Source organism: Bos mutus, chromosome 5, assembly GCF_027580195.1.
Source record: "Bos mutus isolate GX-2022 chromosome 5, NWIPB_WYAK_1.1, whole genome shotgun sequence".
Taxonomy (NCBI): domain Eukaryota; kingdom Metazoa; phylum Chordata; class Mammalia; order Artiodactyla; family Bovidae; genus Bos; species Bos mutus.
The window spans coordinates 84,960,893-85,032,981 of record NC_091621.1 but is presented as its reverse complement, the minus strand read 5'-3'; positions in this window follow the sequence as shown (position 1 = coordinate 85,032,981).

Sequence of the window (72,089 nt, the reverse complement as noted above, 5' to 3'; positions counted from 1 at the left end):
GTTCTCCTTTTCCCTAGCTTGTTTTACAGGAAAGAATAATATACCCTAAAAGGATTATACACTTAAATGAATGGGTGAAGTGTGACTATATGAGTCACATGGGGAATAAAACTGCTCTCTCGGAGACAGTAAGAATTACTGCTATATTGTTCACAAACTAGAAACTTACAGATTATTTTCTGAAATTTCATTTTTATAATATTGAGAACATTCAATATGAGGATGATATAATATTTTAAAGCCCTAAATCCAGAGGTAGTGTTGGTGTAGTTTAAATAAACTATTCAACAAAACATAATTTATCAACTCTCTATGGGACAAACAAAAATCTCCTTTCCTCTTCTAGAAATTGAGTTACCTTACTAGAAAATGATTGCTTAGAACATTCCTTAAGTATCCAAAGACATCTATAAGTGCAAAGAGTTACACGGACTTATTCAACCTAGAAAACATGTATACATACACAAACATACACTTCAGTTATATATATATATACCCATGTCATACCAGATTTATAGCCTTATATAAATATATATATTCTATATAAATCTATACCATTTGGAGCAAGGAAAAAGAAGGAAAAGACTTTACATATGGAAACAAAAAGAAAATGACAAGTCATTTTTGGTATTTGATAAGCTAACCATAGATTTCTGACATAAATGCATGATTATAAATGCAAGGTATCTTTCTAATGCATCATACCAAATAAGCCATAAATTGTGAAACATGAGATCAACCAATGACTAAGGTCTGGATAAAGATCATGACAGAATGAAAGCCTAAGAACAGACTCCTATGGATAAATAACAGTTAAACATCACACATTTAAGTTAATGTTTTATTTACTTATTTTCCAAAATGTTGCATTAATTCAATGAATATGTGAAGATCCTATTTGTGTGGGTGTGTGCGTGCACATGCTCACACATACTCAGTCACGTCCAACTCTTTGCTACTCCCTGGACTATAGCCTGCCAGACTCCTCTGTCTGTGGGATTTTCCAAGCAAGAGCACTGGAGCTGGTTGTCATTTCCTACTCCAGGGAATCTTCTCAACCTATGGATTGAACCCACGTCTCTTGCATCTCCTGTATTGGGGGAGGATTCTTTACCACTGTGCCACCTGGGAAGCCCTATTACATGCTGGAATCATTATTCTGTTTGTAGCAAATTCAGGGTCATCAATAGGTGCTAAAAAGTAATATCTTTCCTAAGGGATTTTATTTCACTCACTGCTGACTTTGTGCTCTTTTCTGTTGTTTTTGAAATTGATAAATGTTTACCACATTCAGTAACATTTTCCAGACTTCCAGACAGATGAATTCATAGCATACACATTCACTTCCTCTGGAAAACACAATTTGAGCTTTTGTTTCCAGAGAATACAGACTAAGTTTATTTTTAAGGAGAATTAACGAAATAAAATGATTGCTTCACCTAGGAGCCTAGCCTCAAATCCATGGATAATCTAGAGAGCTACATGTCTTTTCCCCCAGGGGTCTGTTCCAATTAAAATGAATCTACTCTCCTGTAAAGTTCTCTTTATCCAGCTACCACCAACTTAATGAGAACTCCACTACCTGCTCCAGCCTCATCAAATAGGCATTCAGGACAAATCCTTTGCTGCCTTAAATGCTGACTCATAATGACTTTTTGTACAAATATTTTTAAACAATAGTCTTATTTCTTTTACCTGTTCTACTATAGTTACTGGAATAAAGAAAAATTATTTCAGGAATGTAATTTTCTGGTTTCCTTGTATGGTTCTCTGTGGGTATCGATGTTTTGTTCATCTGCCTTGTCCTCATTTAAGGGCAAGAATCAAATTTATAGTCCTATATAGCCCTGTAACTAAAATATCTTTTAAAACCATAACTCATTTTGTTTACTAGTCCTCTGGAGATTATATAGATTTATTTAAATATGTTTATATCACACCCATCTGCTGATATTAACATGGACATTAGTGATTTTGTCATGTGCCAAATAGTTATTTAATTAAGGCTTCCAAAGACTGACAATCAGAATTGGAATTCTCTAAATTTGAGTCTACAGAGTTTGTTGGTGAATATGTGTATATATATATATATATATTTATGTATGTGTGTGTGTATATATATATATATGTATATAATATTCTGGATATATACTAACTAGTGTCAAAGGCTCAACAGAAGAACCTTGTTAATGTTAATGCTAATTCAGTTACTCAATGTTTCATTAAGTAACTTGATTACTGTATCTAGTCCTGAAGAGGCTATTTGATCTCTCTCTCAGCTGACTTGATTTCTACAACTTTTCCAAAGTCACACAGCCAAGGATAACCTAGAAGTGGATTTTGAGTTTGTATGTCTAGAAAGCTTGTGCTTTTCACAATGGGCAGAATTACATTTTGTTCTCCCGCCTCCACCTATGACTGGTTTTTCTGTATTTTAAACATAAGTGAACAGCAGCATAATCTATCAAATCACCCATGTGAGCACTCATGTGCTCCATCTTCCTCAGAGACCATTTATAATTAGTCCCAAGGATCAGGAGAGTTGACTTCTTTAATATTCCTGGTACTTTGACTCTTTTTTTCTACTTCTACCTCAATTTCTACTGCCTTAGATAAATTCCTTATCTAAATTACATTCTCCTCTTTCTCTCACCTACTCCCCTGTATTGAATACACTTATCAACAAATTATCTACATGGCAAAATTAACTTCCCATACATACACATATGCATGAACACACACACACACACACACACACACACCATCACCACCATAAAATTCAATTTCCTTGGTATGCTATATAGTGTTCTCTATGACGCAATCACTGCCTAACTCCCTCTGGGTTTTGCTGACATATCACACCTTTTATTTTATTCCTCAATTGTATTAAATCACACATTTCCCCCGAATATGTCAAGGGTTTTTATGTCTCTGCAACTGTGTTCAGCAGCTCTAATTATCTGAATATGCTTTGCTTCCCCCAACCCCTTCAGATCAAGCAGTGCTTCTTCTGTGAGGCCTTCTGTGAGTCTCCTTTTTTGGGAGACTGACATTGACTGTTGAACATTCAGTCAGTTCAGTTCAGTCACTCAGTCGTGTCCAACTCTTTGTGACCCCATGAATTGCAGCACGCCAGGCCTCCCTGTCTATCACCAACTCCTGGGGTCTACTCAAACTCATGTCCATCGAATCGGTGATGCCATCTAGCCATCTCATCCTCTGTCATCCCCTTCTCCTCCTGCCCCCAAGCCCTCCCAGAATCAGGGTCTTTTCCAATGAGTTAGCTCTTCGCATGAGGTGGCCAAAGTACTGGAGTTTCAGCTTTAGCATCATTCCTTCCAAAGAACACCCAGGACTGATCTCCTTTAGAATGGACTGGTTGGATCTCCTTGGAGTCCAAGGGAGTCTTGAGAAAGAGAGAGGAACACACTTGTGTATTCTCCAACACCACAGTTCAAAAGCATCAATTTTTTGGCACTCAGCTTTCTTCACAGTCCAACTCTCACATCCATACACGACCACTGGAAAAACCATAGCCTTGACTAGGCAGACATTTGTTGGCAAAGTAATGTCTCTGCTTTTCAATATGCTATCTAGGTTGGTCGTAACTTTCCTTCCAGGGAGTAAGCATCTTTTAATTTCATGGCTGCAATCACCATCTGCAGTGGCTTTGGAGCTGAAAAAAACAAAGTCTGACACTGTTTCCACTGTTTCCCCATCTATTTCCCATGAAGTGATGGGACCAGATGCCATGATTTTCATTTTCTGAATGTTGAGCTTTAAGCCAACTTTTTCACTCTCCTCTTTCATTTTCATCAAGAGGCTTTTTAGTTCCTCTTCACTTTCTGCCATAAGGGTGGTGTCATCTGCATATCTGAGGTCATTGATATTTCTCCCAGCAATCTTGATTCCAGCTTGTGCTTCTTCCAGCCCAGTGTTTCTCATGATGTACTCTGCATATAAGATAAATAAGCAGGGTGACAATATACAGCCTTGATGTACCCCTTTTCCTATTTGGAACCAGTCCGTTGTTCCATGTCCAGTTCTAACTGTTGCTTCCTGACCTGCATACAGGTTTCTCAAGAGGCAGGTCAGGTGGTCTGGTATTCCCATCAGATCAGATCAGATCAGATCAGTCGCTCAGTCATGTCTAACTCTTTGCGACCCCATGAATCGCAGCACGCCAGGCCTCCCTGTCCATCACCATCTCCTGGAGTTCACTCAGACTCACGTCCATCAAGTCATTGATGCCATCCAGCCATCTCATCCTCTGTCATCCCCTTCTCCTCCTGCCCCCAATCCCTCCCAGCATCAGAGTCTTTTCCGATGAGTCAACTCTTCATATGAGGTGGCCAAAGTACTGGAGTTTCAGCTTTAGCATCATTTCTTCCAAAGAACACCCAGGATTGATCTCCTTCAGAATGGACTGGTTGGATCTCCTTGCAGTCCAAGGGACTCTCAAGAGTCTTCTCCAACACCACAGTTCAAAAGCATCAATTCTTCAGTGCTCAGCCTTCTTCACAGTCCAACTCTCACATCCATACATGACCACAGGAAAAACCATAGCCTTGAGTAGACAGACCTTTGTTGGCAAAGTAATGTCTCTGCTTTTGAATGTGCTATCTAGGTTGGTCATAACTTTCCTTCCAAGGAGTAAGCGTCTTTTAATTTCAGGGCTGCAGTCACCATCTGTAGTGATTTTGGAGCCCAGAAAAATAAAGTCTGACACTGTTTCCACTGTTTCCCCATCTATTTCCCATGAAGTGATGGGACCAGATGCCATGATCTTCGTTTTCTGAATGTTGAGCTTTAAGCCAACTTTTTCACTCTCCACTTTCACTTTCATCAAGAGCCGTTTTAGTTCCTCTTCACTTTCTGCCATAGGGTGGTGTCATCTTCATATCTGAGGTTATTGACATTTCTTCCGGCAATCTTGATTCCAACTTGTGTTTCTTCCAGTCCAGCATTTCTCATGATGTACTTGCATATAAGTTAAATAAACAGGGTGACAATATACAACCTTGACAAACTCTTTTTCCTGTTTGGAACCAGTCTGTTGTTCCATGTCCGGTTCTAACTGTTGCTTCCTTACCTGCATACAAATTTCTCAAGAGGCAGATCAGGTGGTCTGGTATTCCCATCTCTTTCAGAAATTTCCACAGTGTATTGTGATCCACACAGTTTGGGTATTCCCATAATCTCACCCAAATTTATTGGCTTAAATTAGCATAATCTCATTGCTTTATTTTATATGGCTTCAGGATAATGTATTTTACAACTCCAGCCAAAGTTAATTTCCCTGTTATTTTACATGACTAGCATTTTTTACAAGGCTTTAATTTCTTGAATGGCAATAAATCTCTGACATTCATTTTTGTAGCGGTAATATATGTAACTCTTACATGGTAGGTATAACCACATTATTTCTATAATAGGCACTGTCATTTAGTAACTAGAATCATATTTGTCTTTGACATACAGTAGACTGTCATGTAGAAGACTCAGTCATAGCTCAACTGTCATAGAGCAGGCACTTAAATGTTCACATAGTAAATTGGTATTTGAATAGCAGTACTTACATGATAATTTATACAAAGTTGTGAATTAATCAACATCTTTCAGCATAATGCAATTTCACTGTGCTCATATCATAGTTAGTGCTTCCTTTTAGTGACTTTATCCAGTGTTTTCAGATACTTAAGATTGTTTATGGTAATTTTATCATTTTTCAGATGGCTCTGTCCTTAAAAAGATCTCCATCCGGGTCATTATACTATTTTCTGCTTTCATGAAATTATATTACTAAATCAGATTGCATCTTATTTGCTTCAATGTGTTCTTGATAGCTTTATTGAAGTATAGTTGATATATTAAAAATGATACATGTTTAATGTATACAGTTTGATGATTTTATAAATAAGTGTACAGTCATGATATCATCACCACAATCAAGTTAATAAACACGTCTATCACCTCCCAAAGTTCCTTGTGTCTTTGTTTTCATGAGGTAAGAACACAAGGTGAGATCTGAACATGAGGGTACTCTAAATAAAGTTTTGACTGAACAGTACTGTGTTGTTAACTACTAGTACTATGTCAAACAGCAGCTCTCTCAACCATATTCATCTTGTGTGATTTGTAACTTCATACTCATGGAGCAATAACTCCTATTTCCTCTCTGCCCATCTACTACCACTATTCTTTTTTTTTTTCTCTGTAACTTTGACTATGCTTTTATTTAACAATTAAAAAAGAAACCACAATTCACCCATTTCACCCACCCTCCATCTTCTGCCATTGATGACAACCAATCTGTTCTCTGTAACTATGAGCTTGTTGGTTTTTCTCTTTTAGATTATATATGTGAAAAAGTCACATGGTATTTGTCTCTGTCTGACATATTTCACCTAGCATAATTCTCTCAACATCTATCCATGGTGTCACAGATGGTAAGATGTCATTATTTTTATGGCAGAATAATATTCCATTATACCTGCCTAGAGCCAGATAACCTGGAATGTGAAGTCAAGGGGGCCTTAGGAAGCATTACTACAAACAAAGCTAGTAGAGGTAATGGAATTCCAGTTGAACTTTTTCAAATCCTAAAAGATGATGCTGTGAAAGTGCTGCACTCAATATGCCAGCAAATCTGGAAAACAGCAGTGGCCACAAGACTGGAAAAGGTCAGTTTTCATTCCAATCTCAAAGAAGGTCAATGCCAAAGAATGTTCAAACTATTGCACAATTGCACTCATCTCACACGCAAGCAAAGTGATGCTCAAAATTCTCCAAGCCAGGCTTGAACAGCACGCGAACGATGAACTTCCAGATGTTCAAGCTGTATTTAGAAAAGGCAGAGGAACCAGAGATCAAATTGCCAACACCCATTGGATCATATAAAAAGCAAGAGAGTTCAAGGAAAACATCTACTTCTGCTTTATTGAATACACCAAAGCCTTTGACTATGTGGATCACAACAAACTATGGAAAATTCTTTAAGAGTTGGGAATACCAGACCACCTGACATGCCTCCTGAAAAATCTGTATGCAGGTCAAGAAGCAACAGTTATAACTGGACATGGAACAACAAACTGGTTCCAAATAGGGAAAAGAGTACATCAAGGCTGTATATTGTCACCCTGCTTATTTAACTTCTATGCACAGTACATCATGAGAAATACTGGGCTGGATAAAGCCTAAGCTAGAATCAAGAAGGCCAGAAGAAATATCAATAACCTCAGATATGTAGATGACACCACCCTTGTGTCAGAAAGTGAAGAAGACCTAAAGAGCCTCTTGATGAAAGTGAAAGAGGAGAGTGAAAAATCTGGCTTAAAACTCAACATTCAGAAAATGAAGATGTTGGCATCCAATCCCATCACTTCAAGTCAAATAGATGGGGACACAATGCAAACAGTGGCTGACTTTATTTTTGGGGGCTCCAAAATCACTGTAGATGGTAACTGCAGTCATGAAATTAAAAGACACTTGCTCCTTGGAAGAAAAGCTATGACCAACCTAGATAGCATATCAAAAGCAGAGACATTACTTTGCTAACAAAGGTCTGTCTAGTCAAAGCTATGGTATTTCCAGTAGTCATGTATACATGTGAGATTTGGACTATAAAGAAAGCTGAGCTCCAAAGAATTGATGGATTTTTGGTTGGTTTGTTATTTATTTAATTGAAGCTAATTACTTTACAATATTGTGGTGGTTTCTGCCATACATTGACATGTATTAGCCATGGGTGTACATGAATCCCCCATCCAGAACCCCCTCCCACCTCCCTTCCCATCCCATCCCTCTGAGTTGTCCCAGGGCTTTGAGTGCCCTGTTTCATGCATCAAACTTGGACTGGTCATCTATTTCACATATGGTAATATACATGTTTCAATGCTGTTCTCTCAAATCATGCCGTCATCGCCTCCTCCCACAGAGTAGAAAAGACTGTTCTTTATATCTGTGTCTCTTTTGCTGTTTCTCATATAGGGTCATTGTTACCATCTTTCTAAATTCCATATATATGCATTAATATAATGTATTGATTTTTTTTCTTTCTGACTTACTTCACTCTGTATAATAGGCTTCAGTTTCATCCACCTCATTAGTACTGATTCAAATGCATTGTTTTTAATAGCTGAGTAATATTCCAATACCACAACTTTTTTATCCATTCGTCTGCCAATGGACATCTAGGTTGGTTCCATGTCCTGGCTATTGTAAACAGTGCTGCGATGAACATTGGGTACACGTATCTCTTTCACTTCTGGTTTCCTCAGTGTGTATGCCCAGCAGTGGGATTGCTAGGTCATATGGCAGTTCTGTTTCCAGTTTTTTAAGGAATCTCCACACTGTTCTCCATAGTGGCTGTACTAGTTTGCATTCCCACCAACAGTGTAAGAGGGTTCCCTTTTCTCCACACCCTCTCCAGCATTTATTGTTTGTAGACTTTTTGATAGCAGCCATTCTGACCAGCATGAGATGGTACCTAATTGTGGTTTTGATTTGCATTTCTCTGATAATGAGTGATGTTGAACATCTTTTCATGTGTTTGTTAGCCATCTGTATGTCTTCTTTGGAGAAATGTCTGTTTAGTTCTTTGGCTTATTTTTTGGTTGGGTTGTTTATTTTTCTGGTATTAAGCTACATGAGCTGCTTGTATATTTTTGAGATTAATTCTTTGTCAGTTGCTTTGTTTGATATTATTTTCTCCCATCCTGAAGGCTGTCTTCTCACCTTGCTTATAGTTTCCTTCATTGTACAAAAACTTATAAGTTTAATTAGGTCCCATTTGCACCTTTGGAGACCTTATCTTTGACAAAAGAGGCAAAAATATACAATGGAGAAAAGACAATCTCTTTAACAAGTGGTACTGGAAAAACTGGTCAACTGCCTGTGAAAGAATGAAACTAGAACACTTTCTAACACCGTACACAAAATAAACTCAATATGGATTAAAGATTAAATGTAAGACCAGAAACCATAAAACTCCTAGAGGAAAACACAGGCAAAACACTCTCTGACATAAATCACAGCAAGATCCTCTAAGACCCACCTCCCAGAGTAATGGAAATAAAAGGAAGAGTTGATGCTTTTGAACTGTGGTGTTGGAGAGAAGACTCTTGAGAGTCCCTTGGACTGCCAGGAGATCCAACCAATCCATCCTAAAGGAAATCAGTCCTGAATATTCATTGAAAGGACTGATGCTGAAGCTGAAACTCCAGTACTTTGGGCACCTGATGCAAAGAGCTGACTCATTGGAAAAGACCCTGATTTGGGGCAAGATTGAAGGTTGGAGGAGAAGGGGATGACAGAGGATGAGATGGTTTGATGGCATCACTGACTCAAAGGACATGAGTGTGAGCAAGCTCTAAGAGTTGGTGAAGGATAGGCTAGCCTGGCATGCTGCAGTCCATGGGGTTGCACAGTTGGGCACAACTGAGAAACTGAACTGATATACATATGCAATATATCTTCTTTATCCATTCATACATTGATAAACAATTTAGTTTGTTTCCATATCCTGGCTATTGTAAATAATGCTGCAATGAATATGAGAATCATATATATATGATAACTATATATATATATATATATAGTTAGTTGTTTTGTTTCCTTCAGATAAATACCCAGAAGCTGAATTTCTGGATCATATGGTGATTCCGTTTTTAAATTATTGAGGAAATTCTCTACTGTTTGCAATTGTGGCTCCACTAACTTTCATGCCCAGCAACAGCAATAAATATTTCCTCTTTTCCACATCCTCAACAACACTTACTATTTCTTGTCTTTTTGATAATAGCAAACATTCTAAAGAGTTGGGAATACCAGACCACCTGACCTGCCTCTTAAGAAACCTGTATTCAGGTAAGGAAGCAACAGTTAGAACTGGACATGGAACAACAGACTGGTTCCAAATAGGAAAAGGAGTATGTCAAGCTGTATATTTTCACTCTACTCATTTAACTTATATGAAGAGTACATCGTGAGAAATGCTGGGCTGGAAGAAGCACAAGGTGGAATCAAGATTCAGCTCAGTTCAGTTCAGCTCAGTCACTCAGTCATGTCCGACTCTTTGCGACCCCATGAATTGCAGCAGGCCAGGCCTCCCTGGCCATCACCATCTCCTGGAGTTCACTCAAACTCATGGCCATCTAGTTGGTGATGCCATCCAGCCATCTCATCCTTTGTTGTCCCCTTCTCCTCCTGCCTCCAATCCTTCCCAGCATTAGGGTGTTTTCCAATGAGTCAACTCTTCTCATGAGGTGGCCAAAGTACTGGAGTTTCAGCTTTAGCATCATTCCTTCCAAAGAACACCCAGGACTGATCTCCTTTAGAATGGACTGGTTGGATCTCCTTGCAGTCCAAGGGACTCTCAAGAGTCTTCTCCAACAACACAGTTCAAAAGCATCAGTTTTTCGGCACTCAGCTTTCTTCACAGTCCAACTATCACATCCATACATGACCACTGGAAAAACCATAGCCTTGACTAGATGGACCTTTGTTGGCAAAGTAATGTCTCTGCTTTTCAATATGTTGTCTAGGTTGGTCAAAACTTTCCTCCCAAGGAGTAAGCGTCTTTTAATTTCATGGCTGCAATCACCATCTGCAGTGATTTGGGGGCCCCCCAAAATAAAATCTGACACTGTTTCCCCTGTTTCCCCATCTATATCCCATGAAGTGATGGGACCAGATGCCATGATCTTCGTTTTCTGAATGTTGAGCTTTAAGCCAACTTTTTCACTCTCCTCTTTCACTTTCATCAAGAGGCTTTTTAGTTCCTCTTCACTTTCTGCCATAAGGGTGGTGTCATCTTCATATCTGAGGTTATTGATATTTCTCCCAGCAATCTTGATTCCAGCTTGTGCTTCTTCCAGCCCAGTGTTTCTCATGATGTACTCTGCATATATGTTAAATAAGCAGAGTGACAATATATAGCCTTGATGTACTCCTTTTCCTATTTGAAACCAGTCTGTTGTTCCATGTCCAGTTCTAACTGTTGCTTCCTGACCTGCATATAGGTTTTTCAAGAGGCAGGTCAGGTGGTCTGGTATTCCCATCTCTTTCAGAATTTTCCAGTTTATTGTGATCCACACACTCAAAGGCTTTGGCACAGTCAAATAAGCAGAATGCCAGGAGAAATATCAATAACCTCAGATATGCAGATGACACCACCCTTATGGCAGACAGTGAAGAAGAACTAAAGAGCCTCTTGATGAAAGTGAGAGGAGAGTGAAAAAGTTGGCTTAAAGGTCAACATTCAGAAAACTAAGATCATGGCATCTGGTCCCATCACTTCATGGCAAATAGATGGGGGAACAGTGGAAACAGTAGTTGACTTTATTTTATTTTATTTTTTTTGTACTCAAAAATCACTGCAGTTGTTGTTGCAGCCATGAAATTAAAAGTCACTTACTCCTTGGAAGGAAAGTTATGACCAACCTAGACAACATATTAAAAAACAGAGACATTACTTTGTCAACTAACGTCCGTCTAGTCAAGGCTATGGTTTTTCCAGTAGTCATGTATGGATGTGAGAGTTGGACTGTGAAGAAAGCTTAGCGCCGAAGAATTGATGCTTTTGAACTGTGGTGTTGCAGAAGACTCTTGAAAGTCCCTTGGACTGCAAGGAGATCCAACCAGTCCATCCTAAAGGAAATCAGTCCTGAATGTTCATTGGAAGGACTGATGTTGAAGCTGAAACTCCAATATTTTGGCCACCTGATGCAAAGAGCTGACTCATTTGAAAAGACCCTGATGCTGGGAAAGATTGAGGGCAGAAGGAGAAGGGGATGACAGAGGATGAGATGGCTGGATGGCATCACTGCCTCAAAGGATATGAGTTTGGGTGAACTCCGGGAGTTGGTGACGGACAGGGAGGCCTGGCATGCTGCAGTTCATGGGGTCGCAAAGAGTTGGAGACCACTGAGTGACTGAACTGAACATAAAACATAAATTGTGGTATGGGAAATTAAAAATGTTAAGGGCATTAATCTTAAGGCATTATCAGCTTAGACTGTAATAGGTAAAAAATTTTATGTCTAAGGCTCATGGGAACCAAAAAAGAACTATAGTAAATATACAAAAGCAAAGGAAAAGAAATACACCTCTATCACTGTAAAAAGACATCAAACCACAAAGGAAGAGAGCAAGAGAAGAACAAAAGAACAGAAAAGAACTATAAAAATAGTCAGGAAAAAATTAACAAAATGACAATAAGTACAGATTTTCAACAATTACTTTTAATGTAGAGAATGGGGCTTATCTGGTAGCTCAGTGGTAAAGAATCTGCCTGTCAAGTGGGAGACATTGCTTCAACCCCTGGGTCAGAAAGATCCCCTAGAGAAAGAAATGGCAACCTACTACAGCATTTTGCCTGGGAAATCCAATGTTCAGAGAAGTGTGGTGAGCTATAGTCCATGGGGTCACAAAGAGTCAGACATGACTTAGTGGGTAAACAACAACTATACATATTTTTATTTTATATATATATAGAGAGAGAGAGAAAGAGAGAGAGAGAGAGAGACTTTCTGGATAGGCAACTGTACAACTCTATCGACAAATTCCTAGCATTGCATTGCATTGCATATAATATATGTATATATCATATTATATATAATATATATATATATATAAAATAAAACTGACATGGAATAGGTTAAAATTAGAACTTCTTGCTGGTTTTGAGTCCATGGATTATAGTTAAGATAACATAAAGGGAAAATTTAGTTTATAAATAGTAATACCATTATGAAACATGTCAAACCCATCATTTTCACATGCATTAAAATATCTACTGCATGCCAGACCTAGGAGCTTAGGGGAAACTTCCAAGGTAAATAGCCTTGCTTAGTAACCAATACAGTCCTTTTCTTCTGAGGACAGCGTACATTTCGAAATGACAGAATGTAGTTAATTATAAAGTCTCCTGGTAGGATTTGTACCTCATCACCTGCTAAAAGGCAAGAGCACAGTCCCTTTATCACAACTCAGCCTGTGAAACAATGCAATGCTAGGAATTTGTCGATAGACTTGAACAGTTGCCTATCCAGAAACTCTCTAACTATGATCTTGTCAACATATTCTATGAGAAAGCTAATAGTTTTGTCTCATAATCAATTTTGCCTTCAGGGCTCTAGAACTCTATTTTTTTTTCTGTGATATTTTGATTTATTCATGAGTTTATGTTATGAGGTTAAGGTATCTATTTTAATTTATTATTATTATTTTTTTAATTTAATTTAATTTTATTTTTTCTCTCTCTTTTTTTTTTATTTATGATATGCGCTATACTTTTAATTTTATTTTATTTTTAAATTTTACATAATTGTATTAGTTTTGCCAAATATCAAAATGAATCCGACACAGGTATACACGTGTTCCCCATCCTGAACCCTCCTCCCTCCTCCCTCCCCATACCATCCCTCTGGGTCGTCCCAGTGTACCAGCCCCAGGCATCCAGTATTGTGCATCGAACCTGGACTGGCGACTCGTTTCATATATGGTATTATACATGTTTCAATGCCATTCTCCCAAATCATCCCACCCTCTCCCTCCCCACAGAGTACAAAAGACTGTTCTATACATCAGTGTCTCTTTTGCTGTCTCGTACACAGGGTTATTGTTACCATCTTTCTAAATTCCATATATATGTGTTAGTATACTGTATTGGTGTTTTTCTTTCTGGCTTACTTCACTCTGTATAATAGGCTCCAGTTTCATCCATCTCATTAGAACTGATTCAAGTGTATTCTTTTTAATGGCTGAGTAATACTCCATTGTGTATATGTACCACTGCTTTCTTATCCATTCATCTGCTGATGGACATCTAGGTTGCTTCCATGTCCTGGCTATTATAAACAGTGCTGCGATGAACATTGGGGTACACGTGTCTCTTTCCCTTCTGGTTTCCTCAGTGTGTATGCCCAGCAGTGGGATTGCTGGATCATAAGGCAGTTCTATTTCCAGTTTTTTAAGGAATCTCCACACTGTTCTCCATAGTGGCTGTACTAGTTTGCATTCCCACCAACAGTGTAAGAGGGTTCTCTTTTCTCCACACCCTTTCCAGCATTTATTGCTTGTGGACTTTTGCATCACAGCCATTCTGACTGGCGTGAAATGGTACCTCATAGTGGTTTTGATTTGCATTTCTCTGATAATGAGTGATGTTGAGCATCTTTTCATGTGTTGTTAGCTGTCTGTATGTCTTCTTTGGAGAAATGTCTGTTTAGTTCTTTGGCCCATTTTTTGATTGGGTCATTTATTTTTCTGGAGTTGAGCTGTAGGAGTTGCTTGTATATTTTTGAGATTAGTTGTTTGTCAGTTGCTTCATTTGCTATTATTTTCTCCCATTCTGAAGGCTGTCTTTTCACCTTGCTAATAGTTTCCTTTGTTGTGCAGAAGCTTTTAAGTTTAATTAGGTCCCATTTGTTTATTTTTGCTTTTATTTCCAATATTCTGGGAGGTGGGTCATAGAGGATCCTGCTGTGATGTATGTCCGAGAGTGTTTTGCCTATATTCTCCTCTAGGAGTTTCATAGTTTCTGGTCTTACATTTAGATCTTTAATCCATTTTGAGTGTATTTTTGTATATGGTGTTAAAATGTGTTCTAATAATGAGAAAATAGAGAAAATTTTTTTAAATTTTATTTTATTTTTAAACTTTACAATATTGTATTGGTTTTGCCAAATATTGAAATGAATCCACCACAGGTATACATGTGTTCCCCATCCTGAACCCTCCTCCCTCCTCCCTCCCCATACCATCCCTCTGGGTCGTCCCAGTGCACCAGCCCCAAGCATCCAGTATCGTGCATCAAAGCTGAACTGGCGACTTATTTCATATATGATATTATACATGTTTCAATGCCATTCTCCCAAATCATCCCACCCTCTCCCTCTCCCACAGAGTCCAAAAGACTGATGTATAGAACAGTCTTTAGAAAGAGAAATTAAGGAAACGATTCCATTCACCATTGCAACGAAAAGAATAAAATACTTAGGAATATATCTACCTAAAGAAACTAAAGATCTATATATAGAAAACTATAAAACACTGGTGAAAGAAATCAAAGAGGACACTAATAGATGAAGAAATATACCATGTTCATGGATTGGAAGAATCAATACAGTGAAAATGAGTATACTATCCAAAGCAATTTATATATTCAATGCAATCCCTATCAAGCTACCAACGGTATTCTTCACAGAGCTAGAACAAATAATTTCACAATTTGTATGGAAATACAAAAAGCCTCAAATAGCCAAAGCAATCTTGAGAAAGAAAAATGGAACTGGAGGAATTAACATGCCTGACTTCAGGCTCTACTACAAAGCCACAGTCATCAAGACAGTATGGTACTGGCACAAAGACAGAAATATAGATCAATGAAACAAAATAGAAAGCCCAGAGATAAATCCACGCACCTATGGACACCTTATCTTTGAGAAAGGAGGCAAGAATATACAATGGATTAAAGACAATCTCTTTAACAAGTGGTGCTGGGAAAACTGGTCAACCACTTGTAAAAGAATGAAAATAGAACTCTATTTTTACTCTCATTTTTGTTTCATCTACATAAGAATTGAGCTGCTGCCACCAAATCAACCTGATGCAATTCATACCACTTTTCTCATCAGTCAGTCATTCCTCATTTTCATCCAACAGCTTTCTAAGAAACTATATTCTTTGGAAGGCAAGTACAGTGACTCTTCTTTGTTTTAAAACCTCCTTCTTCTGAAAGTCATCTGCGTTTTTCATTTCTTCCTACATTACTGCTTCCCTGTATGTATGGGGGCGGGGGAGGTGGGCGCTGTACATTTCTGAGCATAGTCAAGACCATTGCTATGCTAGTGTCTCCTGTGAGTATGTCTTACTGAGAGAACTGTGATATCAGAAATACCATCAAAACTGAGTATAGAAGATATCCATCAACTGAGTTTAACCATAGGCTGGTCTGCTGTTTTGTTCTCTTCTTAGGAGAAAAGTATAAGCATAGTCTTTCTACAGGAATTGCATGCTAGTTCTTCCAAGAAATGGTTTAAACAAATGGTTTCTTTGCCCGCTGTGTGTTCTGTGCTTAGTCACATCCAACTCTTTGTGACCCCATGGTCTGTAGCTCACCAGGCTCCTCTGTCCATGGGGATTTTCCAGGCAAGAATACTGGAGTGGGTTGCCATTTCCTTCTCCAGGGGAGCTTTCCAACCGAGGAATCGAACCCAGGTCTCCCATATAACAGGTGGATTCTTTACCATCTGAGCCACCAGGGAAGCCCCACACACACCCTCACCCCCCACAGCCTGCTAGCAGAGGGGATTTATTCAAACTGCCCGGTATCAGACTCCACCACTACATACAGTCTTAGCTTCCCCTGGAGGTATTCAATATTACAAACCTCTCATCTTTTACAATCAATATACACTTAATTTATTTGTAATAAGGAGAATCTACTCCCCAACCCCCAGGTGGCACAGTGGTAAAGAATCCACCTACCAATGCAGGAGATGCAAGTTTGATCCCTGAGTCAGGAAGATCCCCTGGAGAAGGAAATGGACACCCACACCAATCTTGCCTGGAAAATTCCATGGACAGGAGTCTGGTGGGCTACCATCTAGGGATCACAAAGAGTCAGATGCAACTGAGCATGCACCCACCACCACCACCACAAGAAAATACTTGCTTTGAAATATGAAAGAACTGGGTTTAAATCCCCAGTTTGGGCTGAAAATTATTATCATGGAAAACTTAATACTAACTTCAAGTTCCTTCAAGGATTAAATGACAGAATGTATCAAACATAGCAACATAGGAGATGTTTTATAGTTGTCTATGAAATGTCTTTTCCTTAAAATAATATGAAGAAAGTCTTGAATTATTTTGTGTAAAAGTCAGAAAACGTAAAGGTAAATGAGTTTGTCTCAGTAAGACCAAACGATTCCCTGAATCTTAAGCAATACGAAGCAATTACAAAAGACGCAGCAAGAGCCCCTTGCATGGCCCTGCAGTCAGTGATGCTAAACATGGTATGTAGCCAGAATCAGATGTAAGAGCTGAAGAAACTGGCTCTGGAGTTAGGTCACCACTTATGGCTTTTTGCTGGGCAAAGATCTTCACCTCTCACGTTTCCTCATCTCTGAAATAATTTCTGCTTCGTAGGCTTATTAAGAAGGCTTAGAGTTGATACATAAAGCATACGGCAGAAGATGAACAGGGAAGCAGAAAAATAAAGATGTCTTACTGACCAACTCCGTAAACCTGACAGTTTATTTACCCAGATCTGAGCACCAATCTTTTATTTTATGTGATTATTAAGAATGACTACCCGCTTTCCACATGCTGAAATTTCATTGGTGCATATATCACATAAACTTTCCTTCCAAGTGGTTCCACATTTTTAGAAATTTATTTTATTGAGGTACAGTTGATTTACAATGTTATGTTAATTTTTACTGTACAGCAAAGTGATTAACTTATATGTGTATATTCTTTTTCATATACATATTCTTTTCCATTATGGCTTATTACAGAATATCGAATATAGTTCCCTGTGCTTTATAGTAGGACCTTGTTGTTTATCTGTTCTATATATAATAGTTTGATTCTGCTAATCCCAAACTTCAAATTCATTCCTCCTCCACTTGCTGCTGCTGCTGCTGCTGCTAAGTCGCTTTAGTCACGTCCGACTCTGTGCGACCCCATGGACTGTGGCCTACCAGGCTCCTCCATCCATGGGTTTTCCAGGCAAGAGTACTGGAGTGGGTTGCCATTGCCTTCTCCTCCACTTGCACCACCCCTCAACTTGTCAACCACAGTCTCTATGTCTGTGAGTTTGTTTCTGTTTCCTAGATAAGCCCATGTGTGTCATATTTTAGATTCCACATGTAACTGATATCATATAATATTAGTCTTTTTCTTTGTCGTGTCACTTAGCATGGGAATGTCTAGTTTCATCCATGTTGCTGAAAATGGCAGTTTTTCATTCTTTTTAATGGTTGAGTAATTTTTCATTGAGTATGTGTATGTATATATATATATATATATATATATATATATATATATACACACACACACCACATTTTACTCATTCATCTGTTAGTAGACATTTAGGTTTCATCCATTTCTTGGCTATTGTAAATAGTGCTGCTATGCACATAAGAGTGCATGTATCTTTTTGAATTATAGTTTTGTCTGGATATATGCCCAGGGGTGGGACTGCTAGATCATATAGAAACTCTATTTTAAGCTTTTTAAGGAACCTCCATACTGTTGTCCATAGTGGCTGTACCTATTTACATTCACCCAAGTGATTTCTTTTGTTTACCCTCTTTCCCACTGTTGTTCATATAAAGTCCACATTCTCCCCTAGAACTTTCTATCATCTACACATTTTCTCTTGCTTAGTTTCTAATCATGATGACTTACATGTAAAAACATACAGGGATATTTCCATTGTTTTTCATTCTTACCTTTTGACATATTTTAAAGGTTTCATTTCAAATATTTTTGATGAAATAAAAATTCTAAGTTTTTAGTTATTTGTTCACACATTCAAATAACTTCAAATCACAGAGACTTGAGAGTCTTAAACTATTCATTCCAAAAGAAAGAAAAACAGATCAGTGTTGGGAAAAATAATTGGAAGCAAATATTGGTGCAAATGTTCATCTTAAAGAAGTTCTGATTATGTTTCTTATAAAATGATAGTTATAGGAAGCAACAGATTTTGACTGATAGCTTCTACTCTATTTAAATCTAATACAGCCAACAAAGTGTCACATGAGTGTACTTTTTTCCTACTGTGGTTAAGTCAAGACGTGACTTATTTGGAACAAACCTATCCTTATACCTCAGGAGCTGGCTTCAGCTTTATTTAAGAGAATTAACAGTTGGGCAAAATTTATTAATAAAGAAACCAACGAAGACCAAACAAGAAAAACATGAGGCTGAATGCTCTCAAGATCCTACTGCAGAGATCTTCTTTTAAATCTTGTTTTAAAAGACTTGTTTTAAATGAATGTGGTTCAAATCTCTGAGTGTGGGGTTCTACATCAGTTGGTAGTAATTCTACCTTTCTCTTTTTATATCCTAATTATATTTTAAAATCATTCTATTACACTTTAACAAGTAAGCCCTAGGTACCCCCTGAGCTATGGCTAAGAAGGTTATGAGAAGGCTGGTCAGGAGGGCATACCATTTCCTGATAAAAGTTGTTTCTAAGATATATAAATAGAAGCTTTTTCAAGACTGCAGCTTGATGCTATATTGGGAATCATGGAACATTTACAATATTCTCCCATACAAGACAATCTTGCACTAAAGCATTGCTAAAAGAGATAGAAACTTTGGAGTTGACTACATATGCTATTCAGAAGTAATGGCAAGTCCAATCTCCTATCTTAATCCTTACTTGCTATTATGGTAAGTAGCTTCCTGGTTTTAGGCTTTGCCCAGCAAACACTGAACTATTTTGCCCATTAGAAGTAGATAGTAAACATTCCTCTCAAAACTCCATTTGCTTGATCTGTAGCCACTGTAATAGAATTGAAATGAAAGATTTTAAAAAATAGGATGAAACCTTATATTTAAGCTCTTTTCAAACAAGATAGGTTTAATTCAAAAAAGGAAAGAAATTTAACTCAAGTATCTAAATACCATACAATGATCTAGAAACTTTTATGAAGAGCTAATAAGAATGCCCCAAAATTTAAATTTAGATATTCATTTTATTATATGATAGTATTCCACACATTTTTACTCATTGGTTTTCCTAAAGAAGCTGCATATCTCAGTATCTCAAGTTTTTTGTATAAATTCTAGATGATGTTTGACATTTTAAATAATTCCTGGAGGAAATCTCGTAATTCATATGGAAAAAAGATATGCATGATTAAGATGTTTGTGAAGCTCCCTAATTAAAGTAATCTTGTGAACTTGGATGTTGATGTCGCTATGGACATATTTCCTTAACACTCTGGATTTTATCATATGTTTAGAGCAATAAATATAATTCTTAACTTGAAGATGAAGGGAAAAATAGCTACATGATGCCACATTTAAACATGAGGATCAAATTATAAATATAAGACTATAGGCTAAATTCTTCTCAGAGACATCAGCGAGCTTAAAGATACCCCCAGGATTTACTGGGCCAAGATCTGGAAGAAGACAACAAATCAGAGACAGTGATATAAGCTCAGGCACTCAAAGCACACATGCCCTAAGAATATTGACCAGTCCTGTGGGAATAGTTGAAAAACTGAGCAGTGCTTTTGGTGGCCTTGTGGGACTGCAGAAATAAAGGTCAGAATTAGGAATATTGATAATGCACCCACTCCAAACAGTGATACCCATTAAGTAAGTTTGAATAAGTAAACCCTACCCTGAACATGCAACCTATCATCTTTTGGGACAGGGAAGCTTAATTCTTGACTTTAAGTACTTCTAAACTTGTAGAACCCTGATGCAGCCTGAAAAAGCAAATAAAAATCCGCTATGAAGGATGATATCATATGAAAGTTGTCAAAATTTTTTCAAATGATTTTTAATATAATATTATTCAAAGTCAAATAAAATCAGGTACACGAGGAAAGGCAACATTATGAGTGAAAACCAGCAGACACAATAGATAAAGAGCCTTCCTGTGTTTGGAGCATCCCTTGTGGCTCAGCTGGTAAAGAATTCACCGGCAATGCATGAGACCTAGGTTCAATCCCTGGGTTGGGAAGTTCCCTGGAGAAGGGAAAGGCTACCCACTCCAGTATTCTGGCCTGGAAAATTCTATGGACTGTATAGCCCATGGGGAAGCAAAGAGTCGGACAGGACTGAGTGACTTTCATTTTCACTTTCCTGGGTTTGAGAATTCCCATGCTCCGCCTCAGGCAGGAGAGCTAATGCATAGCCCCACCCATTATTGACTGTAGTTATAAACTTTATCCGACCAGAAAATGTGGCCATAAAGCCTAGAAGCTGTGTAGCCTAGCAATGTTTGAGCACAGAGTCCAGGCAGGCAGAACTGATTCTCTGTAGAGCAAAGCCAGTGGCTCTGTTTGGCCAGAGAACTTGGGTTACAGGTTGGCTTGAGACAGGACCACAAACAAAGCCTTCCTGGTCTTGAAAGTGGTTTTCCTGCTTTTCTCAGGAAACTAATTTGTAGCCCCACCCATTGCTGAATATAGCCTTCAGCCTGTCAGACCAGGGAACCCAACCAAAGCATACAAGAAGCTGCATAACCCATCCAACCACCCTGCTTACAGTGACACTTGAACAGACAGCATATTCTGTGACTTTCTCCATCTACAGAGCATAACCAGGGCCTCTGCCAAGTCACTGCAAAGGTTTGCCTGATTTGGATCCCCAAACAATGAGCCACGCAGGTCATGGGGCCTGTTCTGTCAAGGACAATGAAAAGGAAGCTAATTCATAGCCTTGCCTACTTCTGTATGGAACTCAGGCCCAGTTGTCTAGAAAGCCTGACCAGAGAGCCTAGTAACTTCGGAGTCCGTCCTACAGCCTGACTTAGGCAGGGAAGCAAGCCAGTAGTCTATCCAAGTGTTCTCAGCCAGGAGCAACCCCCACCACCCAAGGGCTCAGACAGTGACCTTGCCTCAAAATAGACCCTGATAACAAACCCCACCTGCCAAAGGACAATGCCAGCAAATAAACCTAGAAATTAAATCGGAACCGATTGGAGAAGAACTGTCTCTGCCAAATCAAACTTGTAAAGTCTGGAAGAGGAAACCACTTATTCAAATGTGCAGATATCTATGTAAGGAATCAAGGTTCACAACAAATCAGGTAAGCATGGTATCAAAGAGAACTCATAAAGATCCACTGTGCTATATGAGATGTGCTTAGTCACTCAGTTGTGTCCAACTCTTTGTGACCCTTTGGACTCCTCTGTCCATGGGGATTATCTAGGCAAGAACACTGGAGTGGGTTGCCATGCCATCCTCCAGGGGATAAAGAGAGGGAAATCTATGAACTGTCAAAGAATTCAGAATAATCCTCCTAAAGAATTTTAGTGAACTACAGGAACACAAACAGAAAACTAAACAAAATTAGGAGCACAATGAATGAACAAAACAAGAAGTTCAACAAAGAAACAAAGATCATTTAAAAAAAAAAGGTCAAACAGAACCCCTAGAGCTAAAAAGAGCAATGACTGAACTGAAGAATTCAACCAGTTCAGTTCAGTCACTCAGTCTTGTCTGACTCTTTGCAACCCTATGAATCACAGCACGCCAGGCCTCCCTGTCTATCACCAACTCCTGGAGTCTACCCAAACCCATGTCCATTGAGTCAATGATGCCATCTAACCATCTCATCCTCTGTCGTACCCTTCCCCTCCTGCCCCCAATCCCTCCCAGCATCAGGGTCTTTCCAATGAGTCAGCTCTTCACATGAGGTGGCCAAAGTATTGGAGTTTCAGCTTCAGCATCAGTCCTTCCAAATAACACCCAGGACTGATCTCCTTTCCGATGGACTGGTTGGATCTCCTTGCAGTCCAAGGAATTCAATAGAGAACTTCAAAAAACTTAACCATAGAAGAAAGATGAATGACCCAGATGATAGGATATTTGAAATTATCCAATCGAAGGAGGAAAAAATTAAAAAAAAGAACAAAATACATACATATATATATATATATATATATATATACACATACATACACACACACACATTATAGGAAAAATGGACATCCAAATCAATAAGGTGCAAACAGGATGAACTTAAACAGGGCTACACAAAGTCACACTATAATTAAATTGTCTAAAATCAAAGCATTTTGAAGACTGCAAGTGTAAAGAGAGATGTTATATACAAAATAACCTCCATAAGATTACTGACAGAAACTTTTCAGGCTGGGATATAATGGGATGACATATTCAAAATATTGAAAGAAAAAATTGTTTAAAAATAATTCTACATCTAGCAAAATTATTCTTCAGAAATGAAGGTAGATAAAACTTCTAGCAAACAAATAAACAAAAGCTGAGAGAGTTCATCACCAGTAGATCTGACATACAAGAAATGCTACAGGGAATTCTTTGAGTGGAAGCAAAAGGATGGAAATTACCAACATAAAAACATAAGAAGGTAGCATGAAACTCACTGATTATGGTAAACACATAGTCAAAATTAGATTCTGTAATATGGTAATAGTAGTGTACAATCCACTTACAAATCTATTTTAAAAAGTTGGAAAAAAATGTAGTAAAAATAACCATAACTACAATAATCTGTTATTGGATATACAATATAAAAATATGTAAACTATAACATTATAACCTAAAATTTGAAGGCGAGGAGAAGTAAAAGTGTAAAGTTTAGGAATATTATCAAATATAAGTTGCTCCTGGTTTAAAATAAAGTGTTATAATTTTCATATATTTTATATAAGCCTCATAGTAACTATAAGGGGAAAACCTGCAATAATTACATAAAAGAACATGATAAGGGAGTCAAAGCATATTAATACCAAAAGGCATCCAAACATCCCCCTAAAGACAGCAGGCTAAGAAACAAGAATAATAAATCTACAAAATAGCCAGAAAACAATAAAACACCAATAGTGAGTCCTTACCTATCAATAATTACTTTAAACATAAAAGGGTTAGGTTATGTATTAATTAAAAGCACGGAATGACTGAATGAATCAAAAACAAGATTTTACAATATGCTAACTACAAAACATTCACCTTAAATATACATATAGACTGAGAATGAAGGAGTATATAAAAGATGTTTCAAGCAAATGGTAACCAAGATCAATTAGGGGTAGCTATAGACTTATAGCTGAATGGCTAGACTTTAAACTAAAAAATGGTAAAAAGGGATAAAAAAGGATATCCTATAGTAAAGAGGGTATCAATTCATCAAAAAGATATAAAATGCTAAATATTCAGCTATCCAATATCAGAGCACTAATATATAAGCAAAAACTAATAGAGCTAAAAGGAGAAATAAACATGAATTCAGTAATAGTTGGACACTTTAATACATCCGTTTCAACAATGGATAGATATCCAGGCAGAGAATCAATAACAAAACAGCAGATCTGAGCAACACTATCGACCAAACAAACCCAACAAACATAAACAGAACATTCTATCTGACAACAGCAGGGTATGCATTTCTCTCAAGAGTACACAGAACATTTTCTAGGATAAAATGTATGTTAGTCCACAAAACAATTTTTAGTAAATTCAGTAAAATGAAATCATACAACTATCTTCTCTAACCACAATGGTATGAAGTTAGAAATCAGTACAGAAGTAAAACCAGAAAACTGGTGAATACATGGAAATTAAGCAACACTCTCAACCAATAGATCAAAGAAGAAATTAAAGAGGAAATTTTAAAGTATCTTGAGTCAAGCAAGTGGAAACACAGCATACCACATCTTATGAGATGCAGGAAAAGCAGTTCTAAGAGGAAAGTTTATTGCAATAAATAGAAATAAGAAAGATTTAAATAAACAAATCTATGCCTGAAGAAACTAGAAAAAGAAAAACAAATTGAGCCCAAAGTTAGAAGAGGTAAAGAAATAATAAAGATTAGAGCAGAAATAAATGAATCTGAGAAGAGGAAAATAATAGAAAACAAACATAAGAGTTGGTTCTTTGAAAAGATAAATAAAACAGACAAACTTTTAGCTACACTAACCAAGGAAAAAAGAGAGAAGACCCAAGTCAATAAAATCATAAATGAAACAGGAGACATTATAACTGATATCACAGAAATACAAAGGATCATAACACAATACTATAAATAACTCTACACTAACAAACTGGACACACTAGAAGAAATAGAAAAATATCTAGAAATATCAATATAAAACCCACCACGCCGGAATGAGAAAGAAATAGAAAATCTGAACAAACTAATTACTAATAAGGAGATTGAATCATTAACCAAAAATTTCTCAACAATGTTAAACACAGGACCAGAATCTTTTGCTGGTGAATTTTACCAAACATTTAAAGAAGAAAGAATACCAATTATCAAACTCTGAAAAGTTGAAAAGAATGGACTACTTTCACACTCATATTATGAGTATAGCATTACCCTGATACCAAAGCCAGTAATGAACACTATAAGAAAAGAAAACTGTAAGCTGATATCCTTAATGAACATGGATACAAAAAATTTCTCAATAAAATACCAGCAAACTAAATTCTGAGCACATTAGAAGGATCATTCACCATGATCAAGTGAGATTTAGCCCTGGGATACAAGGATAGCTTAGCATTTATAAATAAATAAATATGCTATACCTGATGAGTAGTGTTACTGTTAGTCACTCTGTCATGTCCAACTCTGTGCAAGCCCATGTACCCCAGAGGCCCATCAGGCTCTCCAGGCAAGGGATTCTCCAGGCAAGAATGCTGCAGTGGGTTGCCATTTCCTTCTCCAGATTTGTAGAATAAAAGAATAACAATTACATGATCACCTCAATAAACACAGAAAAAGTATTTGAGAAAATTCAACATGTATTCATGCTAAAGTCTTAAAAAATTAGGTATGGAAGGAATGTACATCAACATAATAAACGTCATGTATGACAAGCCCAATGCTAACCACATACTCAATAATAAAAGTTTCACTCAATAGTAAAAGCTTCATCCTCCAAGATCAGGATGAAGACGAGGGTACCTGCTCTCACCACTCCTATTCAGCATATTACTGGAAGCCCCAGCCAAGTAACTAGGCAACATAAAAAATAAAAGACATCAAAATTGAAAAGGAAAAAGTAGTCTCTATTTGTACAATAATTTTATACAAAAAAAAATCCCAAAGACTACACACACACACACACACACACACAGATGTAATCAGCAACTTCAATGAAGTTGCAGTACACAAAATTAGCATACAAAAATCAGTACATTTACTGATTCACTAACAGTAAATTATCTAAAAAGGAAATAAAGAAAATGATCCCATTTACGGTAGCACAAGAGCAATGAAACACTGAGGAATAAATTTAACAAAGAAAGTAATGATATCTACACTGAAAACTATTAGACATCAATCAAATTGAAGTAGACACAAATAAGTAGAAAAGCATCCTATGCTCATGTGTTGGAAGAATTAATACTGTTAAAATGTTCATTGTATCCAAAATGATCAATAGATTAAATGCAATCCCTATCAAGATTCCAATAGCATTTTTTTAAGAAAGAGAAAAGCAATCCTCAAATTCATTTGGAGCCACATAAAACTCCAAATGAGAAAAAATAAAGTTGGAGGCACCACACTTCCTGATAAACTCTTAATGTGTTATAAACTAGAATAATTAATCTCATTATACTGGCATAGACACATAAACCAATGGAATAAAGAGTTTAAAAGTAAAGTCATAAATACACAGTCAACTAATATTTCACCAAAAAGCCAAACACAGTCAATGGAGATAAGATAGTCTTTTCAATAAGTGGTGGTGGGAAACAATATTTACATGCACACAATGAAACTGTGCCCCTATCTCACACCTCTTACAAAAGTTAACTCACAATTGGTTAGAAAATTACACATGTGCCATCTGACAACATAAAACTCCTAGAAAAAAGCATAGGGAAAAATCCCCTCAGCATTAGTTTTAGCAATAATTTTGAATATGACACCAAAAGCACAAGCAACAAAAGCAAAAAATAAATAAGTGGAACAACATCAAACTACAAAGTTTCTGTATGGCAAAAGAAATAATGAACAAATTGAAAAAAACTTACATACGATTCAACAGTTTTCAGTTCAGTTCTGTTCAGTTCAGTTCCTCGGTTGTGTCCGACTCTTTATGACCCCATGGACTGCAGCATGCCAGGCTTTGCTGTCCATTACCAACTCCCAGAGCTTACTCAAACTCATATCCATAGAGTCGGTGATGCCATCCAACCATCTCATCCTTTGCCATCCCCTTCTCCTCCTGCCTTCAATCTTTCCCAGCATCAGGGTCTCTTCCAAAGAGTCAGTTCTTCCCATCAGGGGCAAAGTATTGGAGTTTCAGCTTCAGCATAAGTCCTTACAATGAATATTCAGGACTGATCTCCTTTACGGAGAAGGCAATGGCACCCCACTCCAGTACTCTTGCCTGGAAAATCCCATGGACGGAGGAGCCTGGTAGGCTGCAGTCCATGGGGTCGCTAAGAGTCGGACACAACTGAGCAACTTCACTTTCACTTTTCACTTTCATGCATTGGAGAAGGAAATGGCAACCCACTCCAGTGTTCTTGCCTGGAGAATCCTAGGGACGGGGGAGCCTGGTAGGCTGCCGTCTATGGGGTCGCATACGACTGAAGTGACTTAGCAGCAGATCTCCTTTAGAATGGACTGGTTGGATCTCCTTGCAGTTCAAGGGACTCTCAAGTCTTCTACAGTACCACAATTCAAAAGCATCAATTCTTTGGCACTCAGCTTTCATTATAGTCCATCCGTCACATCCATACACTACTACTAGAAAAACCATAGCTTTGACTAGATGGACCTTTGTTGGCAAAGTAATGTCTCTGCTTTTTAATATGCTGTCTAGGTTGGTCATAGATTTTCTTCCAAGGAGCAAGTGTCTTTTAATTTCATGGATGCAGTCACCACCTGCAGTGATTGTGGAGCCCAAGAAAATAAAGTCTCTCACTGTTTCCATTATTTCCCCATCTATTTGCTGTGAAGGATGGGACTGGATGCTATGATCTTAGTTTTCTGAATGTTGAGTTTTAAGTCAACTTTTTCATTCTCCCCTTTCACTTACATCAAGAGGCTCTTTAGTTCTTCTTTGTTTTCTGCCATAAGGGTGGTGTCATCTGCATATATGAAGTTATTGATATTTCTCCCGGCAATCTTGATTCCAGCTTGTGCTTCTTCCAGCCCAGCATTTCTCATGATGTACTCTGCATAGAGGTTACATAAGCAGGGTGACAATATACAGCCAACAGTTTTTACTTCTGGGTAAATATATTAAGGAAATGAAATCACTATCTCAAAGAGATATCTGCACTCCCATATTCATTGAAACCTTATTTTCAATAGCCAAGACATAGAAACAATCTAAGCATCCTTCAGCAGATGAATGGATAACGGAAAAATACCGGGGAATAATATTCAGAATATGAGGCAAATCCTGCAATTTCTGACACCATAGGTGAAGCTTAAGAAAATAACACTAAATAAAATGTCAGATAGAGAAAGGCAAATACTTTATAATCTCACGTACTTGTGGAATAAAAAAAAAAAAGCCAAATGCTTAGAAACAAAGAGAAGAAACAAGGAGCAAGAGGTGGAGGGGGAAGGAGAGGAGTGATGATGATCAGGGGGTGCAAATTTCAAGTTATAAGATGAAAAGTTCTGGTCATGTAATGCACAGCATGGTAACTAAAGCTTACACTACTGTATTGTATATTCGAAAGTTGCTAAGGGAGGAGATCTTATCACCACACACACAAATGATAACTGAGGGATGTGTTAAGTAACCTTATTTTTTTAATCATTATGCATTATTTACATATATGAAATCACCACATTGTAGACCTTAAACTTACACAATGTTGTATGTCAATTATATCTCCATAAAGCTGAAAGAAAAACACTTAATATAAAAAAGCATTAAAGAGATGCTTTACATTCTTTTTACTAAGCCTTTTCAAACCTACGTATATTTTAAACAACAGCATATCTCACTTAGAACCAGCTACATTTCAATTATTCACCAGACATTTGTGGCCAATGTCTTGCATGGTCTAAACATTCCACAAGATGAGACTTTTGTGCAAGAGATAAGTAGATTTTGCATATGGAAATATGTAAATAATTGCAGCATTCTGTAACTAAATACGGAGAAGGCAATGGCACCCCAATCCAGTACTCTTGCCTGGAAAATTCCATGGATGGAGGAGTCTGGTAGGCTGTGGTCCATGGGGTCGCTAAGAGTCGGACACGACTGAGCAACTTCACTTCCACTTTTCACTTTCCTGCATTGGAGAAGGAAATGGCAACCCACTCCAGTGTTCTTGCCTAGAGAATCCTAGGGACAGGGGAGCCTGGTGGACTGACGTCTATGGGGTCGCACAGAGTCAGACATGACTGAAGTGACTTAGCAGCAGTAACTAAATATGAAATCGCATAATAATTATGAAACAGATTAAATATGATCGCAAATATTTTGCAGCTCTTTCCATTAGATAGTGGAATCTATTTCACCACTCCTCGAAGTTAGGTTCAGGTTTTGACTGGCTCTGACCAATAAAGTGGTTTTGTATGAGTTTCAGGACCTAATTCTCAAGAAGACATGTAGCTCTTCTTTTAGTCTTAGAAAATACCCCTGCTATTTATGAAGGCTGGGAGCCAACTACTGAAAGATGAGATTTTCTAGATCATTGATCACAGGGAACATCCAGACTCCAGGAATTTTAGTAAGGTCACCTTAGACACCCACCCCCGCCGCCATGACTGTTGCAGTATGAGTAAGCCCAGAGACCAGCAAAAGTGCCCAACTTCTCCAAGCTATTAATTATCATCTCTGCTATTGATAATCTCCAAAAAGCCCTCTTTACTACCTCAGTTCAGTTCAGTTCAGTCACTCAGTCATATCCGACTCTTTGCAACCCCATGAACTGCAGCACGCCAGGCCTCCCTGTCCATCACCGATTCCCGGAGTTTACCTAAACTCATATCCATTGAGTCGGTGATGCCATCCAACCATCTCATCACCTGTCATCCCCATCTCCTCCTGTCTTCAATCTTTCCCAGTATCAGAGTCTTTTCAAATGAGTCAGCTTTTTTCATCAGGTGACCAAAATACTGGAGTTTCAGCTTCAACAACAGTTCTTCCAATGAACACTCAGTACTCATCTCCTTTAGAATGGACTGGTTGGATCTCCTTGCAGTCCAAGGGACTCTAAAGAGTCTTGTCCATCACCACAGTTCAAAAGCATCAATTCTTCTGTGCTTAGCTTTCTTTATAGTACAATTCTCACATCCATACATGACTACTGGGAAAACCATAGCCTTGACTAGACAGACCTTTGTTGACAAAGTAATGTCTCTGCTTTTTAATATGCTGTCTATGTTGGTCATAACTTTCCTTCCAGGGAGTAAGTGTCTTTTAATTTCATGGTTGCATTCATCATCTGCAGTGATTTACTACCTATCAGCATTTATATGGCAAGGATACATCTGTGAGGTTACTACTTCCCAACATTCCATATGAAGAGGCATTCAATCTCTCTCTTCTCAGCCTTACATTTGTAAACTGAATAAGACATGCTGCACACTGTTTACAATAGTCAGGACATGGAACCAACCTAGATGTCCATTGGATGAGTGGATAAGAAAGCTGTGGTACCTACACACAATGGAATATTACTCAGCCATTAAAAATAATGCATTTGAATCAGTTCTAATGAGATGGATGAAACTGGAGCCTATTATACAGACTGAAGTAAGCCAGAAAGAAAAACACCAATACAGTATACTAACACATATATATGGAATTTAGAAAGATGGTAAAAAATGACCCTATATGCAAGGCAGCAAAAGAGACACATGTAAAGAACAGTCTTTTGGATTCTGTGGGAGAAGGCAAGGGTGGAATGATTTGAGAGAATAGCATTGAAACATGTATATTATCATATGTGAAACAGATCACCAGTCCAGGTGCGATGCCTGAGACAGGGTGCTCAGGGCTGATGCACTGGGATGCCCCTGAGAGATGGAATGTGGAGCGATGTGGGAGGGGGGTTCAGGATGGGGAACACATGTATACCCATGGCTGATTCATGTCATTGTATGGCAAAACCCACTACAATATTGTAAATTAACCTCCAATTAAAATAAATAAATAAATAAAAATTTAAAAAAGACATACTGCAATATTCTCCCTTTTAAATGTTTTCTAAGATTTCTCTGGCTCTCTAGCTCTCTCTTCCCCTCCATAGTTTAGCATTCTTAGCTTATATGGTGATGGAATAGGCAGCTTCTTCTGCCTTATCATTTATTTTCTCAATTTTCTTCCTGTCTTACAGTTATTCAGTGAGAGCCTTGTTTTGAACAATGCCTAGCTGGCCACAGCAGGGTTGGATCACAGGTCTAAAGTAGACAGATGAAAGTGGAGGCAGAATAGGAATATATCAGTTATTCGTACATAATCCTATCCTATGCACTGTCCAAATAAATTGCAAGTATATGGGCAATAAATAAGCTTATCAATCTTACATGCAATGCAGAGAGTTCAATGCATGGTAAACACTAAACTGAGTATGTAAGTTTAATTTGTTGACTGAGCCAACAAATCCTTTCCGAGAGAATTTTTCCTTTGGCATGTTTGACTCTTCTTTCCTCAAAGGAAGGTTATACTTCCAACTCTTTTGAAGTTGATGGGCATAAATCTTTCCCAAAATATCTACACAGCCAACTAGTGGCTGCTGGGTAATTTTCTACCAAGGAACAAAAGGAAAAGAGGATATGGGAGAGGGAGAGAATTATTATGTACTATACATTCATTGGCCTTGCAATATGGAATGAAGCAGGGCAAAGACTAATAGAGTTTTGCCAAGAAAATGCAGTGGTCATAACAAACACCCTCTTCCAACAATACAAGAGAAGACTCTACAAATAGACATCACCAGATGGTCAACACGGAAATCAGATTGATTATATGCTTTGCAGCCAAAGATGGAGAAGCTCAATACAGTCACCAAAAACAAGACCGGCAGCTGACTGTGGCTCAGATCTTGAATTCCTTATTGCCAAATTCAGACTTAAATTGAAGAAAGTAGGGAAAACCACTAGACCATTCAGGTATGACCTAAATCAAATCCCTTATGATTACACAGGGGAAGTGAGAAATAGATTTAAGGGCCTAGATATTATAGACAGAGTGCCTGATGAACTATGGAATGAGGTTAGTGACATTGTACAGGAGACAGGGATCAAGACCATCCCCATGGAAAAGAAATGCAAAAAAGCAAAATGGCTGTCTGGGGAGGCCTTACAAATAGCTGTGAAAAGAAGAGAAGCGAAAAGCAAAGGAGAAAAGGAAAGATATAAGCATCTGAATGCAGAGTTCCAAAGAATAGCAAGAAGAGATAAGAAAGCCTTCTTGAGCAGTCAATGCAAAGAAATAGAGGAAAACAACAAAATGGGAAAGACTAGAGATCTCTTCAAGAAAATTAGAGATACCAAGGGAACATTTCATGCAAAGATGGGCTCGATAAAGGACAGAAATGGTATGGACCTAACAGAAGCAGAAGATATTAAGAAGAGATGGCAAGAATACACAGAAGAACTGTACAAAAAAGATCTTCACGACCCAGATAATCACAATGGTGTCATCACTGATCTAGAGCCAGACATCCTGGAATGTGAAGTCAAGTGGGCCTTAGAAAGCATCACTACGAACAAAGCTAGTGGAGGTGATGGAATTCCAGTTGAGCTATTTCAAATCCTGAAAGATGATGCTGTGAAAGTGCTGCACTCAATATGCCAGCAAATTTGGAAAACTCAGCGGTGGCCACAAGACTGGAAAAGGTCAGTTTTCATTCCAATCCCAAAGAAAGGCAATGCCAAAGAATGCTCAAACTATCGCACAATTGCACTAATCTCACACGCTAGAAAAGAAATGCTCAAAATTCTCAAAGCCAGGCTTCAGCAATATGTGAACCGTGAACTTCCTGATGTTGAAGCTGGTTTTAGAAAAGGCAGAGGAACCAGAGATCAAATTGCCAACATCCGCTGGATCATCAAAAAAGCAAGAGAGTTCCAGAAAAATATCTATATCTGCTTTATTGACTATGTCAAAGCCTTTGACTTGTGGATCACAATAAACTGTGGAAAATTCTGAAAGAGATGGGAATACCAGACCACCTGATCTGCCTCTTGAGAAATTTGTATGCAGGTCAGGAAGCAACAGTTAGAACTAGACATGGAACAACAGACTGGTTCCAAATAGGAAAAGGAGTACGGCAAGGCTGTATATTGTCACCCTGCTTGTTTAACTTATATGCAGAGTACATCATGAGAAACGCTGGACTGGAAGAAACACAAGCTGGAATCAAGATTGCCGGAAGAAATATCAATAACCTCAGATATGCAGATGACACCACCCTTATGGCAGAAAGTGAAGAGGAACTAAAAAGCCTCTTGATGAAAGTGAAAGGGAGAGTGAAAAAGTTGGCTTAAAGCTCAACATTCAGAAAACGAAGATCATGGCATCCAGTCCCATCACTTCATGGGAAATAGACAGGGAAACAGTGGAAACAGTATCAGACTTTATTTTTGGGGGCTCCAAAATCACCTCAGATGGTGGTTACAGCCATGAAATTGAAAGACACTTACTCCTTGGAAGGAAAGTTATGACCAACCTAGATAGCATATTCAAAAGCAGAGACATTACTTTGCCAACAAAGGTTCGTCTAGTCAAGGCTATGGTTTTTCCTGTGGTCATGTATGGATGTGAGAGTTGGACTGTGAAGAAGGCTGAGCACCGAAGAATTGATGCTTTTGAACTGTGGTGTTGGAGAAGACTCTTGAGAGTCCCTTGGACTGCAAGGAGATCCAACCAGTCCATTCTGAAGGAGATCAGCCCTGGGATTTCTTTGGAAATAATGATGCTAAAGCTAAAACTCCAGTACTTTGGCCACCTCATACGAAGAGTTGACTCATTGGAAAAGACTCTGATGCTGGGAGGGATTGGGGGCAGGAGGAGAAGGGGACGACAGAGGATGAGATGGCTGGATGGCATCACTGACTAGATAGACGTGAGTCTGAGTGAACTCTGGGAGTTAGTGATGGACTGGGAGGCCTGGCGTGCTGCGATTCATGGGGTCGCAAAGATTCGGACACGACTGAGTGACTGAACTGAACTGATACATTCATGAAAACACACCCTAGGTTCCATCCTGGCTCAGTTTAGTTCATTTCAGTCGCTCAGTCATGTCCGACTCTTTGCAACCTCATGAATGGCATCATGCCAGGCCTCCCTGTCCATCACAAACTCCCGGAGTTTACCCAAACTCACATCCATTGAATTGTGATGCCATCTAATCATCTCATCCTCCATTGTCCCCTTCTCCTCCTGCCTTCAATATTCCCCAACATCAGGGTCTTTTCAAATGAGTCAGCTCTTCTCATCAGGTGGCCAAAATATTGGAGTTTCAGCTTCAACATCAGTCCTTCCAATGAACACCCAGGACTGATTTCCTTTAGGATGGACTGGTTGGATATCCTTGCAGTCCAAGGGACTCTGAAGAGTCTTCTCCAACATCACAGTTCAAAAGCATCAGTTCTTCTACAGAGAATTAGGCCAAGCAGTTCTTAAACTATAATTTTTTGATACCTTAATTAGTTCAGTGGTACAATAACTAGAGTTTGTAATCTGCTTCAGATTTTATAGCTTGTTGATATTCTGAAATATACTTAGAGATTTTTAAAATTTTTACAGTAAGGCTTTGATTATATCAGTTCAGTTCAGTTCAGTTGCTCAGTCGTGTCTGACTCTTTGAGTCCCCATTAATTGCAGCACACCGGGCCTCCCTGTCCATCACCAACTCCCAGAGTTCACTCAGGCTCACGTCCATCGAGTCAGTGATGCCATCCAGCCATCTCATCCTCTGTCGTCCCCTTCTCCTCTTGCCCCCAATCCCACCCAGCATCAGAGACTTTTCCAATGAGTCAACTCTTCGCACGAGGTGGCCAAAGTACTGGAGTTTCAGCTTTAGCATCATTCCTTCCAAAGAAATCCCAAGGCTTATCTCCTTCAGAATGGACTTGTTGGATCTCCTCACAGTCCAAGGAACTCTCAAGAGTCTTCTCCAACACCACAGTTCAAAAGCATCAATTCTTCGGTGCTCAGCCTTCTTCACAGTCCAACTCTCACATCCATACATGATCACTGGAAAAACCATAGCCTTGACTAGACGGACCTTTGTTGGCAAAGTAATGTCCCTGCTTTTCAATATGCTATCTAGTTTGGACATAACTTTCCTTCCAAGGAGTAAGTGTCTTTTAATTTCATGGCTGCAGTCACCATCTGCAGTGATTTTGGAGCCCAGAAAAATAAAGTCTGACACTGTTTCCCCTGTTTCCCCATCTATTTCCCATGAAGTGATGGGACCGGATGCCATGATCTTTGTTTTCTGAATGTTGAGCTTTAAGCCAACTTTTTCACTCTCCTCTTTCACTTTCATCAAGAGGCTTTTTAGTTCCTCTTCACTTTCTGCCATAAGGGTGGTGTCATCTGCATATCTGAGCTTATTGATATTTCTCCCAGCAATCTTGATTCCAGATGTGTTTCTTCCAGTCTAGAGTTTCTCATGATGTACTCTGCATATAAGTTAAACAAGCAGGGTGACAATATACAGCCTTGACATACTCAGCTGTTGATATACTATAGGAGGGAACCAATGTAAGATCATGGAAAGCTGTTTAGTTTGAAATATATATCAGATATCATTCATCATGTGAATAAATAAAAATATGGATTTTCTACTCATTTCCAAGTTATCAACATGACTGTTGTTATTGTTCAGTCTCTAAGTTGTGTCCAACTCGTTGCAACCCATGGACTGAAGTCCAGCAGGCTCCTCTGTCCATGGGATTTACCAGGCAAGAATACTAGAGTGGGTAGCCATTTCCTTCTCCAGGGGATCTTCCTGACCCTGGGATAGAATCCATGTCTCCTGCCTTGGCAGGCAGATTCTTTACCCCTGAGCCACCAGGGAAGCCCATCAGTATGATTAGCGAATAGCAAGAGCTCATAATTTTCTAAAAAACAGCACTGGTTCAAAATCCAAATCATTACCTATTTATCTTTTTACAGATCCATAACTGAAGTTTCAAGGCTAAATAATAAAAAATATTTTGGAAATAGTATAAATATATATATATATATATTTTTTTCTATTCATGTGTATGTCAAAGTTTACAAAGCAAAGAAAACCTGTTATCCAATTCTAGAGACACACACACAAATGGAATGACATTGGTAAAATGTGAGACACATCAAAGTTTCCAATAAAATTTTTGAATAAACTTGTATTGATTTTGGAGAGCTAATTTCAAAGTTTAGATAATTAATTTCACTTCATAAATTACTCTTTGCAAAATAGTAATAATTCAGGTAAATGAGCATTTAATAACTATGTATTCATTGTAAATGATACTGTTTCTAAGGAAAAGTTCCTGCTTTTTATCAACACTTCTTTTATCCAAAAAGAAGGAAATGAAAAGGGGAGGGAAAGATCCATAGTGTGAATTTTGTTTATTTTGTTGTTTTTGCCTTCCCCACTCAGTTTTTTTTTTCTGGATCCAGATATTTAACTTATCAACCAGATAGTTTCATCAGTATACTAGTTTTTTATTTTAAACAATACTGGATTTCATGGAACCAGCAACTCAAATAAGTTCAGTGAAGCACAGGGACTTCTCAGACAAACACTAAAAAATAAAGCATAAATCACAAACATAGTTGTTCTGCCATTAAACATTAAGATTAGATCATTTTAAGTCTAGATTTTTATTCCAAATATTCTGATTAAAATTTATTATATTAGTAATTTTGTTGAAAATATTTATTGAGCCAAGTTCTCCTTGGTGCCAAAGTTACTCCCTAACAGTAAACATAACAGTTCCAAAAAGTGAAGTTCCAGTAGCCTGAGAGAGTTAACGCTCTCCTTGAAGGATTAACTTAAATCCAAAGAAAATACAAACCCATAAATGTAGAGATTTTCATTAAATGGAAATTAAGAAGAGCACTTTGGAAGACTGGTACAGAAAAAGCCACATTAGGAAATATCCTTTCAGTTGGAAAGAATAATAACCACTTAAAAAGTCATTTAAACACAAATTCTATATGAAGTCTGTTTGATCATAGTTTTGGGGATGTTTAAGAAAATTGGAGATTTTTTAAAAACACAATATGCAAAAATTTTAATGCATACATATATTTCCCCTCAGACTCTTAAAAGCTGAATTTTCCCCCTAGAGCTCATGTATCTATGTGTATAAAAAAACGCCTTAAAGCCTAATCTCCTTGGCTCAGAATTCCATGTATGGTTTGTGTGGTGTTAATGAATTACTCAACCTGTAGTCAAGATGCCAATCCACCTCATGCCCTTGGGGACCTTATTCTGTCTGTTGCGAACTCTTTCTTCAATATCTTCAACATCTTTATTTACCCAGCCTGGCTGGCACCCTTAATTTTTCCTTCCCTGCAAGTCAACAAGAGCTCTATAAGAAGCATGGCTATGTTCCCAAAACACATGCAGTTTCTCCAGGATCTAGTTCCTACAGTCCATTTTAATGCCTTTCATGACAGCTTTATTTACTCTGTTTTTATCCTATTGCCTTGAATCAGGAGTCTCCCTTTAGATTCACTCAAGTTGAAAATCTGCCTGCCTTGGATTTTTCCTCCCCCTCTCAGAGGACTTTTTTCTTTGTTCTGCAGCCCAGAGACCAGGCCTGCCCAGCTCTAACCTGGCTAGTTGCTTCCTGACTATTGAACCCACTTCATGACCTGGTTGGCCCCTGTTTATCCACTTATGAAGTTAGCCAAAACTGAGTCTTTTCTTACAGTTTTTAAACATATTCAAGTCTACCCTATCTAAAAAAAAAAAAAGTCCATGATTTATCTCAAATTCTTCTGTTTTCAAAGACTTCCCTGGCGGTCCAGTGGATAAGACTCTGCTTTTACTGCAGGGGGCATGGATTGGGGGAGCTAAAACCCATATGCAATGTGGCACAGCCAAATAATTACTAAATTTTAAAAAGGAAAAAGTAAAAAATCTGGAGGAATTGTTTTGAAAATCTTTTTGAATTCTAATTCCTCTCTCTCCTTTCCCTTTTGATCAAGCTCTGTGAAGATGCAAGCTACTTTTAGTCTCTACTTCTTTACCCGACAAGCCCCAGACTACGGTTCCCCACAGCACATTGAAGCTGTACCATCCTCCTGATCATTAGCTCCCACCCATACTCTTTTGGATTTATTTTAGTTAAACTCCTTATGGCCTGAGACTCTATAGACTGTTCTTTCTTTCTTGAAATTCTCTCTTACGATATATGTGGTCCTTCTTTCTTTTGGCTTCCAAGCAGGTCAGAAAGGGGGGAGTTAGAATGGCCCTAAATAGAAAAGAAAATGGTCTAAAACATAAATGAAAGCACAAAATGTGAATCTTCATATGACTTGCAACATCTCATTTCATCATCATACCCCATACGAATACAAAGCATCACATAATTGCATATTCATGCTTCATTTTGGTGTCTAATGGCTACTTATTCTGGTGGCTCAGATGACAGAGAATCTACCTGCAAATCAGAAGAACAGTTCAATCCTTGGGTCAGGAAGATCCCCTGGAGAAGGGAACAGCTACCCACTCCAGTATTCTTGCCTGAAGAATTCCATGGATAGAGGATCCTGGGTAGGCTACAGTCCATGGGGTCACAAAGAGTTGGACACGACTGAGTGACTAACACTCTCACTCTATATCTACTTACTCAGCTTTACTGGAGAGCTGCTGGCTGAGGGGGCCAACTTAGTTGTAATTCTTGAGGACAAAGAAGGTAGAATAGAGCCTAAGCCAGATTTCCAGTCCTTCTCAGACAAGTTGCATCAAAGCTTCCCCATCTGGGAGGTTACCTGTTGAAAGCTGGGATTTTCTCAGGGCTGAGGCATATATGGTTTCCTAAACTTTCTTGATGGAAAATGGAAGAAAAAATGCTGGAAGAGGTTTTTAAAAAAGCAGGACAGACACAATTTTTTGCTTCCATTGAAGTTTTCAGAGCAATTGCTGAAACCCAGGGCTAAAAGGTGGGTGGGTGTGAGGAGGTGGTTCCCTTAGAACCACAGAGTGGAAGATAAGCATGGGCTTGCTTTACCCTCCCACTAAAGATTCTTTCAGTTCAACAAATATTCATTGAATGGCCCTTATGTGCCAGGCATCCTGTTGGGCAATGAGGACCCAAGGACAGGGAAGGCACAGGTTTTAACCCCAAGGGACAACAGTCTAATGAGCAGCCAGTTTTATCAGGTGGACCTCAGAGAATAAAACATAAATAAAACATAAAACATAATAAAACATCAGGAATCCTCAGTTTATCTAGTGAACTCTCTCCCTCCTCTTCAATCTCTGTAGGTGGAATCTCAATTTTCACTCATCAGACCCCTTACAGTACTATTTATACCTGTACTTCTGAGTCCCATAATGACACTTGGGATGAAGTTTTTATTACTACCTTCAGTTTGTCACAGGAATTTTACTTCCAGTGAATTTTTTTATAGGGGATATGAATTCACCTCCTGCATGAGTTGTTAAGATATGCAACTTCTGTTGGATAAAACATTGGCAGGGTCTTTTGACTCATCCCATGTTATCCACATTTCTGTTCCTTTCGTAAGTATTCCTACCGCTTTGGGATTTTAGTCATTAAGAGGACAACCAAATTGAATCAAAACAATTATGCAATAACGTGCATGCCAAGCTTTCCTGGCACTACCTCCCAGAAATTCTACAGTGTTAGAGTGTATTGCCCAAATATTTTATTTACATTCAACTTGTCCCAAGGTATTGCTAAGAATAGGAATGAATATATAGCCTGCTTGTCTGGAATAGTAAGCCACATGGCCATATTTGGACTGGTTAATGTTGCATCTCCCTCATGAATAGAGAATATGGAATTGAAAAATGACTAGCATGGAAGACAGAATGACTCAGAAATCTAAGAATAACTAAATCATGTGAAAAGACCCAAAGGCTGCTTCAAAATGAACTGCATCTGCCCGACTCACAAAACCAGCAAATTACATTATTTAGGTCTTTGCAAAATAGCATCTCACCAGCCTTTCATCTACATATTCAAATTGGGTTTGGGTTGGTATGGGTTTGCCTTCTTACTGTGAGATAATGCATAGGTTCAAAGGTGCACTTCTTGCTTAAAAATTCATCTTAAACGACCTTGCTTTGTATATGATTATAAATGAATAGCTTCAGCTTCAGCATCAGTCCTTCCAAAGATGGCATCACCAATGCAATGAATTTCATGTCCATTGCATGGTGACAGGACGGGAGATGGTGAAGGACAGGGAAGCCTGGAGTGCTGCAATCCATGGGGTCATGAAGAGTCAGACACAAGTTGGTGACTGAACAACTACTTAAACAAATAACTTGCACTGTCTGAAATTTTAAGAATAGAATAGATTTGAAAATACACTTCAGACAAATCATATGCTCTGTAGAGGTCTAGGAGTCACTTGGAGAAGGCAGTGGCACCCCACTCCAGTACTCTTGCCTGGAAAATCCCATGGATGGCAGAGCCTGGTAGGCTGCAGTCCATGGGGTTGCTAAGAGTCGGACACGACTGACCGACTTCCCTTTCACTTTTCACTTTTATGCATTGGAGAAGGAAATGGCAACCCACTCCAGTACTCTTGCCTGGAGAATCCCAGGGACGGGGAGCCTGGTGGGCTTCCATCTATGGGGTTGCAGAGTCGGACACGACTGAAGCGACTTAGCAGCAGCAGCAGCAGCAGGAGTCACTAACCATGAAAGCATCAAAAAAGGAAGATAACATGAAAGCCTCAAATGCCATGGGAGGTCCACTGTTGCTCCAGTGGACCTGGAGCTCATCATCTAGGATTTGGGAAATAATCAGATCACTCTAAACAGAGTGTCTCCTCCGCTTTTATAGTATGAGCCGCTTTATTGGGATCTAATTGGGAACAGAACTGAGAGTAATCTGAGAGGACACACTCTTTACCACTCTCATCATGACATTCATCACCAGTAAACCATCCAGGAAAGAGCTGAGGACAAGGTCCCTGGAACTGACTGTCACCTGCATGATTAGCCACCTTTGTTAGCCATCCTCTTCGCCATCACACTGTGCCCTCTGGAGTTTCCATACTTTGATCAGCAAACAAATCAATATCCCAAATTTCTCCCTCAAAAGTCTTTGCAACCACATGCCTCAATTAAAATCTGGATCTCATCATGGGCTTTGTTCCCCCTGCAGCTCTTTCAAGTGGAGGTTGATTTGGTCTCACAAGCAGTGTAGGCAGCATCACCATCTACCATTGCCATTTCCACATCACTAATTTATCTCTAGAACCCCTGCTCCTTTTGGTGCCATACCACCCAGAGAAAATATTCAGTCTCCTTGATTCCTGTTATTATAATGTTGAGACATGCCTGGTTCTTCTTTCTCTTATTACAAGGCCACCATCTAATGTATTAAAAAATTCTCTCCTGATATATGGCAAAACCAATACAATATTGTAAAGTTTAAAAATAAAATAATAAAAAAACTCTCTCCTTCCAATAAAACGTATTCTATTTTTAACTAATTTTTGTTGGCGTATAGTTGCTTTAGAATGTTGTGTTAGTTTCTTCTATACAGCAAAGTGAATCAGCTATACATACATGTTTCCCCTCTTTTTGGATTTCCTTCCTATTTAGCTCACCATAGAGCACTGAGTAGAGTTCCCTGAGCTATACAGTAGATTCTCACTGTGTGCTCAGTCATGTCTGACTCTTGTGACCTCATGGGCTGTAGCCCACCCAGGCTCCTCCGTTAATGGGATTTTCCAGGCAAGAATGCTGGAGTGGGTTACCATTTCCTTCACCAGGGGGTCTTCCCAACCCAGGGATCGAACCCAGGTCTCCTGCATTGCAAGCAGATTGTTTACCACTGAGCCACCTGGGAATCCCCAGGTTCTCATCAGTTACCTTACTTACACATAGTATCAATAGTGCATATATGTCAATCCCAATGTCCCAAATCATTCCACCCTCTACTTTCCCCCTTGGTGTCCAAACTTTTGTTCTCCATGTTTGTGTCTCTATTTCTGCTTAAAACATATTTTAAATCCATACATTTGTCTGCATGTCACTGTCATAAGCCTAGCCTAAGTCACCATCATTTCTTTCCTAGATTGTTCTAGGAGCCTTTTACCCGAGCTGCCAATTCAGTTAAAGGGAGTAACACCTGTGCAGGTACATGGGGCCTCATGCTTAAAAGAGCCCCATGTTTTGTTTAAAGCTCTGCTGCTGCTGTCTTGAAATTTTAAAGAGTTTTTGACCAAGAGGCCTCACATTTTCACTTTGCACTGGGCCTCATACTTATATAGACTGTCCTTTCTTATTTGTATTCCTGCCCCTTCTAACTCACTCTATGAAGTCAGGGTATTAGTCTTACTGTATAAATCACGACAGTGACACTCCCTTGTTTAAAATACATTGATGGCTTTCCTCTGCATCTAGAATGAAATCTTCACTCATACTATGGCCTCCAGAGACTTGCCTGGTCAGGTGGCGGTCCACCCTTCCACACTCCATCACCCTCCCTCACTGAACTCTCGTGCACACTGACATCTTCCAGTCTGTTGTACACAGTGATTTCTTTCCTGTCCCTGGTCCTTTGCACAGGCCATTTCCTTGCCCTGAAATACTCTTTCTCACACTACACCCTTTCCATCCCTCAACATGTAGCTTAAATACCACTTGATGTGTTACAATACACTATCTGCCATAACAACCCCCAACACTCAGTGGCTTCTCAAAAACAGGCTTCTCCCTCAGTCATGACAAATCAGCTGGTGTCAGGTTTTTAAGGAGGATTCAGAGACCCACTCTTTCCAGTGGAGTGGCTCCATTACTTACTAAGTTCTCAGATTCCTTCAGATCTCCACCGTATTCAGCAGAGAGAGGATGGAAGAATGTGTGGAGCGTCACAGTGGAGATCTGACACCAGGTCTCAAAGAGGAGTGTGTTAATTTTGCCCCCAATTCCACTGGCCCCATATAATTGTCAAGGGGCCTGGGAAATGTTTTCTTCTTGGTGCCCAGTAAGTGAAAGGAGACGTGTTTGAGGTCATGTTATGCTCCTGGCTCTCAGAGTCTTACCAGATTTCCAGTCTCAAACAAGTCAGTGCTGTTTGACTGAGCAATTGATGTCTTTCCTATCTCAATGTGTTGGTCATTTTACTTCTGCATTTTACCTCTTTAGACCAGTTGTCCCCAACCTTTTTGGCATAGGGATAGGTTTTCTGGAAGACAATCTGTCCATGGATGGGGTGGTGGGGGATGTGGGTGGGGAGGTAGTGGTTTTGGAATGATTCAATTGTATTACCTTTATTGTGCACTTTATTTCTATTTTTACTACATCAGTTCCACCTTGGATCATCAGGCATTAGATCCCAGATGTTGGGTACCCCTGGTTTAGATCGTCTCCCCTACTAGGCTGCAAATGCCTATGAGCAGGGATCATTCTCCTCCACCACTAGAGCCTCAGGGCTTAGAGAAGGATTGGATGTATAGTAGATACTTCATTTTAAAATCTGCTAACTGAAAAAGAGCAGGGAAAATATCTGTCTTTCTCTTCCACGTTAGCAATATTGGTAGCTACTCCCAGCTGTTGAGCAGTAGTGACAGACTGGAGGGATTCCCTTCTCTCACAGTGAGATTACTGGCACTATTAAAGGCAGCACATAATAATATTTAGATGCACAAATTTCTGGAAATCTGGAACCAGATTTCCTGGGTTCAAATTCCAAGGTCATTTCTTATTATTTATGTAATCTTGAACAACCTACTCAATCTCTTGAAACCCTGATTTCTTTTTCTGTTAAAAAGTATAATAATAACTCAGCCATAGAAAAAGAATGAAATAATGCCATTTGTAGCAATATGGATGGAACTAGAGAAGGCAATGGCACTCCACTCCAGCTTTCTTGCCTAGAAAATCCCATGGACGGAGGAGCCTGGTAGGCTGAAGTCCATAGTATCACTAAGAGTCAGACACAACTGAGCGACTTCACTTTCACGTTTCACTTTCATGCACTGGAGAAGGAAATGGCAACCCACTCAAGTGTTCTTGCCTGGAGAATCCCAGGGACAGCGGAGCCTGTTGGGTTGCCGTCTATGGGGTCACACAGAGTCGGACACGACTGAAGTGACTTAGCAGGCAGTAATGATCATATTAAATTAAGTAAGTCATACAAAGACAAATATCATGTGATATCACTTATATGTGAAATCTTAGAAAGTGATACCAATGAACTTAGTTACAAAATAAAAATAGGCTCACTGACACAGAAAACAAATCTATGGTTATCAAAGGGGAAAACTGAGGGGGGGTATAAATTGGGAATTTGGATTAACAGATGCTCATTACTATATAAAAAGTAAACAATAAGGACCTACTGTACAGCATAAGGAACTACATTCAGTATCTTATAATAATATATAGTTGAAAAGAATATGAAATATATGTATAACTGAATCACTTTGCAGTAATACCTGAAATATTTTAAATCTACTATACTTCAATTAAAAATAAAATTAAAATGTTAATGTATAATAATATTGTCCACATCACAGGATTATTGTGAGAATGAAAGAAATACTATAAGTGAAGTACTTAGTACCATGCTATGACTAATGGCTCAAGAAATGTAAATATGATTATTGCTCACCACTACATACTCATGGTCTGCCCCATACCTTGCTCAAGCAAGCACTCAGTATATATTAGTTGATTAAATGAACAAATGAGGAAGTGAAAAACCTTCTCTCATAGTTAGGTGCATGCATGCATGGTTGCTCAGTTGTGTCCAACTCTTTGGGACACTTTGGACTCTATCCTGCCATGCTCCTCTGTCCACAGGCTTTTTCAGGCAAAAATACTGGAGTGGGTTGCCATTTCCTTCTCCAGGGGATCTTCCTGACCCAGGGATCAAATCCATGTCTCCTGTGGCTCCTGTGGATTCTGTACCACTTAGACATTGGGGACTCTGATATAAACAAGAGATATCTTTATTGGAATCTTCCAGTCCACTGAGGACCTTAGTTGCTAATGTTCAGCTCTAAGAGAGTGCTCTTAGGCAAGACAATATATACAAGACCTAGAGAACATCCAGTCTTGTAAAAAGTGTCTGGCATTATGTGTAAACTTGAACAAGAGCCACAGAGACCATTCTCTGCCCTAGCAATTTTTAGTATATCTCTCCATTTACATCATCTGATTTTTATATTTTTAAACAAGGCTTTTTCCATATACATGAGGAATACTGAAATTTATTTCTATATAAAGAATAATGGTGAAGTAAATAAATGACTAGTTCATATTAAACTTGAAAGTCAGTATTTCCATATAATTTTAAGATATTTTGAAAAAAATTAATCAAACAGGCAGATATACATTCATAAACATTTTCAAATGGTATAGAGGAAAATACAATAAAAAAAAAAATACCCCTCTATTACTGAACACCAGTCCCAGTCCCCAGAAGCAAAAATTTTTAATAATTTCTTGTGTTTCTATCCAGAAATTATGCATGATAAGCCCAGGTTAACTTATTTTTGTTACCCAAAATTGTACTCCTATATACAAACTGTTCTGCAACATACTTTTCTTTAACAATTTACCTTCCATATTTTTCTCAACAATGCAGCTCTCATTCCCTTTGCTGACTGCATAATATCCCATTGTATCAATATACTATTACTTTTTAGATACTGTTTGGTGATATTTTCCCAACTTTATGAAATAACAGTTCACATATCATATAATTCTTTCACTTAAAGTGGACAACTCAGTGGCTTTTAGTATGTTTATAGAACAGTGCATTCATCACCACAATCAATTTAAGAACATTTTTGTTATGACCCAAAGAAGCCTCATATCCCTTAGTTTTCATCCTCCAGTCCCTCCATCCTCCCGCAGCCCCTGACAGCTACTTAATCTGAATTCTGCCTCTACAGATTTGCCAATTCTGGATATCTTATATAAATGGAAACATATAATAAATGACCTTCTGTCAATTAGCTTAATGTTTTCAAAGTTCATCCATGTTGCAGCACATGTCACTTATACTATTATTTACTATTCAGACTTTTATGAATAGATATTTAAGTTGCTTCTATTTACTATTCAGACTTTTATGAATAGATATTTAAGTTGCTTCTATTTGTTTATGATTACACATGACCCTGTGCAATTCAGTCATAAAATTGAAATATATATATATATATCTTAGCAGACTTATGGGAAGATTTCTATAAGATAAATTCTTAGAAAGGAAGTCTCTGGATCAAATAATATGTGGCTTTAAATTTGAATGATTTTTCCAAACTACCCTCTAAATAGTTGGGTCACTTAATTTTAAAATGTTTGTCATGTTTTTTGTTTAATTAGCATTTTCTTTTTATTTTATTTTTAAACTTTACAATATTGTAATCAATGATTATAGTAAAGTTGCAGGATATAAAATCAACACACAGAAATCCCTTGCATTCCTATACACTAATAATGAGAAAACAGAAAGAGAAATTAAGGAAACAATTCCATCCACCATTGCAACAGAAAGAATAAAATACTTAGGAATATATCTACCTAAAGAAACTAAAGACCTATATATATAAAACTATAAAACACTGGTGAAAGAAATCAAAGAGGACACTAATAGATGGAGAAATATACCATGTTCATGGATTGGAAGAATAAATATAGTGAAAATGAGTATACTACCCAAAGCAATTTATAGATTCAATGCAAAAAAAAAAAAAAAAAAAGAATGGGACTGGAGGAATCAACCTACCTGACTTCAGGCTCTACTACAAAGCCACAGTTATCAAGACAGTATGGTACTGGCACAAAGACAGGAATATAGATCAATGGAACAAAATAGAAAGCCCAGAGATAAATCCACGCACATATGGATACCTTATCTTTGACAAAGGAGGCAAGAATATACAATGGATTAAAGACAATCTCTTTAACAAGTGGTGCTGGGAAAACTGGTCAACCACTTGTAAAAGAATGGAACTAGAATACTTTCTAACACCATACACAAAAATAAACTCAAAATGGATTAAAGATCTAAACGTAAGACCAGAAACTATAAAACTCCTAGAGGAGAACATAGGCAAAACACTCTCCAACATACATCACAGCAGGATCCTCTATGACCCACCTCCCAGAATATTGGAAATAATTAGCATTTTAAAATCAGAAATGAAGAGACTCTTCTCATATGTTTGTGTATACATTTGCTTGTATTTCTTTTCTTTTTTGAATGAAATATCCTTTCATGTACTTTGCTGTTTTATAGAGGATTATTTTTTTTTAGTTCAGTGTATTGCAAGGAAGATTAGCTTTTTGTTTGTCATATATGTTACAAATAATTTGCCCCACTTTGTCCTTTGTCTTTGACTTTGTTTATGGTAATTTGCAATATAAAACTTTAAAAATTGTAAATAGTTAATACATCATCCATCTTTTCCTTTCCTGGTCATTTCATGATAGTTAGAGATGACCTCTGTGCTCATAAAAAATTCCTATGCTTTCTTTTGGTGATTCTAAATTGTTACAATATCGTTTCTGTTATATGTTTTGGTTTTTTATTGTAAGGTATGTTGGATCTTAGCTCCCTGACCAGGGATCAAACCCTCACCCCCTGGACTGGAAGGCAAAGCCTTAACCACTGGACAACCAGGGAAGTCCCCATGACTCCCCATTTCTTTACCAGCACCACATTTTTTATGTTATAATAGCTGAACTTCAAGTTTAATATCTGATAGATCTAGTTCTAACCATTATTCTTTATCTGTTCAGAATGTTCCTAATTATTATCAAATGATTATTTTTCAGTAAAAATTTACCCAAGAAAGCCCTGGTCACGTTATTGCCTAAATATACATATTTTAATTAGTATCATATTAAAATTGTGGGTTAAGTTCAAGGAAAACTGACATCTACACTATTTTTTCTGTAGTCAAGAATAAGATATATTTCTTCCTTTTTTCAAATCTTTCTCTATGCCCATCACTGGAGTCCTATGCATTAATAAACTTATTTTCTATGACTAGATATGTCTTTTTTGCTATTACTATATTAACCTTGAAACCTTTCTAAATTATCTTACTGTTTGCAAAAGCTTTTCAGTGGGTTTTCTGAAGGCTTTCCAGTTCTAAGTTAAATCATATCATTCATTGATTTATTCAATAATTAATTATCAAGTACTAATACATGCTAGGCATTAATCAAAACCCAAGGCAAAGAGTAATGATCAAAATAGACAATTTTCTTGTTCTCCTGGAGTTCATATTCTAGTAAAAAAAAAAGGAGGTTAAAAATTAAATATGCAGTGTGTTAAGTGATTATAAATACATGGAAGAAAAATAAATTAGGGCAAGGGAATAGAGAATGACAGGGGTAAAGACCAGTTACCATTTAAATTGGGTAGTTATTAAACTTTGGCCTGAATGAAAAAGGGAAGTGAGCAATTTCAATATCTAGGGAGAGGAGAGAAGCAGGAACAGCAAGTGAAAGGGACCTGAGTAAGGAACGTGCTCAGTGATTCAGTGATCAGTGGCTAATGTAGCAAGAAGGACCATATAGTATCTTATGGGTTTTGCATTTTATTCTGAGAGATATGGGAAGGCAAAGTTGAGCTTTGTGAGGGAAAATGACATAATTTATTATTAAAAAAAAATACATATCTGGCTGTTTTGTGGAGGAAAATATTGGAGAGCAGAATGCTAAAGGTAGACTGCAGAGGGAAATGGTAGAGGTGAAATGGTGCTGACTGAAAAGAAGGGATAGCGGAGAAGATGGTGAGATGTGATCGGATTTGGGATATATTCAGGTTTAAATGGTAGATTTACTGAGGAATGGTAAATGGTATATAAGAGAAACTGAGGAGCATAAGAATATAGCTTTTTTCAGTAAAGTATAAGCCATTCTTATAATTTACTTTATCACTGGTTCTATCCTTGCCATTTCTAATTTTGTGTCTTTGTACTTTCTCCAGTTTTCTTTGTTTGAGATCTAGGCAAATAGGTTATCTATTTTATTTTTACTGTTTATCAATCATTTTTAGAATTTATTTATTGTTTATAGTGTATTCTTTATTAATTTCTGCTATTTTTGATCCCTTCCTACTTTTAAAATAAATTTTGCCATAATTTAAAAATACTCATTTGAATATCTAGTAATAGTAATTTAATTTATTCTTTCTGTGTAACCTAAAGATTTATGGTTATAATCTTTTCTCTAACCAGTTTCTGTCATGAATTAATAGCATAGATTTTTTTGATCTAAAATCTTATTTTTACTTTCCAACTATGAAAATTTGGCCTGTATTTCCTCTTCAATACTAGAGTTAAAACTTCAGTTTTTTGTTATAAATTTCTATCTTTATTGCTTTATAGTCAGAGAATATTATCTGCAATATTTCTATGTTTTAGGATTTATTGAGATTCTCCTTGTGCTCATCTAAACAATTTTGGGAAACAATCCACAGAGACTTGAAGAGAAGGAACATTCTCTGTTATTGGGATATAGAGTTAAGCATTCAGCATTAATTCCATTTAATTAATTAATCCTCATTTGTTTATTTCACCTGTCATGTTATATGAATTACAAATAAACTATATTGCTTCTTTAAGGTACTAAATTGTTTGTGGTTTTGATGTTGTTCTGTGTGGGAAGGTTAAGATTCATGATGGGAAAGATGGAGCATCTGGAAGCAAAGTGTCTGTTAAACCAAAAAAGAAAAACTGAACCAAAGGATAAGTCTGGGCCCCAGACTGCTGCTAAAGGCAACCAGGGGATGAAAGTCCAAGATCCTGGGGAGAGAGATATAGCTCAGGCAGGCAAGTGGATATTTTGCAGTGTTTTACCCCTTGGTTCCCTTGCTATTTTAGAACATGGAACGAAAGGTTGGGATCCAGGAAAAGGCCAAACAGATGTCCCTGAAAGAGGTAGAAAAACCAGCAGAAATTCTGACCATCCCACAAGGCTGAGAAGACACAGAGACTTGAGTTGGGATTCCAGTGACAAAGGAGGGCCAGAGAACAACATCCACACCCTACTGGTTTCCGTTTATGACACTGACTAATTTCTGCTGCTATGTGGGGAAAGGAAACTAAGAAGCCAAGTAGAATGTCTTCAAAAAACAAAGAGAGTTTTTAACAATGTCACAATACTTAGGAGGCAGGGACTCAAGTCTTGGATACCCCACAATACAAGGACCCAAGTGAAGATACTGAGCTTGCAACTGGAATTCTCTAGGAGCTACACCCTGTGAACAGAGAGACCCAGATACAGCCTTAGAAAAATTGTAATACAGCCTTGACTTTTAACTTCTGACTGAATTGAAGGAATCCACTCTTTCTGCTCTTGGAAGAAGATGATATAAGCAAGTCTTTATGCTTTTCATATAAAACATCAGATATTGAATTAAAAAGTACTATGTATGCCAAAAAATAAAAACAAAAAACCAACCCATAACTATCTGACCTCACACCAAGAGAAAAATAGTTAATCAAAAGAGATCCACAGGTTATCCAGATATTGAAATTATCAAATTAGGACATCTCAAGTATCCTAACCATTATGTTTGAGAAAATAAAAAGATGAAAATAAATGAAAAAATGGAAAATTTCACCAGACTATTTAAATCTCAAAAAAAGTCAAATGGAAGTTATAGAAATGCAAAATGCAATTATTAAAATCACAAACTTGATAAAAGGACATAACAGCAGGCTAGACAGAGAATAATAGTTAACTGGTGAACTGAAACACAGTTTAAAAATCCTCATACTGAAACACAGAAGAATAAAAAAGATTAAAAATAAAGAAACATATATAAGAAAAGCAATTAAAACGTCCGAATTATATTATCAGAGAACAGAAAGAAAAGAGAGAGAGAATCAAGCAAAGCAATACTTAAAGAGAAAAAGATTGAGGGAAGTCATCAAGTTACAAATGCATGAAGCTCTCGGCACACCATCAGGATAAAATAGAGGAAGTGAAATCTCCACACATCATGATCAAACTACTGAAAATCAAACACAAAGGGAAAATCTGAAAGTACCAAGAGATATAGAGGATTGTGGGGCAAGGGGATATACATTACTAAAACCAGAAACAATAAGACTAACAAGTGATTTTCAACACAAAGGATTAGAGCCCCAAAACAATAATATGACATCTTGAAGGTACTCAAATCCATATCTGCCAGCCTAAAATTCTATACACAATGGGGGTAAAAATCCAGAGATCTTCACTAAAAGAAACACTAAAAAGATATCTTTGGCAAAAAAAGATGACCTTATATTTAGTGAGAAATAAAGAACAGTGAAAATGATAACCATGTAGCAAGTATAACAATATTGACTGAGCAAAATAATAATAATTTCTTTTAGGTTTAAGTATATACAGAGAATTAAAATTATGGCAATAACACACAAAACAAATAAATGGAATTTACATGGTCTAAATTCCAAGCAACACTGGGGAATAGTAAAGTTATATCTTATAGCTTGACTATATTAAGAAAGGTATGCATCTTGTAATCTCAAAGTAAATAGTAAAAAGACAGAAAAACAATATATAACTACCAAATTACCAGAGGTAATAGAGAAATAATTTTTAAAATGTATTCATCTGAAAAGAGAAAAATAAAAGAAAGGAAATGAGAGCATAAAATAGGTAGAACTAATTTTAAAAACACAAAGATGGTAAATATAAACTCAAATATACAGCAATTAAATAAATATTAATGAAATATGCCCAGATTATGAAAAGTGAAAACAAAGAACAATACAAGCACATGTTCTAACAAAATATGTGATGCTGATGGTTGAAAGCAAAAGGCCAGAAAAAATGTGCATGCAAACAGTAACCAAAATAAAGATGGTGTAGCTATGTTAGTATAAATGTTTAGAGACTTTAAGTAAAAAAGCATTCTTGACTAGAAACCAAGAATAAGCATGTATTAGTGGCTCAGATGGTAAAGCATCTGTCTATCAATGTGGGAGACCTGGGTTTGATCCCTGGGTCAGGAAGATTCCCTGGAGAAGGAAATGGCAACCCACTCCAGTACTCTTGCCTAGAAAATCCCATGGACAGAGGAGCCTGGTGCAGGCTACTGTCCATGGGGTAGCAAAGAGTCAGACACGACTGAGAGATTTCACTTCACTTCACTTCCAGTTGCTCAGTCAGCCACTGTTTCCACTGTTCGCCCATCTATTTGCCATGAATGATGGGACCACATGCCATGATCTTAGTTTCCTGAATGTTGAGCTTTAAGCTAACTTTTTCACTCTCCTTTTCACTTTCATCAAGAAACTCTAGTTCTTCACTTTCTGCCATAAGGGTGGTGTCATCTGCGTATCTGAGATTATTGATATTTCTCCCAGCATCTTGCTTCTAGCTTGTGCTTCATAGGGCCACACATCTTCCTAACCCCATGACAATCAAGCTTACAAGTTTCAAGACACTTTGGCTAACTTGGTACCTAGAGAATATAAGAAAGTACTTTTCTTTTATCACAACTTCTTAAATTATATACTTTGATGATTTATTTTGAAGATTTCACATAGCTGTCTCAGATCCCAGTCAGATTTTACATCAAAGAAAGTGACACACTAATTTCCCTTCAAACATTTGAATGTCAAATGACAGATTGCTGCATCCTGCCAAAGTTTATCACAGTATATTCAAGCTGAGATTATACTGACATAAAAAGCAAATATCCAAGTGAAAAGTGAAATATCCAAAGAATCATTTGAATGTTTCTATACAATAAGACTTAATTAGTTGAAAATAATTTCAATTGCCTATATTTCCAAATATGAAACCAGAGCTCAAGAGATTAAACTCTGTTTTTTTTTTTTTTTTTTTTTGGTGTGGTCTATTTAAAAAGGCAAATGGCAATAAAATGATAACTGGAATACTGATTGGCTTTTGTATAAACGGGCACAAATGAACATGGATATACATATAGACAAAAAAAGACTGAATCTCTTTTTTAATGGTTAAGTTTTTCCACTGCTTTTGTTTTTAGAGGAATCAGCTAACACAATTTCTTTTTAAAATATTTAATTTTTTAAATAATTTCAAAACTAACATTTCTCTATAGTATCTCCTGGGATAATGACCCCTTATTTAATGATAACGAGCTTCTGAATTGCCTTAAATCCTTACTATTAATTCAATAAAGAATATAGTTGCTGCGTATTATTTGACAGGCTTTTATATGATTGCCTTAGTCATTTTAATAGGAATTGACTCCAGCCTGTTTTGCCAATAGAAGTTAATAACAACTGAAGAGGTGACAATGAATGTAAATTGTAGTTTTTCCATTTTGGGCCTTGCTAATATATCCTCTAAAAATCAATGGAGTTTCCCAACTTCAGTACAGTTCAGTTCAGTTTAGTCACTCAGTCATGTCCAACTCTTTGCGACCCCATGAATTGCAGCACACCAGGCCTCCCTGTCCATCACCAACTCCCGGAATTCACTCAAACTCATGTCCATCGAGTTGGTGATGCCATCCAGCCATCACATACTCTGTCGTCCCCTTCTCCTCCTGCCCCCAATCCCTCCCAGCATCAGGGTCTTTTCCAATGAGTCAACTCTTCACATGAGGTGGCCAAAGTATTGGAGTTTCAGCTTTAGCATCAGTCCTTCCAAAGAACACCCAGGACTGACCTCCTTTAGAATGGACTGGTTGGATCTCCTTGTAGTCCAAGGCACTCTCCAGAGTCTTCTCCCACACCATGGTTCAAAAGCATCAATTCTTTGGCGCTCAGCTTTCTTCACAGTCCAACTCTCACATCCATACATGACCACTGGAAAAACCATAGCCTTGACTAGACGGACCTTTGTTGGCAAAGTAATGTCTCTGCTTTTTAATATGTTATCTAGGTTGGTGTCACAGAAGCGTGGCCAAGAGGAGCTACCCCATGTCCGAGGTCAGGGACGGCAGCCAAGAGGTGCAACCCCACGTCCAAGGAGCGGTGGCTGCGCGGGCGCAGAAGAGCCGAGAGAAGATACTCCATGTTCAAGGTCAGGAGAGATGGCTGTGAGGAGATACCCTTGTCCAAGGTAAGGAGCAGTGGCTGCACTTTGCTGGAAAAGCCGTGAAGAGATACCCCACGTCCAAGGTAAGAGAAACCCAAGTAAGATGGTAGGTGCTGCCAGAGGGCATCAGAGGGCAGACACACTGAAACCATAATCACAGAAAATTAGTCAATATAATCACATGGACCACAGCCTTGTCTAACTCAATGAAACTAAGCCATGGCCATGGGGCTACCCAAGATGGGCGGGTCATAGTGGAGAGGTCTGACAGAATGTGGTCCACTGGAGAAGGGAATGGCAAACCACTTCAGTATTCTTGCCTTGAGAACCCCATGAACAGTATGGAAAGGAAAAATGATAGGATACTGTAGAGGAAATCCCCAGGTTGGTAGGTGCCCAATATGCTACTGGAGATCAGTGGAGAAATAACTCCAGAAAGAATGAAGGGATGGAGCCAAAGCAAAAACAATACCCAGCTGTGGATGTGACTGGTGATAGAAGGAAGGTCTGATGCTGTAAAGAGCAATATTGCACAGGAACCTGGAATGTCAGGTCCATGAATCAAGGAAAATTGGAAGTGGTCAAACAGGAGATGGCAAGAGTGAACGTCGACATTCTAGGAAACAGTGAACTTAAATGGATTGGAATGGGTTAATTTAACTCAGATGACGATTTTATCTACTGCTGCAGGCAGGAATCATGGTCAACAAAAGAGTTCGAAACGCAGTACTTGGATGCAATCTCAAATACGACAGAATGATCTCTGTTTGTTTCCAAGGCAAACCATTCAATATCACAGTAATCCAAGTCTATACCCCAACCAGTAACGCTGAAGAAGCTGAAGTTGAACGGTTCCATGAAGACCTACAAGACCTTTTAGAATTAACACCCAAAAAAGATGTCCTTTTCATTATAGGCAACTGGAATGCAAAAGAAGGAAGTCAAGAAACACCTGGAGTAACAGGCAAATTTGGCCTTGGAATATGGAATGAAGCAGGGCAAAACTAATAGAGTTTTGCCAAGAGAATGCACTGGTCATAGCAAACACCCTCTTTCAACAACACAAGAGAAGACTATACATGGACATCACCAGATGGTCAACACCGAAATCAGATTGATTATATGCTTTGCAGCCAAAGATGGAGAAGCTCTATACAGTCAGCAAAAACAAGACTGGGAGCTGACGGGGGCTCAGATCATGAACTGCTTGTTGCCAAATTCAGACTTAAATTGAAGAAAGTAGGGAAAACCACTACACCATTCAGGTATAACCTAAATCGAATCCCTTATGATTATACAGTGGAAGTGAGAAATAGATTTAAGGGACTAGATCTGATAGAGTGCCTGATGAACTATGGATGGAGGTTCATGGCATTGTACAGGAGACAGGGATCAAGACCATCCCCATGGAAAAAAAAATGCAAAAAAGCAAAATGGCTGTCTGGGGAGGACTTACAAATAGCTGTGAAAAGAAGAGAAGTGAAAAGCAAAGGAGAAAAGGAAAGATATAAACATCTGAATGCAGAGGTCCAAAAAAGAGCAAGAAGAGATAAGAAATCCTTCCTCAGAGATCAATGTAAAGAAATAGAGGAAAACAACAGAATGGGAAAGACTAGAGATCTCTTCAAAAAAATTAGAGATACCAAGGGAACATTTCATGCAAAGATGGGCTTGAGAAAGGACAGAAATGGTATGGACCTAACAGAAGCAGAAGATATTAAGAAGAGGTGGCAAAAATACACAAAAGAACTGTACAAAAAAGATCTTCATGACCCAGATAATCACAATGGTGTGATCACTGACCTAGAGCCAGACATCCTGGAATATGAAGTCAAGTGGGCCTTAGAAAGCATCACTATGAACAAAGCTAGTGGAAGTGATGGAATTCCAGTTGAGCTCTTTCAAATCCTGAAAGATGATGCTGTGAAAGTGCTGCACTCAATATGCCAGCAAATTTGGAAAACTCAGCAGTGGCCACAGGACTGGATAAGGTCAGTTTTCATTCCAATCCCAAAGAAAGGCAATGCCAAAGAATGCTCAAACTACCGCACAATTGCACTCATCTCACATGCTAGTAAATTAATGCTCAAAATTCTCCAAGGCAGGCTTCAGCAATACGTGAACCATGAACTTCCAGATGTTGAAGTTGGTTTTAGAAAAGGCAGAGGAACACATGTACAACCGTGGCAGATTCATGTTGATGTATAGCAAAACCAATACAATATTGTAAAGTAATTAGCCTCTAATTAAAATAAATAAATTTAAATTAAAAAAAAAAAAAGAAAAGAAAAGGCAAAGGAACCAGAGATCAAATTTCCAACATCTGCTGGATCATCAAAAAAGCAAGAGAGTTCCAGAAAAACATCTATTTCTGCTTTATTGACTATGGCAAAGCCTTTGACTGTGTGGATCACAATAAACTGTGGAAAATTCTGAAAGAGATGGGAATACCAGACCACCTGATCTGCCTCTTGAGAAACCTATATGCAGGTCAGGAAGTAACAGTTAGAACTGGACATGGAGCAATAGACTGGTTTCAAATAGGAAAAGGAGTACATCAAGGCTGTATATTGTCACCCTGCTTATTTAACTTATATGCAGAGTACATCATGAGAAACGCTGGGCTGGAAGAAGTACAAGCTGGAATCAAGATTGCCAGGAGAAATATCAATAACCTCAGATATGCAGATGACACCACCCTTATGGCAGAAAGTGAAGAGGAACTAAAAAGCCTCTTGATGAAAGTTAAAGAGGAGAGTGAAAAAGTTGACTTAAAGCTCAACATTCAGAAAATGAAGATCATGGCATCTGGTCACATCACTTCATGGGAAATAGATGGGGAAACAGTGGAAACAGTGTCAGACTTTTTTGGGGGGGCCTAAAATCACTGCAGATGGTGGTTACAGCCATGAAATTAAAATACACTTACTCCTTGGAAGGAAAGTTATGACCAACCTAGATAGCATATTCAAAAGCAGAGACATTACTTTGCCAACAAATTTCTGTCTAGTCAAAGCTATGGTTTTTCCACTGGTCGTGTATGGATGTGAGAGTTGGACTGTGAAGAAGGCTGAGTGCCGAAGAATTGATGCTTTTGAACTGTGGTGTTGGAGAAGACTCTTGAGAGTCGCTTGGACTGCAAGGAGATCCAACCAGTCCATTCTGAAGGAGATCAGTCCTGGGTGTTCTTTGAAAGAAATGACGCTAAAGGTGAAACTCCAATACTTTGGCCACCTCATGCGAAGAGTTGATTCACTGGAAAAGACTTGATGGGGGATGGCGGCAGGAGAAAGGGATGACAGAGGATGAGATGGCTGGATGGCATCATCGACTCGATGGAAGTGAGTTTGAGTGAACTCCAGGAGTTGGTGATGGACAGGGAGGCCTGGTGTGCTGCGATTCATGGGGTTGCAAAGAGTCTGACATGACTGGGCGACTGAACGAAACTGAACTGAATTAGGTTGGTCATTAACTTTCCTTCCAAGGACTAAGCGTCTTTTAATTTCATGGCTGTAACCACCACCTGCAGTGATTTTAGGCCCCCCCAAAAAAGTCTGACACTGTTTCCACTGTTTCCCCACTATTTCCCATGAAGTGTTGGGACCAGATGCCATGATCTTTGTTTTCTGAATGTTGCGCTTTAAGCCAAATTTTTCGCTCTCCTCTTTCACTTTCATCAAGAGGCTTTTTAGTTCCTCCTCACTTTCTGCCATAAGGTTGGTGTCAAATGCATATCTGAGGTTATTGATATTTCTCCTGGCAATCTTGATTCCAGCTTGTGCTTCTTCCAGCCCAGCATTTCTCACGATGTACTCTGCGTACAAGTTAAATAAGCAGGGTGACAATATACAGCCTTGATGTACTCTTTTTCCTATTTGGAGCCAGTCTGTTGTTCCATGTCCAGTTCTAACTATTGCTTCCTGACCTGCATACAGATTTCTCAAGAGGCAGGTCAGGTGGTCTGGTATTCCTGTCTCTTTCATGGTAGCAGTTTGGTTTCCAATGATTAAGTAACTATTTAAAAGAGGTCAGTTGTAAATAGTTCAAAATCCCCAACTCCCAAAAGATACAGAACCCTAGGCAGCAACGCGGCTTTATTCCTCCATCACTAGGTGTTATAAAATGACATCCATATTCTTAAGTGGTTTTATTAGCTTCAACTACTTGCAATACTTAATATTTAATAGCAAGGGAGAATTGCCAATGATTAGCTCCTGGAAAGTGGCCAATCTACCCACATTAAACTGATGCTTGCCCAGCAGAGTTCCCCAGGCTAGATTCTTAACAAAAAGGAGTAAGAAAGTGAGATTGTCACTATGAAGTATTGTAGGGACCCATCAATGCAGAGCTTTCTTTTAGTTACCTGGACACAACCTCAAACTATACAGGAAAATGAGCACCTGCTAAGACAACCTAGTGACACATTTGTTTGAATTTGAGCAATCAGAAATGGGTTTTATCTTTTTGGTCATATAAAACATACTGAGAAATAAAATGATGGCATTTTGTGAGTATGGCATCAAGTACAATGAATGATGATTGTAACCACAATCCAAATACCACAGAAAGCCAACACACATGTATTTACCTTCTCTGTCAAAGATTTGCATAATGTGTGTGGAATTAAATGGATTATTTACGGTGTGTGTGTGTGTGTGTGTGTGTGTGCATATGCGCTTGTGTGTGTTACTTAAAGCTCTGGGATCAGACAGATCTGAGTTCAAATTCTAGTCCTGCCATTTGAAAACTATTTGAAAAAAATCTTTCAAGTCCCAGTTTCATGACTGATAAAATGAGAATAACAATTGTACCTAGTTTATCAGCTATAAGAAGTAAAATAATGCCCATTAAAATATATCACTGCTCCTGGAAGTGCTTAATAATTTTTGACTACTATACATGTTACAGTAGTCAGTCATATATATGGTTTCTAGAATGAGTAAAAGCCAAAGAACCAAGACACCCAATTAAATTTTAATTTGTTTGAATTTCACATAATGAATAATTTCTTACCATAAATATATCCCATGCAATATTTGGAACAAACTTATTCTTAAAAAGTTATCTATTATTTTTGTGAAATTAAAATTTATCTGGGCATCCTTATTTTACTGGCAACCCTGTTTATACATCATGGAGCAAGAAAGTTTACTTACCTGTGACTTAGTTAAAAACCTGGGCATATATCCAGAAAGAACCATAATTTGAAAAGATACATGTACCTTCATTGCAGCAATACTTACAATAGCCAAGACATGGAAGCAACCTAAATGTCTATCAGTGGATAAATGGATACAGAAGATATGATATGTATACATACACACACAGAGAGAAATATTACTCAATCATAAAAAAGAATAATATAATGCCATTTGCAGCACATAGATGGACCTAGAGATTATCATACTAAATGAAGTAAGCCACAGAAAGACAAATATCATATGATATCACTTACACGTGGAATCTAAAAAAAAAGGATACAAACGAATGTATACACAAGACAGAAATAAACCCACATATGTAGAAGACAAACTTACAGTTACCAAACGGGAAAGCTGGGAGGAGGGATAAATTATAAATTTGGGATTAACATAGACACAGTAGTATATATAACATAGGTAACCAACACGGACCTACTATATAGCACAGGGAATTATACTCAATATTTTTTAATAATCTATAAGGAAAAATAATCTGAAAAAGAATATATACATATACACACATATTTATACACACATATGTAACTGAATCACTTTGCTGTATACTTGAAACTAACACAACATTGTTAATCAACTATATTTCAATTTAAAAAACCTATTGATCAATAAAAGAGATCAAAATCGGTCAAACAAAATAGACACATTAAAATTTCTTTTCATTTATTTTATGTAAAGAAATGGTCCCTCAATTTTGACTCAGTGTCTATGCATCTTAACTTCAGATTTAAAAAGTTCATATTCTAATTAAGAGATGCTTGTCTTGGAGAGTTTCACCTATAAAAAGGATCAAAGTTTACTTGTGGAAAAGCTCCAAGCCTTCAAAAGGAGCTGTAGCACAAGCTGCTGGCTACAAGTACTCCCAGTCAGGCCTGCCTGCCCCACGCCTCTGTGCTTTATCTTCTGCTTGGCTCCTGTCAGCCTGTGACCCCAGACTGAGCCATGGACTTTGGCTCTCCCACTGGTATCTGTGCTACCCCAATCTCTGGCCCCAGTCACGTCCCTGATTCTGTTTCAACTGCATGGACTGTGCTTTGGAATGCTGTCCATGTTTTCTCAGCCTTTCCACCCTTGTTTTGTTCCTGGCTTCACTTTGCACCCTCAGCTCATTGCCAATATCTTGCACAAGTCCATTCTGCTGTTACCAATACAAGAACTGTTTTCTAAGCCCCAACAGATTAGACTCTACAAATTAGTGAAAGAGCCAGATATAACAGGAACACTGATAGCAGTGAGAAATTATGGTTAGCCACCTGACAGCAGTGATAGGCTACAATAATAGTATGCCATTGGTGGAGAACTTACTGCTCGCCAGTCTGTACTCACACACTTAGCTACACTGTCTCTATTTATCCTCTTGAGAGTAGGCGATACTATACCCATTCTACAGATGAAGAAGTGAGACCACACTGCTACTGTGTATCAGAGCTAGAACTGAATACATCTTTCTAATTCTGCAAACCATATGCTTTTGACTGCAAAAGGCTATATACTCAGCAAAAGAGGGCATAGAAAAGCAAAGTCTTAGTGGCATGAACCCCCAAAGCATTGCAGTCTTCGGCCAATGAATCTGGTACTAACAGTGATTATTTGTACCCATATTCACTGTCTCAAAAGTACAATGTTACCTTGGGATTGGCAGATACAAACTATTATATATAAAATAGATAAATAACAAAGTCCTACTGGATAGCACATAGAAGTATATTCAATATCCTGTAATAAATCATAATGGAAAAGAATATGAAAAAGGATGTATATATGTATGTATAACTGAATCACTTTTTTGGATACCAGAAAATCATACGACACTGTAAATAAACTATTTCAACAAAAAAGGAAAAATGTACATTATTACAATGTATATATTACATATATATACATATACATATATTTATTTACAGGACTTCCCTGGCAGCTCGAATGGTAAAGAATCTGTCTACAATGCAGGAGACCAAGTTTAATTCCTGGGTCAGGAAGATCCCCCGGAGAAGGAAACAGCAACCCACTCAAGTATTCTTGCCTGGAGAATTCCATGGACAGAGGAACCTGATGGGCTACAGTTCATGGGGTCGCAAACAGTCGAACATGACTGGGTGGCTAACACAACACATATTTATTTATACATATATTCATATATATGTGTGTGTGTGTGTGTGTGTGTGTGCAGTGTGTGGTGCATCTTCATACTCTTGAACCCAGATGGCCCCACTCTATTAGGATGCAGGTCAGCTTGATATTTGATCGTAAAAGGTAGACTCACCACAGAGTCTTAAATCATTCATAAAGACAAAATAGTGAGGTTATTAAACAAGTTTGGGGGAAGCGTGGTCAGAGGACTGGTTTCAATTCTGGATTCACTCCTTCCTACTAGTTAGGAGAACTTGACCAAGTTCTCAACTTCTTCAAACCTCAGACTCCATGATAAAATAATGATGATAGTACCTACCACATATGTTGGGGGTGGGGATTAAATGACAATACAGGTGGTGTGATCATTAACTCAGTGACAGACAAATCACCATCACTGAAAAATATTAACTTAAAGTAACACCAGGAAATATATGGTATGTTTTATATTTTTCTCTAAAACGGTTATTTTATAAAAAAGGACAAGTTGTGTCTTTTTTTTATTATTTTTTTTACTTTACAATATTCTATTGGTTTTGCCATACATCAACATAAAATAAAAAGGACAAGTTGTTTTTAAAAAGGAATGCAACCCTTAGCTAATAGAAAGTCAGTTATTCGAAATAATTCATATACTACTGTTCCCAACAGCATAGCTGTATACAGTTGACCCTTGAATAATGCAGACATTGGGGCCCCACCTGTTGCCAAGTTGAAAATCCACTTATAGCTTGTAGTCAACCCTCTGCATACATGGTTCCTCTGTATTTCAGGCTCTACATCTTGGGATTCAAAACTCATATTGCTGTAATACTGTAGTATTTACTATTGAAAAGTATCTGCATATAAGTGGGCTTTGCATAGTTTAAACCCCTGTTGCTCAAGGGTCAGTTGTATATGTATATATTTGTACACACACACACACAAAGCAGTTTCAAAGTCTAAACTTTCTTTAATTTATGTAAGCCCTTATAGTCCCAAGACTCTGGTCTTTTTAGAATTTGAGGAACTATAGTCTAAAAAGACTTCCCTCATAGCTCAGTTGGTACAGAATCCACCTGCAATGTAGGAGACCCCAGTTCAATTCCTGGGTGGGGAAGATCTCCTGGAGAAGGCATAGGCTACCCACTCCTGTATTCTTGGGCTTCCCTTGTGGCTCAGCTGGGAAAGAATCCACCTGCAATGTGGGAGACCTTGGTTCAATCCTTGGGTTGAGAAGATCCCCCAGAGAAGGGAAAGGCTATCCACCCCAGTTTTCTGACCTGGAGAATTCAGTCCCTATACTGTCCATGCAGTCTGACACAACTGAGTGACCTTTACATAGTCTATAGTATGGGCACCTCAGCCCTTATGTCAGTAATAGACCTCTGTATACTCTTTATAATCTCCCTCTCTATATCTGTACTGATATAAACAGGTATAAACATCCACGATCTATATGCTACACCTATCGCCTATTTCCTGCAGACTTGCTCCTCATGTACTCATTTAGCAGATACAATCAATCAACGGGAAAATCTACTAGAGCCCAGAGTATGACCCAGAAAGGAATTATTTCTAGAATATAATAATTACAATGCAACCTACCTCCACCTTCAGGAGTTGTCATTTTTAAGTGACTAATTAAAAAGTTAAAAGTGGTGAAAAAAATTAAAAAGTTGGAATGGTCTCCCCTGTCTGGCATTTTGGGAATTAGCCTGTGTGGTCTCTGCATGTGGATTTGTTTGGGAGACATGGCAAGCATTTGAGAGGGCAGCTGTGCTGGGTAGAACCAGCAGTGGGCATGACGACCAAGGGTGTGGATTGGAATCTAGTTCTCCACATCCTGGCCAAGCCTCTTAAAATTGCAGAGCTTCAGTTTCCTCCTCTGTACCATGTGAATGATGCCACCTACATCACAGGATTGTTGCTATCAGAAGGGTTTTGCATGCAAACACTTCTACACAATGTTTGGCACAGAGAAGGCGCTTAATAACTTGATTGAAAACTGCTTTTCTAGAAAGAGTTAGCAGAAGCAGAATGAGCTGCTTTTGGAGGAAGTGCCTAGTAGTTTCGATAAGGAATCAGAGAAATCTTTCTGAACAGTTGGCAAGTTTTCAACATTAAAAGAGATAAATGCCATTTCAACATTTGGGAACTTACAGATTCAAACCTTGTGACACTTAACCTCTTACCAACTGCCTAGTGAATTAACAAATACATACTGAGGTCATAGAAAATCTTTAAAAGTGTATGTAGGAATGAATATATTTAATATCACTGGACTGTATACCTAAAATGGTTATAATTGTCAATTTCTTTTCTTTTTTAAATTAATTTTTATTGGAGTGTAGTCGCTTTACAATGCTATGTTAGCTTCTGCTGTACAAAAAAATGAATCAACTATATGTATACATATGTTCCCTCTTTCCTTCCTTTTTCAATCACCATCAGTTCAGTTTAGTTGCTCAGTCGTGTCCGACTCTTTGCGACCCCATGAATTGCATCACTCCAGGCCTCCCTGTCCATCACCAATTCCTGGAGTTCACTCAAACTCACGTCCATCGAGTCAGTGATGCCATCCAGCCATCTCATCCTCTGTCGTCCCCTTCTCCTCCTGCCCCCAATCCCTCCCAGCATCAGAGTCTTTTCCAGTGGGTCAACTCTTTGCATGAGGTGGCCAAAGTATTGGAGTTTCAGCTTCAGCATCAGTCCTTCCAATGAACACCCAGGACTGATCTCCTTTAGGATGGACTGGTTGGATCTCCTTGCAGTCCAAGCGACTCTCAAGAGTCTTCTCCAACACCACAGTTCAAAAGCATCAATTCTTCAGTGCTCAGCCTTCTTCACAGTCCAACTCTCACATCCATACATGACCACAGGAAAAACCACAGCCTTGACTAGATGGACCTTTGTTGGCAAAGTAATGTCTCTGCTTTTTAATATGCTATCTAGGTTGGTCATAACTTTCCTTCCAAGGAGTAAGTGTCTTTTAATTTCATGGCCGCAGTCACCATCTGCAGTGATTTTGGAGCCTAAGAAAATAAAGTCTGACACTGTTTCCACTGTTTCCCCATCTATTTCCCATGAAGTGATGGGACCAGATGCCATGATCTTCATTTTCTGAATGTTGAGCTTTAAGCCAACTTTTTCACTCTCCTCTTTCACTTTCATCAAGAGGTTTTGTAGTTTCTCTTCACTTTCTGCCATAAGGGTGGTGTCATCTGCATATCTGAGGTTATTGATACAGTGCCTTGAAAAATGGTCAGTTTCATGTTATGTATTTTACTACAATAAAAACATGGAGGTGAATGTGTGTATAGGAAGGTGAAATGTGGAATATGGAAGGGATAACTGCTATTATACACCTAAGATAAAAGGGTTTTTCCTGTAGTATTTTTGTTTTTCTTGTTTTCTCTGGTTTAATAAATTTAAAGTCTTAAAAAGCATAAGACTAGGAGTACTTATTATGAACTTTTTGATTTGTGCAGTATCACATGGGAAGGTTGGAGAGGGTCAGAGCACAAACTGATAATTCTATACATGGGCGAATTCTAGAACACCTGCCTAGAATATCACAGGATTAAAACTTTTACAACAAAGCAAACCAATGAAGTGAATTTACCTAATGGCATTATGCCAAGCTGGCTCAACTAGTTTTTTGAATGCTCAAATGCTCCCTTTTGTATTTTCATTAGTTGTACAGATAATTACCCAGTCCAGTACTCTTGCCTGGGATATCCCATGGACAGAAGAGCCTGGCAGACTACTGTCCATGGAGTCACAGAAGAGCCAGACACAGTTTGGTGACTGAATAACAACAGATATTACATAAAATGGTGTAACAGTCCCTGATGCATATCTCGTACTTCAGTGACCTTCTATCAATGATTTTTAAAGTACATATGCATCCAGCCCAATTATAAAGGTAATTTACTCCAATAATAAGTTAAAATGTAGAAAAACATATTTAATGCAACTTTTTGCTTTTGTATATTACCATACAGCTGTGGTTTATATAGGTTTTATGTATTTTTAATTTAATATACCATTATAATTTTGATACTATATTTTTACAAAAGCTTCAAAATTATCACTCTGAACAGTTAACATAAGTTTTATTTGTTGATGTTTTGAGTTTGCAAAATTATTTTCTTATAGTTGGATATTTGAGAGATTTCCAGTTTGGGGTTGCTATTTTTAAATGCAATTATAAATGTTTTTTTAATATTTTTAAATATTTTTTCATTTCCACAGGACAAATCTTGTTAATCAAAGTATTTGTCTATATTTTATACATTGCCAAATTATCTTCCAAAATGATCGTACCAGTTATATTCTGCCACAAAATATCAGAGTTGCTGTTTTTATTATCTTGTTGACTTTAAGGGTGAATAAATAATACTGTACTCTTTTAATTTGCTTTTATTTGATTACTAAAAATATTGAGCTAAAAACCATGTTAGGTTATAAATTGTAAGAGACAAAAAAGTAAACACACTGTTATAGTAGTTGATAAGAAGTGTGTGAATCATCTTTACATATTCTTCCCTGGTTTAAAGATCTTTGTTTACTTCCCAGCCTTCAGTTTCTTGAAACTGTATTTTATAACATTCATAGAGTACTTGCATACATAATATGAACTTAGGCATATTACCACTGACAGTTGCAAAATTCAGTAGGTATCATGAAAAATGAACATTTATTGAAAACTGAATTCAGCTTTTAAATTACATACAAGACATTGATTGTTAAACATTTTTGCATCATGAAAGAATTTGGGAATCTGGTAAAAACTGTACATCTTTTTTTCTACAAAAGTAGACATGAACTGTAGGAGATTGACATTCCCCATGAAGAGCATCTGTGAAATCAAATCTAAAATCCCCTTATGCCCAAAATCTGGTTCCTTCTTCCTTAACAGCAGAGCTTCTCATTTTTAACTGGGCACATGGCTGCCCAGAATAAACACTACATTTTGCAGCTTCCTCTTGTACAAGGTGTAGCTATATGATTTCATACTGGCCAATGGAATGTAAGCAAAGTCTGATGGGCATCTTCAGTAAGGTAAGTGGGCATGGCCTTCTTGCCTCCTTCCTTTCTGCTGCCTGCATACCCAGAGTTGTGGAGCACAAGCAGACCAGTAACAAAAAAGACAGCCGCATAAGATTTCTAGATTCTGGGGAAACCATATTAGAGGCCCTGCCATTTGAAGCAGGATCTGGGAGGAGTGAGGTAGGAGCTGGGGTGGCCATTGTGGCCTGGTATGTGGATCAGTGACAGTTACTTGCAGTTCTCCACTGATGACATAAAATATATTCTTCCTACAACATTTTCTCAAGGGAAAGAGGATAGAAATTTTAACCTTTCATCAGAGTTTTACATCTTTCTTATTTTTGTTAAATGCAAGTTTTCTGATGCCCAAGAACGTAACTGTTATGACAGAAAATTTATTCAGAAGTTTACTTTGATGTTGAATGCTACTGCTTAAAGTTATGAATACATGTCTATCTTAAGCTTAAAGTATAGCTTACAAGACATCGTATGTCTAATTTAGCAGATTTTAACAATTATGAGGGATTTTAAACAATATTTAGTCTCAAAAATAATCTTCAAATCTGCATCTATAAATTAAATGGATTCTGTTTCTTTTTTAAGTACTTCATTTGCCTGACTAATGAATCTTCTCAGATACTTAGGTAGTTTTTATCAAGCTAATGAAAAAATATTAAAATACGATACATTATATACATGAGGTTTTTTTTTAATATTTTAATACTGTTTATACACTTAACAAAAATTTTAAATGAGAATTCTAAGGCTAATCTACTACTTCAAAGCCCAAATTATCTTAAACCTCTGCAAACATGAACAGGCTTCTTAATATAAACATAATAATATTACAGGCTTAATTCCATTAAATATTTCTAAATTTACCTTTAAATTTGTTAGAATTGAAAGATATTCATTCAATAAGACAAGTATAATGTCATTCCCAAGCAACTGAAGATGTGTTTGTGGAGGGTAGGGTTGCTGTCCCCATCAGCCAAAAGAAAACACATAAATCTGTAACCATAGATTTAGGCCCTCACAGTTACTGATCTCTTTAAAACAGGGTTTGATCCCTGGATCAGGAAGATCCTCTGGAGTAGGAAATGGCAACCCATTCCAGTATTCTTGCCTGGAGAATTATATGGACAGAGGACCCTGGCAAGCTATAATCCATGGGGTCGTAAAGAGTCGGACACGACTGAGCAAATAATACTTTCACTTTCAAGCCCTAAGGATAGTCTGTAACAGATATTTCACACCTCCTGGTTTCATTGGTGCCATGATAAATCTGCTGCCATAGGTCTCTTTAGGAAGTTTATCACCTCCTTGAATAGATCTTGTATTTCTTTGGCTCTTAGGATAAGTAAAATGTCTTTCCCATTTAACTCTGAAGACTTTGATCTACATGGACTTCTGTACTCTTTGACTTCCCTGGTGGCTCAGATGGTAAAGTGTCTGCCTATAATACGGGAGACCCGGGTTCAATCCCTGAGTCGGGAAGATCTCTTAGAGAAGGAAATGGCAACCCATTCCAGTATTCTTGCCTGGAAAATCCCATGAACAGAGGATCCTGGTAGACTACAGTCCATGGGGTCGCAAAGAGTTGGACATGACTGAGTGACTTCACCTTCCTTCTGTACTCTTTTCATGTGTTCATTTCCCTAATAGGTCCAGCAGCTTTCACAGATTTTTTTTAAATTTTATTTTATTTTTAAACTTTACATAATTGTATTAGTTTTGCCAAATATCAAAATGAATCCGCCACAGGTACACATGTGTTCCCCATCCTGAGCCCTCCTCCCTCCTCCCTCCCCATACCATCCCTCTGGGTCGTCCCAGTGCACTAGCCCCAAGCATCCAGTATCGTGCATCGAACCTGGCCTGGCAATTCGATACACAGTCTATTTTACAGGGTTGTTTTGAGGATTAAGTGAGTCAATCCATATAAAGTCTTTACATCAGTGCCTGAGACAGAGGCAGCTCTACATCATTTCATATGCTTGATCTGATTAAATGGTTACAATTTCCAGTGTCATTCTCCTGTCAGAATTTTTGTCCCATAGCGGTCACAGCTGTGGTTCCCATAGTAGTTCTGAAGGCTGAATTTCCAGCAGCAGCATTAGAACAAATCAGCCTTAAAAACATGTAAGATTCAAGGGGTAGTAAGTGGGACTAATCTGAGTAGGAGCTCTATTTTCTCTGTGCACATGCATGGGTGCATGAGACGGATTTTAGTTACCTACTTTCAATGTTTGTGTTTCATCTTCCTGAAATTGGATCACAGGCTGCATATATGGTTAAACTAGGTGGTCTTATGTTTTCTTATCAAACTTGAAGCTCTTCTCCCTTTCCTACTCTTCACACATGCTACCACCAAAGAGGGGGGAAAGGTATTATGTTTTTAATGGTCAGGTAAGGACTTAATGGACACAATTTGTTAGCAGATGAAATTCTAGTGAGAAGAGAAAAAAAAGATAGGAACAAATGGTCTCTTGACTCTCTTGGTTGTCCTTTGCTTCCCATTGCAGTATTTTTTCTTTCCTGGGATTACCTCCAGTTAATCCTTATGAAGCTTAAAAATCAGTACTGCTACAGAAAAGAGAAAATACAAACTGACAGAGAAGCCTGCTCTACTACCATGATTTCCAAAAGTGACTAACCATCAGAATCAGCTAGAGAGCTTATTAAAAGTACAAATTCCCAAGTCCTTCTTCCAGTCTACTGAATTGAAATCTTCTAGACTCCCTATGGCAACATATAAAAGACTGTTTCCTAGCCAGCTGGTTACTGGATCACAACTGTAGTCTAACCACCAAGGCAGAAAATGAGGACAAAATTCATTACCAACTTAGTAACAGGAGTATTTCTTCAAGCACACCATCTGAGGTGCAAATACATTTTGAGTCATGAGTACTCAAATTGTATTTGACAGTTATTATGAGGATTAAATGGGCTTCCCTGTAGCTCAGCTGGTAAAGAATCCACCTGCAATGCAGGAGACCCCAGTTTGGTTTCTGGGTCAGGAAGATCTACCGGAGAAGAGATAAGCCATCCACTCCAGTATTCTTGGGCTTCCCTGGTGGCTCAGCTGGAAAAGAATCTGCCTGCAATGTGGGTTCAATTGCTGGGTTGGGGAGATCCCCTGGAGAAGGGAAAGGCTACCCACTCCAGTATTCTGGCCTGGAGAATTCATGGACTATACAGTTCATGGAGTGGCAAAGAGTTGGAAACGACTAAGCAACTTTCACTTATGAGGAAACAACGAAGCAACTTTCACTTATGAGCTGATCTAAACTTAAAGATTTAAGTCCTAGATGCATCGATCTTTTCTGAGATTAAATGAAGAAAATGGAGACAGAACTTAGTACTGGTGAACTATGTTATTTGGAAACTGAAAATTGTAGCCACTTACACTGATTTAATCTTACCAATAAGAATATTAATGGTACGGGGAGGGAGGAGGGAGGAGGGTTCAGGATGGGGAACACGTGTATACCTGTGGCAGATTCATGTTGATATATGGCAAAACCAATACAATATTGTAAAGTTGAAAAATAAAAAATAAAAAAAAGTTCACTTATTAACCCTAAAAAAAAAAAGGATATTATAGTACCTACTATTTAGTATATGAATTGTATGTTACACACTGTACAAAATTCTGCTTATGGTTTATCTTATATAATCTTTATAATCATCTCTTGAAGTTGATAACTAGGCAAAAAATAAAAATTTTAGAGAAATACAATAACACAGCTAAGAAGAACACTCAAGTTCATTTGCTACTGAAGACTGTGATATTAATTACTTCACCACACTACCCTCTTAATATTAGTTGTGGATGATATAAATTATCAAGGTACCCAGATATTTTTAAATATGTACTTGACTCTTCTATTCAAATATTACATCTATCACGACAATAAAATATGTATTAATATACATATAGTGGAGTGCAGTTAAAGATGTCATGATTATATTGCCTTTAAAGCACTAATAAATTTTTACTTTCACATACATTTATTTTCAAATTTGATAGGCAGCATGCAGAAATGTGACAGAATTAGAATTTAAACAGTCTACATTTCTCTAGAGAGAGTTGATATCCCTAATTCAGAGAATCCTTAAATTTCAATAAGAAAAAATAATATCAACCTTGTATAACACTAGACGAACTATCAATATACAAACAGGCCAATCATAGAAAGAAAAAAAAAACAACACTGGCCAAATATATGCTAAATGCAATCAGTTTTATTAAACTGAATATAATGTAAATATTCATCATAATAAAATGTTTAGACATGAGTCTGTCCATGCTTTGGAACATTATATAATTCTTCAAATGAATGAGAGAGATAGACATCAAAGTCAGAAAGTTCTGGAAGAATATTTGCCAAACTGGCTTCCTCCAGAAGCAGGTTGAGTTTGACAATCTGCCATCATGGGCAAGAGGGTGGAGAAAGTAACATGCATGCTTGTCCAAGGCTGTACTTTTGGTTTTTACTGCATATATTTCTGTAATGCTTGGCTTTTTATAGCTAAGTTATATTTATATTGAATTTTTTAAAATTTAATAAAAAAATTTATTGATTAAGATGAAAATAAGGAGTAAAACATTGGATAGAATTCCCAACTATATTATGAGGAACTGAATGTAGAAAAGAGAAAAACAAAATAATTTTAGAAACATTTAGAGTGCTATTTGTACTAATTATTTTGAAACCTTCCTTTAACAGAAAACCCACTCATCTGCACTTTCATATTTGTAATATTTAATACTTTCATATTTGTAACAAAATGCACTATAACAATATATGTATTTTTATATGATTTTACTGTTCATAAAGTACTGTTATCTATCATAGTGAGTTGAAAGGTGGCCCTGCCTTTCAAATATGTCCATGTCCTATTTCCTGGAACTTGTGAATATTATCTTATGTGGAAAAAGTCTTTGCAGATATAATTAAGGATCTTTAGATGATGATATCATCCTATAAGAGGCTTCCCAGGTGGCTCAGTAGTAAAGAATCTGTCTGCCAATGCAGGAGATGTGAGTTTTATCCCTGGGTCAGGAAGATCCCCTGGAGAAGGAAATGGCAACCCACTCTAGTTTTCTTGCCTGGGAAATCCCATGGATAGAGGAGCCCAGTGGGCTACAGTCCATGGGGTCACAAAAAGTCAGACATGACTTAGGGACTGAAAAACAACATTATCCTGTGAAATCCAGATGGTTGCTAAATCCAGTGATAAATGTCCTTATAAGAGAAAAGTAGGGGGAAATTTGATACAAAAAGGAGAGGCAATGTGGCCATAGAGACAAAGATTAGAGTAAGGCAGCTGGAAATCAAGGAATGCCAACAGGCATCAGAAGCTATAGCAGGCAACGAGTGGATTTCCCCTAAAGCCCTCCTGCTTGCTGCTTGATTTAAGACTTCCCATCTCCAGAAGGGTAAGAGAATAATGTTTGTCCTTTTAAGCCATCCCGTTGGTAATAATTTGTTTCAGTGGCCACAGGAAACTAATACACATAGTTTATGTGTCATTTTGGTTTTGTTTTCTGTAGCAATCCTTTGAAGAACCTAGATCCAATGCTTTTTCCAAATGTTCTCAAACTTGTCTAAAAATAGGAGGGAACAGTTCCCAACTCATACTGTGGTGCCAGTATCACCCCAAAACCAAATCCACACAAAAACATTATAAGGAAGGAAAGCTACAGAATCAGGTCACATACAAACCTCCTCTATAAAACGCTAGGAAGCCAAACCCAGCAGCATATAAAAAACATTATAGAACTTGACCCAGTAGTATTAATCCCAGAAATACAAGATTGATTCAACATACAAAAATCAATCACTGTAATATA